At 31.7% G+C, this 72,089-nt stretch overlaps 4 protein-coding genes and 5 long non-coding RNA genes across 9 annotated transcripts in view; 3 read left to right on the plus strand and 6 right to left on the minus strand.

Moving 5' to 3' along the window:
* Positions 1-8,272: 8,272 nt before the first annotated feature.
* On the minus strand, positions 8,273-11,148 carry LOC146949493 (uncharacterized). The gene is made up of 3 exons (XM_085745496.1): positions 10,613-11,148; positions 9,152-9,269; positions 8,273-9,047 (listed from the first exon to the last, which is right to left on the minus strand). Exons 1-3 carry the CDS (start codon positions 11,104-11,106, stop codon positions 8,793-8,795), a joined length of 867 nt encoding a protein of 288 aa, XP_085601622.1. The 5' UTR covers positions 11,107-11,148; the 3' UTR covers positions 8,273-8,792.
* Positions 11,149-14,424: 3,276 nt separating this feature from the next.
* Positions 14,425-18,361, minus strand: LOC146949494 (uncharacterized). The gene is made up of 3 exons (XM_085745497.1): positions 17,585-18,361; positions 15,360-15,477; positions 14,425-15,092 (listed from the first exon to the last, which is right to left on the minus strand). Exons 1-3 carry the CDS (start codon positions 18,223-18,225, stop codon positions 14,877-14,879), a joined length of 975 nt encoding a protein of 324 aa, XP_085601623.1. The 5' UTR covers positions 18,226-18,361; the 3' UTR covers positions 14,425-14,876.
* A 9,465-nt stretch (positions 18,362-27,826) lies between these two features.
* Positions 27,827-28,710, minus strand: LOC146949495 (uncharacterized). Its single transcript, XR_015027284.1, has 2 exons — positions 28,538-28,710; positions 27,827-28,239 (listed from the first exon to the last, which is right to left on the minus strand). It is a non-coding gene; the product is annotated as an uncharacterized LOC146949495 (long non-coding RNA).
* A 2,271-nt stretch (positions 28,711-30,981) lies between these two features.
* On the minus strand, positions 30,982-31,697 carry LOC146949496 (uncharacterized). Its single transcript, XR_015027285.1, has 2 exons — positions 31,554-31,697; positions 30,982-31,385 (listed from the first exon to the last, which is right to left on the minus strand). It is a non-coding gene; the product is annotated as an uncharacterized LOC146949496 (long non-coding RNA).
* Positions 31,698-38,367: 6,670 nt separating this feature from the next.
* On the minus strand, positions 38,368-39,402 carry LOC146949497 (uncharacterized). The gene is made up of 2 exons (XR_015027286.1): positions 39,150-39,402; positions 38,368-38,856 (listed from the first exon to the last, which is right to left on the minus strand). It is a non-coding gene; the product is annotated as an uncharacterized LOC146949497 (long non-coding RNA).
* A 4,847-nt stretch (positions 39,403-44,249) lies between these two features.
* LOC146949498 (uncharacterized) lies at positions 44,250-45,006 on the minus strand. The gene is made up of 2 exons (XM_085741517.1): positions 44,842-45,006; positions 44,250-44,704 (listed from the first exon to the last, which is right to left on the minus strand). Exons 1-2 carry the CDS (start codon positions 44,931-44,933, stop codon positions 44,473-44,475), a joined length of 324 nt encoding a protein of 107 aa, XP_085597643.1. The 5' UTR covers positions 44,934-45,006; the 3' UTR covers positions 44,250-44,472.
* A 4,760-nt stretch (positions 45,007-49,766) lies between these two features.
* LOC146949499 (uncharacterized) lies at positions 49,767-50,396 on the plus strand. Its single transcript, XR_015025420.1, has 2 exons — positions 49,767-49,902; positions 50,030-50,396. It is a non-coding gene; the product is annotated as an uncharacterized LOC146949499 (long non-coding RNA).
* Positions 50,397-60,927: 10,531 nt separating this feature from the next.
* Positions 60,928-62,580, plus strand: LOC146949500 (uncharacterized). The gene is made up of 2 exons (XM_085745498.1): positions 60,928-61,124; positions 62,179-62,580. Exons 1-2 carry the CDS (start codon positions 61,039-61,041, stop codon positions 62,456-62,458), a joined length of 366 nt encoding a protein of 121 aa, XP_085601624.1. The 5' UTR covers positions 60,928-61,038; the 3' UTR covers positions 62,459-62,580.
* Positions 62,581-71,283: 8,703 nt separating this feature from the next.
* Positions 71,284-72,089, plus strand: part of LOC146949501 (uncharacterized) — a 1,514-nt gene continuing 708 nt past the window's right edge. Inside the window, exon 1 of the long non-coding RNA XR_015027287.1 lies at positions 71,284-71,486. This is a non-coding gene — a long non-coding RNA (uncharacterized LOC146949501). The remainder of the gene's footprint in view (positions 71,487-72,089) is intronic.

Here is a 72,089-nt window from a genome sequence, read left to right on the forward strand (position 1 = left end):
CACAAAAAAATTGATATTCTAATCAATAATATAAAAATACAACTTCAAACGAATATCATTATCAATCATTATCAATTTTCTAGGGTGTTATTTTCCTTAATTTGTACAAAAGAAAAAAAATAAAAGATTTATAATTTTTTTTAGAGAATAAATAATTTTTTTTCTTTCAAATGAAAAATTATAATATTTGTTGTTAGTGCTTTATAATTTTATACGATAAGTATGAGGCAAAAATTATAAGAAGTGCTCTAACAAAAATAAGAAGAAAACAATGATATTGTGCTTTTATTTTTAAATATATAATCCAATATGTTAAGGAGAATTTGGTTGAATTGGAGAGAAGATTTAGGAGCCTCAAATCCACAATAAATTATGTCCAAACCAAAAAGGAATAATTAATTAAAAAAGAAAAAATATTTATAGAAAAACGGATCCTTCCTGGTTTGATTAAAGAGTAAAAAAGGAAAAAAAGTACCAAAAGGAAAAAAAGTACCAATTTTTAAAAAAACCAATGAACAAGGAGTCAAACCAAGGACTTTGCTACTACAAGCTCGCGCTGCTACCGCTAGGCCGATTCAGTTTTACTGATTTAATTATCACGCCATTCATATATATTAAATAATTACATGTATTATATTTAAAAAAAGGGTTAATTAAGTTTTTAGTCCCTATAAATATTCACAGTTTTGTTTTTAGTCCCTACAAAATAAAATCACACTTTTTAGTCCCTGTGACATTTTTCTTAAGCATTTTAGGGACTAAAAATGCTGATGGAAAAATTTTATAGGGACTAAAAATGCTGATGGAAAATTTTATAGGGACTAAAAATGCTGATGGAAAATTTTATAGAGACTAAAAAGTGTGATTTTATTTTGTAGGGACTAAAAACAAAATTCTGAATATTTATAGGGACCATTTACTTAATTAACCCTTAAAAAAATAATAATTGGCCCCCAAATTTTGGAGGCTCGGCTCGGTAGAGCTGTTTGCGCTCCCTCGAGGCCGGCCCTGTCTGTGTTATATGTTCAGTATCGGAGAAGGTTGATTTAATATCAAACTATGAGTTTAGTTTAGAAGTGCAATATAGTCTATGAAGTTAGTTAGTGGTGTTCTATTCATTCATATTATCTATCTATATAACTTAAAGAGATAGATCACTTCATAAAGTTGTGCGGATAATAGAGAATGATAATATCCCATAAACCCAAATTTGTATCAAACCACTTATTTAGTATTTAGTGGTTATTTATGAATAGAAGTATTTGTTGAAAAATTCTTGCTTTATATAAATCTTATGAATAATTGATGTGATGATATAATATTATCAGATGTTTAGCCATAAGTTCCGAAGTAATAAAAAATTCCAAAAGGATGGTGATGTCATATTCCGAAGTAATAAAAATTTCCAAAAGGATGGTGAGGTCATATTTTTACAACATGGACGTCAAAAATCACGAAGAGGACTGAGTGAAAATGAGGGTTATTATGTAGAACTCTCTTTTAAAGTGTGTAAAACATTTACATATGTGTAGAAAAATATAGAAATGTAGCATAGAGGTATGGAGGTTTAGCATTAAATGTATGTAGTAGAGAGAAGTATGTAGAATATTATCTTGAAAATTGCTCTTCTCCCATCAAAAAACACTCATGCCCAACTGAATGGACGAAAATACCCTTCATATAACTTAAGTCACGCTCGGTACTTTCAGCGTGAGTTAACTCACGTAGGTTATGAACCTAGCGTGATTTAACTCACACTACGTGCTATTAACAAGTAAGAAACACAACCATTCACTTTCTAAACTTCCCAAAACATCACCAAGTACGATTTTTTCCTCTTCAAGTGCTATTTTCGTCATTCTTGCGTCATTCAAACTCAATTTCTTCCACAAACTCAAGTAAGTATTTGCATTGCCCTTTTTTGGTTTAAATTTTGGTATTTTTGAAGAAATTTTCAATTTTAGGTTTATATAAATTTGGTTTGCATGTTAGTTTTTTTTTGATGAATTAAGTTATAAATTGTTGTTTAGAAGTTGATTAAAGTAGGTTTGATTGAAATGTGGTAGGTTAGAGTTAGGAATTGTTAGAAATTTTGTTGAATTCTAGGTGTTTGATAAAATATCTCAATGAAAATTTGTTTGTTTTTTGGATTATTAATGATGAAATTAATTAGAAATTGGTTTGTTAATGTTGAATATAATATGTTTGACTGCAATGTGGTAGTTTACGGATTGAAATGACATTGCTGAAATTTAACTGTTGTTGAATAGTTAGAAATGACACAATGTCCACATGAAAAAATATTGATTTTTTGCTTTTTGAAATGTTGTGCAGATATGTCTCAGAGGCCTGACAGAGTTAGGGGAGGAAGGGAATCCGCTACAGGTAGTGCACGGAGAGAAAAGGACGCACAACACCCTCCTCGTAGACGGAGACAGGGGCATCATGATTGGTAGGGGTGATTATGCAGAGGGACCATCGTCACAGGCTGGTGCGTTGATGGTCGGATTAGGCAAGTGTACCCAATCGTTTACCAAGTAATAAATTGATAAGTAGAGTATCGTATCCACAAGGATTGTCGTTTCGTCCAAACAATCCGCGTTACTTATTTTTAAGTTGACGATATAATAAAAGAGTTAAGGATTAGAAGCTTGCAATTTTTATATGTTTGCAACAGAGCAAGGTTACCTGTTTTAGTTACAGAAAAGTAAGCAGCAGTTAGGATTCTTCGAATCCCTCCTATTTATATTGTTGGATATCAAATAACAACAATGTCGTTGTTTATTTATGTTAAGTATACTATACAAGTGATAAGGCCGTTTGGACGTGACTAACCTAATAGGTTGGAAGTTGCACCTGCTGATCACACGGTGATCCTTATGTGTGTGGTCTATACTTCTCGGTTAACTAGGTATATCTCTCAAATGTTTGGTTGCACCTGCTGGTCACACGGTGATCCTTACGTGTGGGGTCTTACCACCTCAAAGGTAATTGAAAACATAGACTTTATGTTGGCTTTCCACCATTTCCCAAGGTAATAAAGGCCAAAGTTCCTTAGGTCTACCCATCTATGCATCTTAGGACACTCATAGCACACTCTCCCTCTCAGTAGTTCTACAAAGGGGAAGTCCTATCAACGTCTACTTTACTAAGGTTCGAGGAGAATGGTTCTATTAGGTTTACTCCCTAGAGTCGCTTGTTTCCTTAATCATTAACTAGTTACCTCCTAGGTTCAACATATTTTATTCAATATTAGTAATGTCACATCCTAAGTACTTACTACTAGGGTCAACTCGTTTTCGATATCTTTCAATAGTTACTAACTAATTACTTCCTAGACAGATAGATATTAATATACGAGCTATAAATATCAAGATGTAAGCAGCAAGATAGTAATATCAATATTAGACCCTGTCACAACCTAAGTACCTAATCTAGGGTTACGATCCTTTGAAATAAATAATTCATAATAAAACTAAATAGCGAACATAAAATAAATAAATAAAACGACATTATATTAAATAAATATCAAACAAAAATAAATAGAGGTTCACCTTACAACTCTAACCTAAAAAGAATTAGTTACACATGGTAACTAAAAACAAATTATTAAAGATAAAAATATACCTTAGAAAACCAAAGAGAAGATAGAAACTCCTCTGAAACTCTAAAATTGCCTTCATCTTCAACTGCCACAATACTGAACGAGAAATTCTGAATGAGGAAGGCTGGTATTTATAATGGGAGTTTCTAACTGGGTTTGGGCCCAAAATAAAGCATAAGATTACGCATGTGCCCCCTGCATTTCAGATGCTCGGGGCGCATAAGCTATGCTCTAGGCGCATGAGAGTGTGGCAAAAGTCATGCTCTAGGCGCATGGTGGCTTTTTTCCATGCTCTAGGCACATGGTATATGCTCTAGGTGCATGGTGTTGCTCCTTGGGCCTAGTTTCTCTGATTTTTCGTCGTTCAAGGTTTTCGTCTTCAAATAACTTTCCTCGGGACTTGGGAACAGAATTCCTCCCATTGTAAAGTCTCCTGAAGCCTCTTGAATCTTCATTCTTGGTCTTCTCAAAGTCTTCACAAATCTTCGGATGTTCTTGATTTGCCGATTTGCATAATTTCTTCGTAAATTACTTCAAAAACCCCCTAAAATTGCTATGTTTTGGGAAAACTGGAATTACAGACTCGAATATAGAAAACATTACAAAAGTCTCGAAATCACAGGCAATAGTTCTAATACTCCTCCTTTTTGTTGCTAAAATCTACAGAAATTGATTGAAAAACATGCTAAGAATAACGTAAGATGACTTGTCATCATGCATCCCAGATAGTGGATCTAACGCAGTATCAACATAAGCATGAGGCGTATCAGCCTCAGTATGAGCAGACTCACCAACAGGAGGGTGATGCTCAGGAGGAGCAGAGGATGGAGATCGAGGTCAGACTGTAGGGCTTTCCTGGGGGGCCTTATGATGTTTCGCTTTTGTCGAAGTTCGGTAAATACGTGACATGTAGGCTATGGGTCGATTCTGAAGTAAGTATAATTGTTTAATTTTATTTTAATGATATGTTACTTTTTATGATTTAAAGTTTTATGTTAAAACAATTTAAATTGACTTAAATTACGCGTCAATTTAAATTACGCGCGCTCATTTAAATTGACGCATAAAAATTTAAATTATGCGCCTCATTTAAGAATTTAAAGTCGTTGGTGGTTACATGACCTTGCTTGTTGTAATATATTTTTTTTCTTATTTTTTTAGTGGATCATAAATGCATAGTTATTTATATGATACTTGTGTTGATATAAATTTGTCTCTTTGTGTTTGCAGGGATGGGTTATGGCGCACTTCAAGCATATCGTTCAGAGGAAGCCTGAGCCAGACTACGAGCGTGCTGACCTGCTTGTGGGTAAATGGAAACCTTGCAGGGGCTATGCTGATCCTGGACACTTTAGAGGCCTAATTGATTTGATGGAGCATGCGAATGTCATCTGGACGTTGTACGAGTCTCAACGAGACGTGACGCCTTTTCGGGACATATGCTGGTACTCCGGATGTATCATGGCCGACAAAGACAGGATGTGCCGTCACATTCCAGGGCGGGTTCAAAGGCAATACGACTATGTCCAGACCATTTCCAGACCTCCTACGACGATTGGGGATCTTGACCCAACGAATGTGGTTATGGCCTTCACAGATTTTGCTGTCCATGTCCTTAGCCAACATGAGAGGGGTGATCCGGTCCCGGAGGACGAGGTGTGGAAGCATGAGGTGGGGTACATTAAATGGTTCTACCGTGTATTCCATCCTATTATGAGCCACCTTCGCCCGTTGCTGACTACACAGCTCATGTCCCTCCTTACGAGGAGGTTATTGTTGAGCAGCAGTGGACCAGACAGCTTCCTGACCTACTTTAGATCATCGAGAACATCAGAGCCAGAGTGGAGAGTGCAATTGAGGTTCTTGATGTGTTTGCAAATCCTATCGTTGCCAACATTATGGAGGACATCCGGTTCGAGTATAGCATTATGTAGAAGGTGCCGGTTCCGCGGAGGAGGACTAGGAGTGATAATCCACAGGAGGAGGAGGGTCTTGTTCTAGCGTTTTTATGACATTTGTATATTTTTAGATGTTTTTGAGACATTTTCGGGGGATTTTGATGTAATATATTTACACTCGCGCCTTTGTGCATTTTTATGACATTTTGATTAGTTTGTCGGTTTTTAATTTTGCGTAATTTTTTGTTTTATTATGTGTATGTTAATTATTAGTGAATGAATGATTGAATGAATGATGAAAACATGGATGAAAATGGTGGAATGGATGTATGAATGAATGAAGGAATGAAGAAAATTAGGGAATAATGTGTTTCTGCTATTCTGGTAGTGGACACAGACCTAGCGTGGCTTAACCCTCGCAGGTGTTAAACCTAGCGTGAGTTAACTCACGTTGATCTGTAATCAGCGTGACTTAACTCACATTGATTTCAACGTGATTTAAGTCACATTGCGTTTAACACCTGCGTGATTTAAGTCACGCTGAAGGTATTTTAGTCAATTTATATGGGGATGAGCAAATCTTGATGGGAGAAGAGCAATTTTCTATTATCTTATGTGGAGAACTCTCCCTTAAAACCCATTAAAGGGGAAGAGCATGTCATTCATTTGTAAATCAAACAAGTAGAAACAAACAAACAAGAAATTAAGGTAATCTCTAAGGCAATAGAAATTGTCCTTCTTTCAAATATTCTCTCCTCTTCAATTATTTTCAAAACTTCACCATAGCCTTCTCATTTTCCAACAAAATCAACCGTATATTGGACAGGTTGTAAAGAAAATTCATAAGCCAATAACTAGGTGTTCCTTTCAATTGACACTAGAATGAAGTTGCATATCTCCCAACTATTCCTTAAATGGGTGCATGTATGACTACAAAATCAGCAAATATAGTCTACAAATTAATTAAAGAAACATCAGTTCATTTGATCTATCAGGAGCTATAATTATGTAACATGTAACTTAAATCTTATACTCATGGCCATACCTTATACTCTTCAACATGAACTAATGTAGAGCAGATCAATTTAAGAATTAACAAAGACCAATATTAGATCAATACTAGTTAATTAAGAAAAGACTTACTTTGTTCCATACTTTAACCAACCAATGTTTAGCTTGTATACCGGAAGTGTATGCCTTGAATTAATGTGTACAAGGAAAGTTTACATATGAATACAAGTTTGTAGCAATTAAAAGAATAAGAATACCCAAAGTATAAGTCAGAGTTTGGTTTCTATTACAAAGTACCAACCTCCAACGCAGTCTCTACAGACACAGGTCAAGGTTTAATGCCTAAAATGTACTCTAGTTTTAAAAAAATGTGTCATCTTATATTATAATGAACTATGAAACATAAACAAGTGTTGGAGCACATGAAGTGTTGCGGTGTGAATTAAAAAAAAAAAAAATTCATCTCAATTTTTCAATTATTGCTCATTTATGAGGTGAAGTCAAACCATTAATTTTGTAAAGGTTAAATGATCTTGGTCGTTGGATCTGAAACTCATCTTTGTCGTTTCACTTATAAATAGGACTCTTATTCCTCACTTCTAAACACACCAAAAGTTCTCGAGTTGTCAAAGAATTTTCTTCTAGCTTGTGTTGATGGGCTATTCATTTCTTCTCTCTTTTTCTATCCCTTCGTATTCAAAGAGTGTTATTAAGGTCATAGTCAATTCGGTTTATAATGTCCATTCGAAATTAAGAACGGTCTCAAGAACACAGTCTTTTCGGTAAAAAAATTTCCTTTCGAAAAATAAGAGAATCATTAAGATCATAGTCCCTCTCGATATATATTGTCCTTTTGGAAATTAGACTGATCTTAATAATATAGTCCTTTCAGTTCAAAAATAAGAACGTTTCTCAAGATTATAGTCTCTTTCAAGATATATTGTCCCTTTGGAAATAAGAATGTTTTAAGAATATAGTCATTTTCTATATTTTTTATCCTTGGAGAAGGAAGAGGTTAGAATAGTGGAAACACTATATTAGAGTGATCAAAGTACCACGTTAGAGACTAGAGTGGTCTCATATTTTTAACCTCTTCAGCGATAGAAAATATTTTTAACTAATTTTAACTATTGTTCCAGCAAAAAGCTTCACAAATTAGGGATTCAACTTACAAATTAAAACAAAAGAGATGATAAAGCAACCAGAAGAAATTAGGGTTTAATCTAATGCCAATTTGGCCCCTTAAAATGTTTTGTCAAGGACCAAAATAAATTTTCATCCTTTTTATTTTCGTGTATTTTTATATGTTGTCAGATTTTTAATGTTGAATTAACGTCGGTCTTAAGTAATTAATCAATATAAACTTTTTTATTAGTTGAAATTTAAATTAATTTCATTAAATGATATAGATGCTAAGTAAATTAGTTTCACTCTTCTATTGGTTTGTTGTCAAAAAATTGGCTGCTTGTATACGCTCTTGCTTTCACTTCTCCCACCATGGCAAGTCTTAGAAGTTGTAATTGAGCTTAACACAGTCCTGCAAAAACCAGTTTGTGAGGTGATGATTGCACACAATTATAAACACATTACAACAAATGTCAAACTCTTGTCAAAAGGAATGCTCTCAATCACACATTTTCTATTATTAATGTTGATGGCAGCTGTCTTAGTACCCCTGCGCGAGCTGGATTTGGCGGCATAATCCACAACTTCGCTTCGCAGGTGTGTGACTTGCTAGTTTCTCTGGCAATATTGAAGGTTATTCAAACATTCTTCACTCAGAGCTCATTGCAATTCTCCAGTGGTATATCTTGTTGTCTTACAGAGTTATATAAATTCATAAGAAATCTTACTAGTGTATATGAACCATTGTAGTAATACTACTTGAGATATGAAAACATTACAAATACTAAACAACAAAATGATTTTGTCAAAATCATACTTCACACTGCAGCTGATTGTTCTATTGGTGTCTCCCTTTCCTATGATCATAATTCGAACTTAAATCCTCTTTTAGCAGTTAAATGAGAGATACCACCAACATTTACTTCACAATAGCCCATAAATATGATGCGAGCCTGCGTTTTACGGCTCTTCATTCAAACAAAATATTACCACTCACATCAGAATTGCAGAAGGCAGATCTTTCAGACAAATTCATTCTTGAGTTGAGCCTCATTGCAAAACTTATGCTTGTGTAGCAAGAAAAGCAATCCACAAAAAGGTTCGCAAGGTCTGCTTATAAACTTTGACACGGTTTCCACCTCGTATTGAGTGTCTTAGTTTCCCGAGGATATGCGAGAAAAAGTTGAAGTGGAAGCAGTCTCAGGTGATTGACTCAGTTTCACAAACTCATTCAGCAAATGATTGACTGATTTGTTCACTTCATCAGACACTACCAGCTGAGGATCCACCCAGTGTAAAGCATATGGAATAATAACCTTCATAACATCCGTCAAATCCAATTTATCACAACCCGACACATTTTCACTCACGAACTTGCATGATTCTCGCAGCATGCATTTACTGCATACCTGTAGCAAAATGAAATTTTAAATACCAAATAGGAGAACAGATGCATGCACGTATACATAAGTCGGAAAATACAGTGAAATTCTTTTCGCATGCCATGTCTTACTGTATTTTCTGGAACCTCAAAACATTTCCGCAGTCTTTTCGCAGGGAAGACACCATTCCTAGCAATGAAGGGGCAACCAAACATTGCGACTTGCTTCAATGCACTTCCTGATAGCCCTCTGAAAATCTTAATTCATGTTAGAAATAAAAAAATAAAAAAAAAGATGGGAATAATTATACAAGATAACACAAGCGGAAAACAGAAAAATGACAGAAATAAAAAAGACGGATGAGGATACCTAATTATATTAAGAGAAATGTCAATAAAGTCGCTTGCAAAATTAGTATCTTACAACAACTCTCATGCTCAACGATTCGGTTACTCGACAATATTAGATTTTTGCCCCAGCTTAAAAGAAAAGAGGAGAAATTTCAGATTTCTTGTCAAGCAGAAGATCTTTTTAAGTTTCAACATCAATCTAATGCAGGAGGAAACTCATGCCTTTTGGAAATTAGAAGATAAAAAGTGATTCTACTATTCATACAAAACATAAACTACTCACTGTAACTACACTTTTAAGCAGTATCATGCATGCAAATAAGTGCTAACTATCATAAGGTAAAGGGTAAAATTCATGTTGTTTGCAGGATTGTTTTCTCTTTTCCAAAATACTACCTACCCTATGATACTGTGATAAATATGAATTAGACTTTGATATGTAAATAACTTGTGCTTTTAAGACGCATATCCCATATTCTATGATGCTAACCAGTCACAACTATGATAATAAATAACATAAATTTTGATGATTTTATATCAGAGATGCAAGAATAGAGTTTTATATTGATTTACTGATAATAAATAACATAACGTTTGTATACTCAGTTTAATCAAGTATCTATTGAGTAAATACTTATCTCAAAATTTATAGGAACAAACTCTATTCTGTATTCTTGTTTTCATAAGCTACTTATGAAAGAAGATAAAAACAACTTATAATCATGAAAAAAGTTATTCTTATGAAACAACAGGATTGAGTCTAGCAGAATGAGCTAGTCTCCAACAATGTGTAGATAGAAGATAAAAACAACTTATGATCATGACAGAAGTTACTCTTATGAAACAACAGGATGGAGTATAGCAGAATGAGTTAGTCTCACTAAGGGTCTGTTTGGATTGACTTATTTGAGCTTATCTACTGACATAAGTTTTATAAGACTGTTTGGGAGAACTTTTGAAAACAGCTTATGACATTTTTTATAAGCTTGTTTAAGCTTATTTTCGTAAGTTCTCCCAAGATAAGTTATGAAAACAGCTTATATCATACAAAAAAACAATTTAACCTTATTTTATCATTTGCTATAAAAACAGCTTATGTAAGCGCTTATCATGATAAAAGCTTGTGTTATAAACAACCAATAAGGTGCTTATCCAAACGGGCCTAAATCATACATATAAATACAACTATCTAACAGAATTCAAAAGGCCAAATATACAAGAAAACTCATCATCATAACTTACTCGGCTATTTGAGGATTATCAGTAGCAAATTTCATGGCGGCGAATTTAGCATACCCCAATGCATATTGTTTGTTAAACCAAACAAGTTGAAATCTTGTACTAAACTTAGAAAATTTAGCATCTTTAAAATATCCATTTTCATACAAATGCTTCAAAAACATGACCATATCAATTGAAAGCTCCTTAGCAACAAATGGTTCTCTCTTGTTCTGCTTCTTCTCTACCACATTTTGCGTAACACTATGATCAGTAACAGGTTCATCAGTAAACAAAGAATATAAACCCATCCTCTTAGGTTTCTCTATGAAGTTTCTAGATTCTTCTAGCAACTGGTCCAGTTTCTTCTTTGCATCGATGTTGCCTTCACCATCTTGTTGGGGTAAGGATGAGATGGGTCTGATTGGGAAATAGGAGTTGAAGGAATTTAAGGTTTTGGGATTTATGAGTGAGTTGAAATGGAGTCGTGTGAGAAGGTTTTTGAGAAAAGCAGCCATCGAAATGTTTAGTAAATGGAAGAAGCAAGGTGAACTCCGTCCCAAATTATAAGAAAAAAACAAAAATCACAAGTATTAAGAAAACTAAAACATCTTTAAAAAAAAAAACTAAAGCATAAGAATTTGTGCATAGTTTTTTGTATTTTCTTTAGAATAAGTTTCATGAGAAGATCTAAAAATAATTTTCATTGGTTATTGGTTATGAAAAAAATGGAAGAGAAAGAAAATTAAATGTAATTTGCATTTAATTTCATGAGAATAAACAAAAGTTTTTATTGGAAAAGATGATTTTTTTTTTAAAAAGAAGATTAAATAGAATAAAAGTTTGTTTTTTTTCTTATATTTTGGGACAAAGAAAATGAGTTTTTTTTTGCTTATATTTCGGGACGGAGGGAGTACATAAATAAATAGTGTTTGACACACACATCAAAAGATTTATCATGAAAAAGAAATTGATAATAAAATGATTTAGTATTTTAAGATTTTTTTTATGTGCTTATTCATTTATGTTTGTGACTGTGTAAGAATGTTTCGAAGCAAGTGATATGTTGAGGTTGATCGAATTGATGTTATAGACTACCATTATGTATAATTGTTTTTGATTAAAATGGTTTTAAATTTTAATTAAAATTGGTTTGTGTTTGAATATATTCATATAAAAGTGAGTTTAACTATAAATTTTTGCATAGAATCAATTCTATAATAAAAAAACTACAAATCATATCTTTAAGCAGAATCAATTATAGAAGCATAATCAGTTATAACATTTTTAAAGTTTAAAACAAGATCACCTAATATTTCAAAGTAAGATCTTCATTAGGAACAATAATTTAAAGGGAAATGTTAACTAGTTCCCTGGGGCACTTCTTTAAGCACTTTAAATAGTAAGTTTAAATAAAAAGTTGTATATTGAATGAATTGGAAATTGTAATAGTTGAGTTTTTAAAGAATAATTACTAAAGAATAGCTTCCACGTAAGTGCATATTATTACCTTCTCAAACCCTAGTCGTCACCCCCTTCTTCTTCTTCTTCTCTTCTTCTTCTTCTTCTTCTTCTTCTTCTTCTTCTTCTTCTTCTTCTTCTTCTTCTTCTTCTTCTTCTTCTTCTTCTTCTTTCTTCTTCTTCTTCTTCTTCTTCTTCTTCTTCTTCTTCTCTTCTTCTTCTCTTCTTCTTCTTCTTCTTCTTCTTCCTTCTTCTTCTTCTTCTTCTTCTTCTTCTTCTTCTTCTTCTTTCTTCTTCTTCTTCTTCTTCTTCTTCTTCTTCTTCTTCTTCTTCTCTTCTTCTTCTTCTTCTTCTTCTTCTTCTTCTTCTTCTTCTTCTTCTTCTTCTTCTTCTCTTCTTCTTCTTCTTCTTCTTCTTCTCTTCTTCTTCTTCTTCTTCTTCTTCTTCTTCTTCTTCTTCTTATTCTTCTTCTTCTTCTCTTCTTCTTCTTCTTCTTCTTCTCTTCTTCTTCTTCTTCTTCTTCTTCTTCTTCTTCTTCTTCTTCTTCTTCTTCTTCTTCTTCTTCTTCTTCTTCTCTTCTTCCTTCTTCTTCTTCTTCTTCTTCTTCTTCTTCTTCTTCTTCTTCTTCTTCTTCTTCTTCTTCTTCTTCTTCTTCTTCTTCTTCTTTCTTCTTCTTCTTCTTCTTCTTCTTCTTCTTCATCTTCTTCTCTTCTCTTCTTCTTCTTCTTCTTCTTCTTCTTCTTCTTCTTCTCTTCTTCTTCTTCTTCTTCTTCTTCTTCTTCTTCTTCTTCTTCTTCTTCTTCTCTCTCTTCTTCTTTCTTCTTCTTCTTCTTCTTCTTCTTCTTCTTCTCTTCTTCTTCTCTTCTTCTTCTTCTTCTTCTTCTCTTCTTCTTCTTCTTCTTCTTCTTCTTCTTCTTCTTCTCTTCTTCTTCTTCTTCTTCTTCTTCTTCTTCTTCTTCTTCTTCTTCTTCTTCTTCTTCTTCTTCTTCTTCTTCTTCTTCTTCTTCTTCTTCTTCTTATGGTCAGTTTTGACCCAAAAATCACCCCTCCGAATTGTTTTCCTTCTATCCTAATTGAATAAGCGTTTTCACATATTTTCCATTTTCTTTCGTTTGTTTTTTGTGATTTCATCGTCTCTGAACAACTCTGTTTGTTTTGATTTTCCGTCTTTGTGCGATGTGTTTTTGATCTCCCGTCTTAGTGCGATGTTTATTTGATTCAGGTTGAAAGATTAGCTTTGAACAAGTGTAGATCCGATCAATGACAATGACTTTGGCGTCGTCAACGTTGCAGATCCGGAGACACGAGTATTCCGGAGACATGGATATAGTCATATTTGTAGGCATATGTACTTTGTCGTTTTATGCTATTAACATGGATGCTGTTAGTTTGTTCACAGATTCATCCTTTTTGTTTTTAGCGAATTTGGATTTGTATTGTATCGATGTACTCTATCAATTTGAATGAATTAATATCGTTTATTTTTGTCAAAAAAAAAGAATAATTATTAAATATGGGACAGTTAAAGAGTGTCGGGGCACTCGTTAACAAGACCCAATTAAATTCACAAACTCGAAACGAGTTGTTCATCTCCAGTGTAACGCGTGATATATATACTTGGAATTTGTTCAACTCTTTGGTGGAAAATGTAATTTAATTGATTGATTGGTATGAATGTTCGTGACAAACTAGAAAGTCTTAGTCTTATTTTAGAGCACTATTAATTGATATGAATATTCATTACCATAGTGATTTTTATTTGGTGACCCTCACCATTATACTAAGACTTATTTATTCATAGGATTTATTTATTCATAGGATTGATAGGGTCATCTGTTAATATAATTTGAGGATAGGCATGTTGCATAAATTAATTTACAAATTAGCTACCCACATGAAGTCTATTGCATTGATAAGTTTGAGTGACATGATTGTCTAGGAAACACACCAAATCGATTAATGTGTATGCTTGGATATTATAGGAGAACTGGAAACTTGAGGCACGTATAGGAAGTTAAACCAACCCAAATTTGTACTTCCTCCGGTCCTTGGTACATGTTTATAAATGGTAGATCGGCATGGCAAATTTTTTTACAACCGCCATGGGCAATGAAGAGATGCCGACGTGGCGGTGTTAAAGGCCGCGGCAGTGTGAATCAGTTTAGTTTAGTTTATTATTTATTTATTGGTATGAGCAAAAAGTTTAGCTTTTTGATAAGTTTTGAATATTTCTCATCATCATGTTTCTCAAGATAATCATATCTTGCTGTCTCGTTGAGTTACATAAATTCAGAAGAAATCCTACTAGGATGTGTGAGCCATTATAGTTAATACGAATTGAAACATGAAAACATCACAAATAGTCAGCAACAGAATGATTGTTAAATTCATATTTCACACTGCAGCTGATTGGTTGGTCTGTTGATGTACCACCTTTTCTATGATCATAATTTGAATTATATCCTTTTTCAGCAGTTAAATGAGAGATACACTAAAATTTTCTTCAAAACTATAACCTGTGAAGAAACAAACCATCCAACCAGCATATAAAGATGACCCTATTCCATTTCTTACAACTCTTCACTCACGTCAGAATTTCGAAAGGTAGATCTTCCAGACAATTTATTCTTTGGGTTGAGCATCATCATTGGAAAACTTAGGCTTGTGAAGCAAGAAAAGCAATCTCCCAAAATGGTTTGCAAAGAATAGCTTTGTGAAATGATTTATGGCTGGAAATCAACCTCATATAATAGCTGTCAGTTTCCCGAAGATATGCGAGAAAAATGTTAAATCAAAACAAGTTATTGTTAACCAGAAGCAGTCTCACTCAGGTGATTTGACTTAGTTTCACAAACTCATTCAGTAAATGATTGACTGATTTGTTGACTTCATCAGACACTACCAGCTGAGGATGCACCAAGTGTAAAGCATATGAAATAGTAACCTTCATAGTTATCTCCAAATCCAATTTATTGGTATCACATTTCCAAACATCTTGATTCACAAATTTGCATGATTCTCGCAGCATGCATTTACTGCAAACCTGGAGGAAAATGAAATCGTAAAAAACATAGATGCATGCATAAATAAGTTAGAAAATACAGTGAAGGTATTAGTGCATGGTATGCCTTACTGTATTTTCTGGAACCTCAAAAAATTTCCGTAGTCTTTTCGCAGGGAAGACATCATTCCTGCTGACCGAGGGGCAACCAAACACTGCCACTTGCTTCAATGCACTTCCAGATAGCCATCTGCGAATCAAAGTTCATGTTATAATACAGTGAAGGTATTAGTGCATGGTATGCCTTACTGTATTTTCTGGAACCTCAAAAAATTTCCGTAGTCTTTTCGCAGGGAAGACATCATTCCTGCTGACCGAGGGGCAACCAAACACTGCCACTTGCTTCAATGCACTTCCAGATAGCCATCTGCGAATCAAAGTTCATGTTATAAGCAATGCATCCAACGTGTATGGGAATGAACTCACAATCCTCGAATAAGATCCTCAATACAAAACAAGATCCTAATATTATATGCTCATTTATTATCTTGAACTGGCAATATTTACATCTCACAACAACTCCATGCTAAATGATTCGGTTCCTGGGTAATATTACTTTTGGTCCCAGCTTGGAAGAAAAGAGACGAAAGTTCAGATTTATTTTCAAGCAGAAGTGTTTTTAACATCAATTATTTACAATATAATGCAAGAGGGAACTCATTCCTTTTGAGATTTACAAGATCTAAAGTGATTTTAGCACCACTAATCAAACAAAACAAAACTTTTGCAGGATTGTCTTCTCCTTTTCAAAATATTACCTACCTCATGATATTGTGAAAAATGTGAAATAGACTTCAATATGTAAATATATGCTTTTGAGCAAAATAACCGATATTTATGATACTAACTAGTAACAACTATCATAATAAACATAATTTTTGATTATTTGGTATCTAAGAGTTAGAGGCAAGAATAGAGTTTTGTCAAATTTAGCTAGAGATCTGGTCCTTTTAGACTCTTGTACCCCTAACCTTCCAAAACAAATACAAATGTGAAAGTTAAAGAAACTAATAATCTTAAAATTCTAGCAAGTCCAGTTAAACTATTGGTGTTCCTAGTTTCACATGAGCTGAAATTTAGGAAAAAGGTCATGGCACAATGACACTAACACATTGCCAGGAAGAGTAAAACACCAATGACAATTATGTTACGCACTTAATTGTCGACAACCATATCGTATAATTAAAGGAAACTGATATTGAAAGATAATAACAAAATTTTCCAAATTGGCCGCCCAAGTAACAAGCACACCGGGGCAGAAAATTAGTCATGCAAATCGAGCTCGACTAGTAAACATACTTGATACATGAAGCAAACAAATAGACAAAAATATGAGAAACAAATAGATAAATGCGGGGTTGGATAAAGGCACCCCTCAAGTTAATAGTAATCTAACAGAAGACTCGATTACATGGAAAACACCGACACATCACATATGAATCTAACAACATCTCAAAGGATTATGAAGATATTTCATAGACCAGCACTCAAATTTTTCAGGAATAGAAAACATCCTATGAACCCTTGCCAAATACTATCTCATCAGAACCTTGTGAACTTGGAATAACAATATCCTTAAATTATTTGAGCTGACTACTGCAGCGTGGTAGATTCACCCCAAAGTTCATAGTGTCCATTTAGGGGGCATTTGCATACTAAATTTAATCAAGTACTTATCAAATAAGCACTTATACATAAGATTTATATCTAATGTTTCTACAATCTCAAAATTTAAAGGAACAAACTCCAAGTAAACTTTCATAACCTACTTATGAAAAGAAGATAAAAAAAAAACTTATGATCATGAATTAAGCTATTCTTATAAAACAACGAGATTGAGTCTAGTAGAATGAGCTAGTCTCCAACAGCGTGCCAAACCGCAATTCAAGTCCTCTCTGGGAGAAGAGTTCACATTTGGTGCCTGACCAATCAAACAGAAATGCCTCCTACATGTTTGATGCATATAAAATCTTACAAGCTCTTTCAAACCATAGAAATGTTCATAGACCCAAATAACATTTTATTCAAATGCCCTTTAGTCAATAATCACAATAGGGTGACCGGTTTCATATTTTAAAATTTTCAAAATGTTCCGGTACACCTTAAGACCCACATTTCTTGAGAATCGAGGCCAATGGTAGTTTATATACAACACCCCAACTCCTCAATCCAACGAGGTGCCTTTTACAAAGGACAAAACCGTGAAGGCTCACACAACGACCCAAAGTGGTCAATACCTCAGAACGCGGTGTGGCGTACTTGAGGGTGGAATGGAACATGAAACAAGAAAATGACTTTTCTTTTCACAATGCCATCAAATTTATCACCAGTCCACATTTTCTTAAAACTCATACGCTCACTAAATCAAACATATAAATGCAACAATCTAACATAATAATAATTCAATCTACCCAAAAGAAACATAATTCAAAATAGCAAATATACAAAAAAAACTTGTCATAATCACAACTTACTTAGCTATTTCAACATTATCATTGGCAAATTTCTTTGCAGCAAACTTAACATAACCCAAAGCATAAGGAGTCTCAAACCAACCAATGTTAAATCTTGCATGAACATGATCAAATTTAGCATCTTTAAAATACCCATTTTGGTATAAATGGTACAAAAACACGACCATTTCAATTGAAAGCTCCTTAACAACAAATGGTTCTCTCATCTTCTGCTTCTTCTCTACCACCTTTCTCTTACCATCTTTTCTCACAACCTTTTTCTCACTGATTACACCATCAGGAAGTGGTTGATTTGTAAAAGCAGAGTATAAACTCTTCTTTTCAATTTCAACTTTCTTTGGAATAACCCCTTTTGATTTTTTTGGCTTAAAGTTTGTAACTTCTTCTGTTAACTGCTTTAGTTTCTTCTTCAGCTCGATGTCGCCGACACCGGATTCTTCGTCTTCGTCGATTGTTGTGGTTTTGTCTGACATTAGTTCGGAGAAGAGAGTGCTGAGAGGTTTTTTGGTTTGTTGGGTTTGAGAATTTTCGGGTTGGGGTGAGGATGAAATGGGTCTGAGTGTGAAATTGAATTTGGGGGAAATTAGGGTTTTGGAAATGAAACGGTGTCGTGTGAGAAGGTTTTTGAGAAAAGCAGCCATGGAAATGGAAGAGGTGAGTGAGTGATAGTGTGTGAGGTCGATCAGTGCAGCGCGGTATAAGACGCAATTTCCGTACTTTGGAAACAACTAGGAGTGAGTACCTGAAAAAAAAGTTGTCACTTATTGGACATACAAACAATTATTCAATAAATCTAAAAGGTAGATTTTTACTTACTTATAATATAATAATGATCTTAAAGTGTAATTCATATTTTTTTTTTTAGATAGACGAAATGACAAATCGTAAAGTGTAATTCATATTTTTTTTTGTAGATAGACGAAATGACAAAGCCATTATAAATTCACACACACAAGTGGAGGTACCGGGGTTCGAACCCCGGTCATGGCATCCGACCTAACAATTTCGGCATTTTGTCAGTTGAGCTTGGACTTCTGGATGTGTAATTCACATTTCTAATTTACTCTCTCTATGTTTCGAAAAACTCTTAAATCCATTTTCGAAAATATAGTACCAGAAAAAGAATAAGAGTCATGTTAACATTTGCACTTGAGATATTAGTTAAGGAAACAAAATAGCCACATATGCATTGAAAAGAATATTTTTCACACTTTGATGAATCTTGATCTAAAAAGAAAACTATAGAGATTGTGTTGGATTAATTATATAATTAATCAATTATGGATTGACAATAATCAATTATTATAAGTTAATCTTATAATATAAATTATGGTCTATTGTGTTAAGCACTAATTAGTTGATGAATATGTGTGATTGGGCTATTGTTTCAAAATGGACCGTGATGGGTTGGGCCATTTAGCTAAGCCCAATGAGAGGTCCCTGCCCTCAGCCGTTTAGCTATTTAAACGTCATCCCATCAGACGGTTAATTATGTAGAATATCATGGTGAAAACCTAAAGCTAGACGGAATGAGGTAGTCACCCTCTCATAGTTGTCGGCGTTGTCTACGGTTATCCTTCATCAATCTAATTCAAAGGTACACAATTTCTTGTTCTTTCTCTGTTATTGTTGATATGCTATAATTTGTATCTAGTGATCCATGGCTAAATTTATAAAACTTTCATCAATTGGTATCAGAGCTAAATAGATACAATTTATGGCTATCGTTAGATTGAATCATATTTGTACGCAGTGAATTATCCATCGTACTGTAATATGGCAATCATACTTTGCAAAAGCATATGCCTTATTTTATTGTAATTTGCGATTCGTTAATTTTTTTTTTCTTGGTGATTGAAACTTCTATGGTCACCGTATTTGTAAACCTTTTATGAGGCTTTGCTTGCTTATTTATCATGATTATTGCACCGATTGCCACAATAAATTATTCAATTAGTATGAAAAACGGTGTTTTACAGTCCTGCCATAAAACCCATTATCTTTGATCTGTGTTAACTCTATATTGATCAGTGGCCTGAAATTAATTCAAGGTGTATCCTTTATTTTAAATGGCATAAGAAACTGTTTTTCAAAGGATTTGCAAAGAACCATATTTTCTCAATCTTTGAATGGTTCAATAATTCTCCAAATTGATATACGGATTATTTTCTTCTCTCAATATTGATCAAATCCGTGCAAGAATCATGGTGTTACACTGCCTTAATCGTTAGAACCAGTCGGGTTACGCCACAGGTCAATTGCGACCCGTTTTCTGAAAATCTGGGCAAAGAAGATGTCTGTGCGTGATACTCACGCGCTAATAATACTAACAATTTGCCCACTCTCGGGTGCGTGTCCAGCAGAAAAGATTTCAATTTTAATATTTAATTTTACCAAATCCTAATAATTTATTATTCTTGATATTTTGGTAAAGATTTTGGAATTTGTTTTGACACCCTAAAGACATATTGTGTATTTTCATATGGGGATAATTATATATTTCAAGATAGTATATTCTCACGTTTGTTGTATGAAAATTTTATGAACGTTCCTTACTCTTATATGACACATCAGATAAATCTCATCTTTTAAGTTGATGTGTAAATGAGGAATTATTTATCCCCTAATTAACTAGTAAATATTCTATTATTTTGTGATAAAATAGTAATTTCTTTTGCACCCAAAATATATTTAACAAGATTTGATTTATTCAGTACCCTTAATCTGGGATTTAAGTTACCCTATAAAATCTCAAAATATTTGATGTAAATTAATATGAGAATCATATACTCTGTTTAAATCATATATTCTTTGTATTTGAGTCTAAAATATCCTATGAGAATATATTTTGTATAGTTATAACACTTTTGTAGAATATTCTTTTAAAGTGTTATGATTATTCTTAGACTCAAACTTATATTCTTGCATCAAATATTCTATATGTATTTTGAGATTTGTTGATACCCTCAAAATTATTTGTCTTGTCAAGAATAACTTTACTATTATAGGATATATATTCTTGATTTGTGGGTTTCAAAATTTTGTCAAATCTTAAAAGGATCGTTGAGAATAATTTATCTTCAAATCATATATTCTCAATATTTGAGTCTAAATTATTTTGAAAACTCTCTCTTATATTAGTAACACTAACTATTTAATCAATTGAAATGTTACTATTGTGAATTTCTAGAAGGTTCAATTTTAATAATTCTAATGCCAAATATATTGAATTTGATATATTCTTTAATTCATATTGTCTTAGCATAAAGATCCAAAGTTCACTAATTGATCATTCTTTTGGCGACATATTTGAACTTAGACACTTGTCCCTGATTCTTGTCACAAATTGATTTAAAGGGTCTTAATGATTGATTTAAAGGGTCTTAATGATATTTTGTTTTCAAAAGAGTATATTAAGTTGTATATTATATATGTCATTATGCTTTCTATTATACTCTCTAAAATTGGCATATTTTAAATAAATATACATTATGCTTTCTATTATACTCTCTAATTTAGACCCATAGTTTATTACTTTAAATTTTGTGACAAACATAATTATGTGTCTTGCTGTAATTAAATATTTGGATCACAATAATATTAAACTATATATTTTATATATAGTGAATAATGCATTGTTGCATTTTTTTATGCTAAAATTCTAATTATGAGTTAAAGTTTGTACGCCTCTTTGTTGTTTATCTGTTAACTATTATCAAAACAACTTATTGAGAATTGAGGCAATTTTTAAAATATGTATCATCCTTATATCTGAATTCTTATATAAATCATATTGATTTATAATTAGAGTCTTATATATGTTTAGTTATAATGACTTATTCTCTATTCATGATTATTTTGAGATGACTATATTATAAGATATTCTCGTTAAGTCATCAAAAGTCATTGGCTCTAAGTATAAGGATGGATGTCACGCTCTCCGAGGTTAGTTGTGATTTAATTATTTTATCCTATTGTGACTTATTGCTTATTATTGCACATATGAAGAAATTTAGTTCTTCTTCTCTTTTGTTGTGCAATTATGATTTCCTATATAGAAGTGAAATTTTTTTTCCAGAATATTCTAAATAGAACTCTATAATTATTATATATTATTTCCTTATTATAATACTCCATTTTGTATTTATATTCTAATTCTAGTTTATAGTGGGAGTATTTAAAATTTTATTCTAAGAGTTCTATTCTTAATAAATTAGAAAACTATTTTATTCTAAGAATTCTAAAGTCATATTTATGATGTGCTAATTTAAAATATTGTTAAGCACATTTTTCTATCATTTGAATATGACTGAAGTTGAGTAAATTAAGCACAATTGTTTATGCATGATATTATTGTATCATATTTTCTTAAGCATAAACATTATTTATTTGTATAATTGTAATCTCACCCATGGTGGGTACAATTATGCGAATTTTGTTAAATAGATTAGCATTATATTGGTAACAGTCATACCCTATCGGTGTGTTGTTATTAATATAATTGTTATTATTCAATGTGCCTAAAATGTTTATACTTATGTCAATTATAATTAGAATACTTTATCAATGTTTAAATTTTGTAAGACATAAGAATGGTACATTGTGATGATATAGTTCTTACTTATTATCCTTAAGATCCTTGAATGAGATTAATATAAGTAAGTTATTTTGTTAAAAGACATGTAGAAAATTGTATAAATTTTGCAATCCAATATTATTATATTTTGAATTAAATTTATAACTATATGTGATTTATTTTTTATACATATAAATATTTTGGATTGCTACTATCCCTTTGTTATGTGAGTGACGGACAAACCCTATCGGTGTGACGTTACTTAACATATCATTTTGTGATAGAGAAATAGTTGAATATTTTATTTAAAATATTTTCAAACTTTTAATTCAACTATCATGATTAGTTCTCTATCAAGTGGGAGAAATGTATTGTGTAACGTGATGGACATACCCTATCGGTATGACATTACTTAACACAATCATCCTTTTGTGGGTAAGATAGTTTCACTATCATTCTTCAACAAGTGAGGAAAATTCTACATGTCAACTAACTATATCTCATAAACAAATATATTTATTTGTTTCATATTTTTAGATATGAAATTATTGTAGAGACTTATATTGAGGATATTAATTATGCTATTGCTATTCTTTAATACTTATAGAAGCTTATGAATATTCTCTCTTATATCCTCAATGATAATAACATATAAGTTTCGTGTATTTCCGCTGCGTGTAACCTAATTGTTTCTCAAATTTGTGTAAGTATAATTGTAGCATTTGAGTTTTGAGTGAGTTATTAAAATTGTGAATAGAGTCTCATATCCTATTTTATAATAATAGAGACTTATCTCACTCATATGATGATAAACCTTTTATATAATCATCATACTATGTCATATAAAGGTTACTATATTTATAAAATTCTTTGGAATTTTAATTGTGAAAAGGAGATCTTGTGTTATAAAATTCTTAAATGAAGATTTACATTCTCCTTAGTTCTAAATGCAGAATATGTGGTTAACTACGAAACCCAATTCTTGATAATATCTGCCATTGATAAATTATATATTCATGGGATTTTATATTATCATTGAGTTATCACTTGTGTTAATAATTCTGCTATGCTTATGTGCAAAATATGTGGTTGAGTTCATGAAACTCTGTTAGTTAAAATTATGTAACCACTTATGTTAATAATTTTGCACTAGCAACCAAGTATCCCACTATTGAATATTACATTATTGTAATATTTTATATCAGTGATCACTAATGAGAATCCCTCTTACTCTTGTTTATATATATATATATGTGGGATCAGTGGGAGTGTGTACACAACACTATATATTATGAGCTCAAATGAGAAATCTCATTCTTGTTTATATATATGTGAGATCACGAGAAATGTGTACACAATATTATTCTCGTCATTGCCATATACTCTTGTGCACACTATAAAATATGGCATAGCTTAAGAGACTTTAAACTTTAGTCTCATTCTATTATATTGAGATATATGTTAAAATTCTTTTTATCTCAATAAGCATCATAATTGGATGCTTAAGTCAATTTTGTTGGAATATGCACAATAACCTTGTAGCATGCAAATATATATTGTGCTTCTGTTTTACCAACATTCCACATTTTATGAGGTCATAAATAGTAAGTACAATGTATAATATCAATACTCCTATCGAGTATGATATTGTGTTTTTGTGGTACTTATAATTTGAGATAATCATAAATGTTCTTTTGTTATTGACATTCTAGTGGCCACATTAATCCACATCCTTTTTCTTCAAACTAAGTGACTATGTTAATCCAATTTCGGGATTCATGAATTTCCTATTTTGTTTTTATGGATTTTCATAGTCACGTTTTTGCTAAAACTTGGATTAATTGAATGTCATAGAACATTTATTGATTTTGACTTTATGTAATTACACTCTCTTAATAGGCTATCCCTATAAGTAATTACTACTCGTGTACCTATGTGGATATATGACTTCTGTAATATTGAAAACTCATTGGCAGAACCACTAACCACATACTTATATATATGAGTATTGTAACTCATAATGATTTGATTAAGTCTATGTTATTTTGGGTTAGTGGGAGTTTGTTATAGCATTTTTAAAATGCTTGGGCTATTATTTAGTGACACATTCTTTTTAATTCAAATGTGTCACTATAAATTCATCATTTGTTAGAAAAATGAGTTTTTGATCTGTATGATTTGTTTTCCCTATCGGGTTCAATTTCTGCAGCATTAAAGCTTACTTCTCTTTTGAATGATTAGTGCTTTGACCATAAATAAAAGTTTAAAAATGAATTTTATATTCTTTAGTGATTGAGTATTGTCATCCAAGTGGGAGATTGTTGGATTAATTATATAATTAATCAATTATGGATTGACAATAATCAATTATTATAAGTTAATCTTATAATATAAATTATGGTCTATTGTGTTAAGCACTAATTAGTTGATGAATATGTGTGATTGGGCTATTGTTTCAAAATGGACCGTGATGGGTTGGGCCATTTAGCTAAGCCCAATGAGAGGTCCCTGCCCTCAGCCGTTTAGCTATTTAAACGTCATCCCATCAGACGGTTAATTATATAGAATATCATGGTGAAAACCTAAAGCTAGACGGAATGAGGGTAGTCACCCTCTCATAGTTGTCGGCGTTGTCTACGGTTATCCTTCATCAATCTAATTCAAAGGTACACAATTTCTTGTTCTTTCTCTGTTATTGTTGATATGCTATAATTTGTATCTAGTGATCCATGGCTAAATTTATAAAACTTTCATCAGATTGTCCTTAATTTCTTTTTAGATTTTCAACAATTATCGTTTTATAATTTCTCTTCCTATTCTGTTCATGGGAATGGTTTTCTTGAAGTGGAAATCTCTATAGTTTTCTGTAGTGTCAAGATCATACCATTAAACAATTTATCTCTCTTGAGCACTTTATCTATCATGATTTCTGCATTTAATTCTTTATATTTTTTTTTCAATGACCATGATTTCATTGGACCATCCAGTCAGTCACAACAGAGAATCCAGTTCCCTGTGGCAGTGTGTATTATGGATAAATTAAGGAGGGAAACATGATCAAGGATAATTAAAGCATAATGTTGCTTAAATTTGGAAAGAAAGGAAGAAAAAACACATAGATGGTAGGTTTATGATGAGTGTATTTATCGTTCGATGAGTTAAATTAAGTTTAAATTTGACTTACTTGTTTTTGATTAAAAAGTTTGGCATTTTTGTATAAATAAGACGAGATCAAGAAAACATAAATAAAGATTTTGACATTCTAACTACATCGGTACATTGAGAAACCCTTATCATATGCCACTAATAATAATAATAATAATAATAATAATAATAATAATAATAATAATAATAATAATAATAATAATAATAATAATAATAATAATAATAATAATAATAATAATAATAATAATAATAATAATAATAATAATAATAATGCATTTACGTACAAATGACTTATATGAAAATGGTACGAATGACCATATTTATTTAAGAAAAATATTATTTTAATCATCAATAAATTTGTGTTTAAAATTAAATATATTTATAAGAGTTTAATTGTGGTGGGTTGACAGTCCAAAACAGTTTTGCACACACAACCAATCAAAACATTCTGAAAGTTGGTAAGGACAATGCATAAAACATGCAAAGTCGGGGGTTCAAACCTCAGCCACCACAAAAAAAAAAACTCTATTTATAATGTGTTTCATCACATATATTTTTAATTTGGAAATCTCTCCTTATCATATTCATTGAGAATGAATGTGTGTGTTGACATTCCTATCAAGTTAAGATTTAGGAGTTTGAAACTTCTAGTTAGATTATAGACACTTGTTCCGTGTTTTCAAGTGTGTGTGTTGACATTCCTATCAAGTTAAGAGCTAGGAGTTTGAAACTTCTAGTTAGATAATAAGATGATTGTCCCGAGTTATCTTCAATGTCATTTACTAATGTTTCCTAATAGGTCTTTTGGCGTTTTGTTTCGTTTGTTTTCTCTGGTAACCAAAAACGGACGTAGCGAAAACGACAATATGAGTGACGATTAATGTTGAGTTACTAACTGGAGTTTCACGTTTGATGTGCAATGATAATGTGGAAATAAATAGTTCGAGAGACATATTTATTCATTTACCCAGTATGCTTTTTCAATATTTGACCATTGCTTCTTGTGTTCGAGTGTTGTTCCGCCACAAATTTTCAGAAGCAACAAAATTGAGCTTTTGCGCTAATATCAAATTTATTGTGATTTTTGTGGTCATATCGCCGGACCAACCATGATATTAAACGTTGGTATTAAACGTTGATATATCAAGTATGACTTAGAAGTCTTGCATTGAATATAACAAATTTTCCTATTTTTTTTGAATAGAACAAAATTAATATAACAAATAAGTGAGAAGACCCATCTCCTCCACTTCTCATCCTTTGACTCCGTCTTCATTTAATTTCCTCTTCATCCATCACTCGTTTCCTTTTTTCTTTTTCTTTCAAAGACACCCATCTCTATTTCTTTGATAAAACTTACAATAAGTTGCAATGGATAACAATTTATCGTAGTGTTTGTTTGATTTGACTTTCAAATGATAAATTTCATGCTTGATGGAGTAGGTCGATTTAATTTATGCATAATTAACTTGCATGTAATTTAAATCACGTAAGAAGCCACACACACCTTTATTTTTTTCTCCAGGAAATTTCTGTAAACCTTTATTTTATGAGATAAATTGCATGCACGTAAATTTGGCCCTTTGATTGTTAAATCAATTCATGTAAATGAAGAAAAAGACTTGAGTGTGTAAATCACTTGAAGCTTCAATCAAGTTAGTTTATGAGATGAATACACCAATTATAAGAACAAAGACAATCAAAGGGAAATTCAACTAACCTTTTATTGTGAGAAAGCTAAGGTGTGAAATTTTAGCTTGAGAGATGAATACACCAATTATAAGATCAAAGACAATTTAGGTATTATAATTTAATTTTAAATAAATTTGAGTGTAACCGGATATTTTTGAGTTTAGTTCAATTTAAAAAAAAAAATAGCAAACTAAAAGTAAATTAAAACAGTTAACAACTTGAAGAAATAATAACACATCAATTTTTGTTTTCCTAAAGGAAAAAGCAAAATAGAGTGAAAGTTTTCTTCGTGAAACATAGAGCAAGTCTCTTTCTGAAATCATCGAGCAACATACAACACGATTCGTTATACATTCGCATGGTTTTTTTGTCGCGTTATATAGCAAGTCTCTTTCTGAAATCATCTAGCAAATCGGAAATAGCATCAATGAGTTTTCTGCCTTCGATTGTGTTTCGAGGAAATAACCTCAACCGATTTCAATTGTCGTGTCCGGAAAGAACATCAAAACGGTAGAAATATTTCACAACCCTTAAAAGAAGTTATCTCTACAAAGTAAACAAGCACTTAATCTCCCCACATTTCTTAAAAAGCATGTGTTAGCAAATGTGTACATTGTATAAATTGACAGGATAAAATAGCTTTGCAGATACCGTTAAAAAAATAGCTTTGCACATAAAATAAAATTTGATTGGTAAATTAACTTCTTTACGTTATGTTTTGCATGATAAATTAACTTCCTTACATCCATTATTATATTTTATATGAACAGCCATATATAAAAATTTCAGAGAATGCATGAGCAAATCTATAAATGAAACAAACAATTATTTTATTCAACAATCATCCTAAGCTAGCTATATTCATGTCTTTTTTAGAGACAATATTTGGATATGATGAAGCACAATTATACATGATACAAGAGTTGAATCTATACTTTTTTCTTATTGATCAACTCGTATACAATCACTAACCAAGACAAACACTCAAATAATTACTCTAAATTAAATTTCACAAAATTTCCATATACCAGCCATTTTGTTTTTGCTCACTGCTTGTATTATCACTATATATATATAGCTAGCTCCAATCCGTTATCATCGTTCTGAATCTCAATTTTTGAAGGTGTTCGCCAAACCCTTGTTCTCATTCTTTGTTCCAATGCTATTAATTTGTGGACCACTCCCATTGCTGAGGTCTGACCTTCTTGGTCCGCCACGAATTCTGGTCCAACATAAAATAATCACTTCATAATTAGTTGTTAGGGTTAGTTTTCGGAGTTTAAACTCCGAAAATTCCAATTACGTTTGCAAGGTCCATCGACTTATTGATCTATCTGATTGTTTGGAACTCAACTTTACTATATTTATTCATTGTATGAGTTTAGCTATGCATTCATAATAGTTGATGAAAACTAGATGATATTAAAACATACTGGTTATAAAAATTCAAGGTTTATCATAAAAAAAAAAAAAGGAAAAGAAGAGAGGAAATAAAAAATGAAAGAAGAAATATTAGTTACCTGAAGGAGGATCTAACTATGCTTGACATGGAATTCAACACTTGGTCTAGGCTTGCTAGTGTAAAACTTTTCAACTGACGAACCATGATGAGTAATGTGCAAAAATGCAAGGTAAAATTGGTTTTTGCCTTGCAAACTTATGAGATAGCTAGTGAGTTTGAGTAATTGCTGTAAAGTGAGTAAGAAGAAAGTGATATTTAAAGAACATGATTGAGGTTCATTGCTGACTCAATGATGTGGGTTGTTAATGTATGCTTATTATTTTATAATTTATGTATAAATTATTCCCTTTCTTTCTCTAAAATTATTGTCTTCTTTGATTTGTTTTACTTTGATTGAAATCAAACCATACATGCATGTTCACACTATATTATCACCTTGACTAGCAATATAAGTCTCGACTCGTTATGTATTTCTGTATCAAAGACCAGCCATTAGATGGACTTGAAGTAGGCATGGCAATGGGGCGGAGTGGGGACGGGTTTTACCTTCCCCGTCCCCATACCAGATTCTCATATACATACCCGTTACCCTACCCATACCCAACGGGGATGAGAAATTGAATCGCATCCCCGTCCCCGATGGGTTCGGGTATTCCCGACCCATCCCCGTCCCCACATTGAATAATTTTTTTAATAAAAAATAGAAGTTTTTTTGCATCCCCAAGAGCAACGTCGTAATACATTATCAAACAATACGCTCACTTTAACATTTGTTAGACGAAATGATTTAGTTGATCCTTTAAATATCAATGGTAGTTTTATTAACATGACGTATCAACATAAAGTATTTTTTTTACATTTGGGACGGGTTTGGGTATGGGTTCGGGGTGGGTACCTATATACCCGTTACCCGTCCCATACCCGTGTTTTGAAATAGGGGAAAACCCATGTCCATACCCAAACCCAGTCAAAACGGAGAAAACCCGTCAAATTGGGTTTGGTTCGGACGGATAACCACTGATATGGGTTTTGTTGCCATGCCTAACTTGAAGTTAGAAATCCCTAGAATAAAGTCATGAAGATCCAAAAGAATATAAATTCTGTAGCTGTCACTAAATTGAAATAGTCATCAAAATGTGCATGAAACTATGTGAGCTGGCACGCTGATTCATAGTTTCAAGTGGTGCTAAATTAACCTAGTTTTCATCCACTCCCTCCGTTTCAAAATGAGTGTCGCTTTAGCCAAAAAAATTGTTTCAAAATGAGTGTCGCTTTCAGTTTCCAATGCAATAATAACTTTTTCTTTTCAATTGTACCCTCCAATTAATACTCTGCACACTACTTCCAAAGTATTACTTTTAAAACTAACCAATAGTTAATAAGGATAATTTGGTAAAATAATCATTCTTTAATCTCTTAATCATTGCATTTCTTAATATGTGTGTAAACACCTAAAACGACACTCATTTTAAAACGGAGGGAGTATAACAATATTATGAAAGAAGACTTTGACAGTTGACTTGATTAGGAATATCCACGTTAATTATTACCTAATAGAAAATGTATGTTTAATTGGGGTCAAATAAAATAAAAAATTTGTTAAAGTTTAAGTGGTTGTTACCAAACAAAATGATTAATCTTATCTTGATCTCACTACTTAGGGTTTATGTAACATCAACCTCTCAAAATGGTCCAAATGTGAACTTTTAGTATTTTCAGTCAAAAAAGAATTCGTTAATAGTAAAATTAGAGAACAAATATACTCTTTTATTAAAACTTACTAAAAATCGTAAGATCCATGACCACCTTTGGACCAGGTAGATAGTTCAGGGTAATTTTGTTAACTTATCTTTCTCACTCATTTTGATGGTAATTGTTTGTATAATTAATCGTTTTGACATGATGTGTGGGTTAGGGAGGGGACCCTATGTCTTCCCTTTCTGTCTATTCGATAATAGAGCATCAATATATGATTGTGGGTGAATTGGATAACTAGGTCGGGGAAACTTGCCTCTAGGATCTTTTATGGAGAGGATTATTTGCTTATTTAGAGCAGTTAGTTACATATCTTCTTTGTCTTCTTTGTCAATTATATTTTACTGTTTAGATATTTGTGTAGGTATATATATCGAAAGTGTTAAGCTGTTGTAGACATTGAGAGTATGAATAGCTTTCCTTTAAAAAAACAATTGAACGGGTAAATTAGGTCAAATGCCAAAATTAGGGTTAGTAATCCATGAGACCAATATCGATTTATGAATTCGTAAACGCTAAAAAACATTAAGCATAAAATTATCCGAACCAAATACGAAAGTAATCAACTAAATTCATAGAATGATTTAAAGTTACATAATCAAACAATTACAGGGAAGTTCCTCTTTCATGACCTAATAACCTAAAAAGAATTAACTCCTCATGATTCTTAAACATAAACTAACGAATATGAATAAAGAAACATAAGAAAAAGATCACCGATTGATGGTCCAGTCATGGGGATGATATAGTTAACAACTTCCTGCTCTTTTATTATACAAATCTTATAAAAACAAATCTTATTCATTAATTAACCTACACCCCTAAGCTATGTAGTCATGTCTTTTATTGACATAATATCTTCATATATATGATGAAGCACAATACATGACAAGAGCTACACTTTTTTCTTATTAATCAACTCGTCCACAATAACTGACCACGATGAACACTCAAACCGTAACTCTTAACTAAAATTTTCAATTTGCAAACATCAAAATTTACTATAGCTAGCTTCAATTCATTGTCATCATTCTGAGTCTGATTTTTTTGAGTTGTTTCCCAAACCCTTCTTCTCCTTTGTTCCAATGTTATTAATTTGTCCACCATTCCCAGTGTTAAGGTCTGTCCTCCTTGATCCACCACGTGTTGTTCTGGTTCCAAACAAAAAACAATAAATACATAATTAATAGTTATGTTAATTTGGCTACTTTTGCGTTTTGCCTAGGACAAACCTCAACTACGTACATTTATCTAGTTACTTGAACAAAAAGGTAAAGTAGGGAGGAAATACTAAAAAAAAGAAAGAAGAAATTAGTTACTTGAATGAGGATCTAACTTGGCTAGACATGGAATTCAGCACTTGAACAAGTTTTTCTTGTGTAAAATTTCCCAATAAACGAACCATGATGAATAATTTGCACAAGTGCAAGGTGATGTGATAGCTCTAGTGAATTTGAATAATTGCTGCAAAGTGAGCAAGAATAAAGTGATATTTATAGAACATGATTGAGGTTTAATTTGTTTTTGTTGAATAATGATTGAGGTTTAATGTGGAGTAATGATATTTTGACATCCATTTAGTGACAACTTTGTTGACAACCTTGTTTTTCTCACTTCTTATTGGTCAAAAACAATGGAGAGAGAAAAAGGAAGAGAGAGGATAACAATATCATGTGCAGCGGCGAAGCTCGCGAAAAATTTATGCAGGGGCCAACTATAAAGAAGAATTTTTTTGAAAACAGACGTATTAAATTTAAGGATAAAATATATTTTTAGTCCCATAAATTATAATTTTTATTGTTGAAAAGGTTTCTCTATTGTTGTTATTGAGACCGAAAGTATCAAACCAATACAAATAAATCTATAAATTTTGTAGTAGTTTTTTTACTTTATTATTTATGCTAACTTTTGCAACTAAACTTGTTTGAGGTAGCTCAATATTTTTTATTTGGGGTAGCAGGATATAAATACATACCGACTAATTCAAGAATAATATTTTTTTTGGGGTAGCCAAGGCTACCCCTCCCATATGAAGGGCTACGCCCCTGATCATGTGAGTATGAGAGAGAAAATTGTCCAAAAGTTGTCAAAAAATGGTGTCAAAATATCATTTCTCTTAATGTAGATTGTTATTGAATTCTTATTATTTAATAATTTATGCATGAATGTCACTTCCTTTTGCTAATTAAACTTGTTTTTGTCTTTTTATTTGTTTTGTATTTATGTATATTACAGTTTGTTTGTCTTTTTTTATTTGTATTGTATTTATGTATATTACAGTTTGGGTTTACTATATTCCAATAAATCTATATTATCATGTTCTCACTATATCATCATAAAAAAATAAATACACATAATATATACAGGGACCAAAAACATATTTAACCATAAAATAATTGGGACCCAATAACTGTCACATCAACATTCCGTTAGAGAATTAACAACAGGGACTAATTTTGATAACGGGGATAAAATGTGAGGATTTTAAAAACATTTAATGAAATATAGGGACTATTCTTCAAAGGGGCGCAAAATGTAAGGAATAAAAACATATTTAACCAAAAAAAAATGTATAATAATCTCCACAATTCACAATTAGTCATATGTTTAACTTAAAAGTAATTAAAATCGACCTATTTTTAATGATCAGATGATTATAATTGAATGAAAGTGTACACGAATTAAATTATTTGCCAAACTTGTTTTGTCTATTTGCTGATTTGTATTTTTGCTTATTATTATAGTACAATTTAAGTTTACCATGATTTAAATAAAACCAGATGATCATGTACACACTATATACGATCATAACCTTGACTAAAGAATAGTAAACGGTGTGGATTTGAATGAAGTCAAGAAGATCCAAAAAAATGTATATAATATGTAGCGATCACTATAAATAGTCAACTAACACATGGATGAAATTAACCATGTGAACTGGTTGCATGCTGATAACTACATTCCAAACACTAAAATTCCAACTCCTATTTCTGCCGTATAAAATAATATAGTAAAAAGGAAGACTTGAGTTAGTTTACTTGGACTAACCAATTTAATTTTATAACGTAAGAGAATCTATTGTCTCTCGTTTTTTAAAATTATCTTGGAGAATTTGTAATGTTTACTCTAAAACTACTTATTAAGATCTTAAGTATAAGAAGAAAAAGAGATAAAAGAGCTTTATAGCTCAAATGTAAGTAAAGTTCATTGGAAATTATATTGATTTAAATATAGTCATTTTTCTACGCAATAGTTATGTTTATAAAGTTAAAAAAAAAAACTGATTAATTGAGTAACCAATTAACTCTAACTAACCAATTAATATTAATAAACTCTAACTATCTTAACAATACCAGAAAAAAGTTGAATTATCAACCGATGTGGAACTAGAAGTTTAGCCGAGATATTAACTTATAGTTCTCAACTTTGATTTCCTTATATCAAACGATTAGACCGGAGAAGGAATTCTGTCTCAAATTTATGGGTTCCTTAATAACTTCTGTAGAGCGTTAAATACAATGTTTTTGAAGTTTTTAATGACTGAGCTAAAAAGAAGGCATATAGATAAAGACAAAAAAATAAAGTTATAAAATTACGTAAATAATTTGAGTTTGATTGATTGTATGTCCTATCAAATTGTACAAGATGAGTATTTATAGGCAAAACTAGTATTACTAGCCACGACATGGCCTACAATGTTGCGCCTACCCATCTGTTGATTTTGGCTAGCATAATATCTAGTTTTAGTGTAAACAACAACAAAACAATAGGAGAGAAAAAATTGTGAAACGTATCTATAGTTTTGTCATTAAATTTAATGACAAGAGAATGAAAGAGTTTTTTTTTTTTTTTCACTAATTTTTGTTGCCAACTTTTAACGTAATTGAATAAAATGACTATGATTAACGTGGTTTGATTTTTAATTTGTATACCGAATTTTAAGAATTAACTTTGTAAATTTGACTTGTCTAGCTTTTTTTTTATGTATTAGAAACAAATAATTATCCCATGTTCTTTTTTTTAGGAAATTATCCCATGTTATTTTTAATATTTATCAAAGACTAATAATTGTCTGGTATTTTTTTCCTTACATTTATCGATAACAAGTTTGTCTTATTTTTTAATATTAATTAAAGAAATTTTTTCTTCACGTACATTATGTGTTCCATTTTTTTATATTTATTAACAAATATTACTTTTGTATATTTGTTCAATGTTTTTATATTTATCAAATGACATATATTTGTTCTGTGTTTCTTTTATGTATCAATGACAAATATTAGTTACATGTTTTGTCTTTTATAATTATTGATGACAAATATTTGGCCAGTCTATTTTTTGGCATTAATGAGTGACATATTTTCTTATGTACTCGTATTTTATTTTCAAGAACCGAATACAGTCAAGTGATGTTTATGTGAACTTGTATCGAAAATTTCAAAATGATTGTTGAGTGGTACTCCCTCCGTCCCGCAATAGATGACCCATTTGAAAATGTGCAATTTTGACATAACTTACTTTGACCGTATTTTTCTACTAATATACAAAGATAAATAATATCATATAAGATGTCGTTAGATTCGTCTCGATGAGTATTTTCAAAATATCAAATTTTCATAATTTTTTCTAATATATTATTCAAGATATTTAAGCTCAAAGTTATGCATTGTCATGCGTAATAAGGTCAACTGTGTCAAGTATTATGGGAGGGAGGGAGTATGAAACAAGGGAAATGCTAATTTGTGCCCATAAGACATAGAAGTTTTTTTTTTTTTTGAAAATTGTACGTCTTAAAAGCTTCAAAAGTTATCTTTTTAATATACTCTCTCCGTTTTAAAATGAGTGTCGCTTTAGCCAATTGCACACATATTAAGGAATGGAATAAAGTAGTTAAATGTCATAGCAATTTTACCAAATTATCCTAATCAACTATTGGTTTGTTTTTCATTAAAGAAAAAATAATACTTTGGAAGTAATGTAACATAGTATTAATTGAAGAGTACAATTGAAAAGAAAAAGTTATTATTGCATTGGAAACTGAAAGCGACATTCATTTTGAAACAATTTTTTTTGGCTAAAACGACACTCATTTTGAAACAAAGAGAGTAAAATTTATTAATTAACTCTATTTTAAGTTCCTTAACTTATGTTATAAGAGCTCAAGTTAGCACGACCCACAAAATAAATAGGAAAGTTGAGAACTATTTTTTTAAGAAAAATGTTAACGAGTGCCCCCGGGACAATCTTTAAGGACTATAAGTAGTAAGTATATTATGAAAATGCATGTAATCAATGCCTTGGAAATTGAAATATTTGCCTTTTTAAAGAACAATTGCTTATTTTGGATAGTTTAAAGAGTGCCCAGCAGACACTCGTTAACAAGATCTTTTTTAATGTATTGGTAGTTGGCAATGTACCACAATGTACGATGTGAATTAATTTCACCATTTAATGATTGTTAGATGTCATCATTTAAAAGTAATCTAAAAATAATAGAGTCATCAATTCAACAACTTATTTTCTTAACAAATAGTAATATGTTAGGTGCCACAGTTTAAGAACATAATATTAAAGTTAATTAATTTCATAATATTAAAGTTAATTAGTTTATGAGTGACCAACAAATATTTGACATGTGTATGGGGACTTATTTCCAAAAAGAGAGACACCCTAGGTGGTCGACCGAAGATCAGAAGGCAAACCACCAAAGACCCACCGAGGACCACCAAACAACACCACACCCCTCTAACGGTTCTAACATATGACAAGACTGGCGTCCCACTGAACAAAGGAGCATGAGCTACAAGGGTTATGACTAAGGAACCACTTCCACTACAAAAACTTTACCAAAACCCCCATACTAAAAGCTTCCTTGAGAAATTCTGAAAAAGCTACCTACCTCCCTATGAAGGACACACTCGCAGTCTAGCCACTGAAAAATCCCATACTAAACCGAACATGAAATATCACACCTCTCAAGGCACCAACTCCAAAGTAGCTCTACAAAAATATCACTCAGTATCTCTAATGGTAATCACCCTACGTCTAGAAGATTCTCCCTAATAGGAACCATATACTGGATGAGCTTCAAGGAAAAAACCACAACCTTGGAAGGGGACTAAGACTTCCTAGATTTCTCAAGTACACAAATATATAATTTATGGAGGCAAGGCCTCTTCTCACTCACAACTCTTACCCATAGGCTGATTTGACCGAGAACAAACCTTTGGATCATGCCTCCACCACCTAGGGGCCTCACTTGAGGACACTAAGGAGCTCAAGTGAAAGGAAAGAATGAGAAAGGAAAGATTGTGTAAGGAAAGAGAAAGAGTAGAAAATGAGAGGATTGTTTTGGTTGTTTGGTACAAGAGAAAGTGGAATAGAAAGTTGGAGGAAAGAAAGGCCTAAATGTAGTAACTGACATAAGTACCCTTAAACAAAATAATACGTTAATAAAAAATAAATAATAAAAATTGGGGTATTTTGGACATTTTAAACATAATACTAGTATTTCTCAAGTTCTCTGTCCATAATAAATTAGATAACGACCCATATATTAAATAGATATGTATTTACTTATATTAATATTTATAATATCCCTAAGAAAAAATAAATTCATAATAAACGTCAAAAAAAAAATCATAATATAATACAAAAATAGAACATAATGTCAAAAAAAAATACAAAAAATAAAACATAGAAATGGCAAAAAAAAAGATGAAAACCTGACACAAAAAGAAAAACGGTACTTACACTAAAAAAAGCGCTGGAAACAATTTGAAAGCAAGGGCATTTGTGACTTTTCAACATAAGAATGAGTTTTCTACACCCTTCCCGCACAAACCAGCACGGAAACCATTTTTGAGTGGGGCCCATCAATATTCTTCTTTTCTATGCCTTTTTATGTTGCTCCAAACAATGGAAAACTTTCCTTTCCACTTTCATTCTGTCCTCTCACAATCTTTCCTCTCTCTATCTATGGAAACAAGCACACCCTTAGGGTGTGTTTGGTTGTGAAGAGAAAGTGATAAGAGAGAAAGAGGTGAGAAAGAGTGTGGTGAGAGAGAAATAGGTGAGAAATAGAGTAGATTTGACAGGTTGTTTGGTATAAGAGAGATAGAAGAGAAATGAAGGAGAAAGAAGTGTTGATTGTTTTGAAAAGTACAAATATACCCTTAAACTTAAAAAGACTTATAAAATTAATTTCATTTTTAATTTGTTCTCTATTAATTTATAAATTACGCAATTAATTATTTTTAGTTGATTAATTATATTAATTTAAGGGAATTTAAGTAATTAAATCTATTATTTTTCTCTAAAAAAACAAATAAACTAGAACTTTTTTTTGTTAAAGAAATTAGAACTTTTTTTTTAATTAGAACAAGATGGGATAAGAGTGAAGAATAAATATTAAAAAAGCCCAAACTATCTACATCCTTGTTCCACGCCCAGCTTATTCACGACATGCAATTCACAGGAACCATGATAAAGTATGAATGAGTGTGAGATTTGAATATAAGGGTAAAACTGAAAAAACATAACTAATTCACTTCTCTCTTCCCTTTCTTCGCTGGTTTGTGGAGAAAACAAAAAGTGATGGGCCCCATGACTTTTTGGTCTCTCTTCCCTCTTTCTCTGCATTCCAAATAAAAGAAATTCACCATCTATTCTCTATTTCTCTCTTCTCTCTTTCTCTCTTCTCATCTTCTGCTCTACCAAACACGGTGTTAAAGCCCCAATTCCAAGTTGAACAAAGGTCTTCTTCATGTCAAATCTCATCTTGAAACACCTTATTGAGTGAAATTAATGTGAATCTTATATAAAGTAATATGACCCACGTTATTTTCACCCAATAAGATACATGCATGTTAGAGAGAGGGTTAAAAAAAGTGTTTCTAGCACTTCTTGTGTAGGGTTGTTATAGTCTTATTAGTGGTAATAAGTTTCTTAAGTTTATATTGGATGGATTTGCAACTTTGCAAGAATATATGATAAATATTTACATTGTAGCTCGGCTGATGATATAAAAGACATTAAAGGAAGTTTATAAAGAAAGTCCATGAATTGATTTGTAAAACTAACATAACTACTAACAGCTAACATTTGTTTATATATAAAAAAAAAAACTGCAAATGAAACAAACTCAAATTGTTTTATTCATCAATTATATTCCATACCGTTGTAAACTTTATTCATGTCTTTTATAGACATTATCTGCATATGATGAAGCACAATTATACTCGCGAGTTGAATCTACACCTAATTTTATCTTATTAATCAACTTGTCTACAATATCACTGACCACAACGAACACAAAAGTGCCATATACTAATTATTTTGTTATTGCCCACATTAGTACTATATAGCTAGCTTCAATTCAGTCCGTTGTCATCATTATGAACAGAAGTTTTGGAGTTGTTTGCCAAATCCTTCTCCTTCTTTGTTCCAATCATATTAGTCTGTCCACCCTTGCCATCGCTTAGTAATGTCCTTGGTCCGCCACGCCCTAATCTGGTTCCGGCATAAAAGATTGCCAAACCCTTCTTCTTCTTTGTTCCAATCATATTAATCTGTCCACCGTTGCCATCGCTTAGTTTTGTCCTTGGTCCGCCACCCCTTAATCTGGTTTCGGCATAAAAGAATTAGTTCATAATTAGTAATTACGTTGAGTTTAAACCTAAAATTTTTAAATTATTTTTGCAAAGTGTTTCTACAAACTTATCAGTTCGGATGCTTGCATGGGATAAACTATGCTACATTTACTTATCCTATTATAAGTTACTTTAATGATATTCATGGAAGTTTATATGTCTATTAATATATAGTTGAAAACTCACGTACTGAAAGGTTTTTTAAAAATAAATGACTTAGGGAAAGAAGAGAGGTAATAAAAATAAAAATAAGAAATTAGTTACTTGAGAGAGGGTCTAACTAGGAGGGACATGGAATTCAGCGCTTGAACTAGGTTTGCTGGTGTAAAATTTCCCAATAGACGACGAAACATGATTGATGAGAACTTGCACAAGTGCAAGATGATAACGGTTGCCTTGCAAATTGATGAGATATAGCAGCTCTAGTGAGTTTGGATAATTGATGCAAAGTTAGTAAGAAGAATGTGATATTTATACAGAATATGAGGTGTAATATTGACTCAATAATGCAGGTTGTAAAAGAAATATTATTGTTTTAATTCATGCATAAATTAATTAATTGTCACTTCTTTTAACAATTAGATTAGGTTGACTTGGACTTCAGAAAGATCCAAAAACAAGTATACAATTAGTGTGGATGAAAAACCATGTGAACTGGCATTTTGATAATTCCTAATTTCAAGTGCTCAATTAACCTAGCTCTGAACTATAATAGTAATATGAAAGAAGACTTGGTCATGGTTGACTTGACTTTTTGGACTATCCATGTTAATTATCTAATTGAGAAAGTATACTCTCTCCGTCTTTATATATAAGCATTTATTTGACTAAAAATTTGTTCATAAATATAAACTCTTTTTCAAATTACAAGATGCATTTATTATTTTTTCTTAAACATACCCTTAATTAATACTACTAACTTGCCTTGAATTAGTCCCCGTGAGCTTAGCTCAGTTGGTATGGACAATGCATAAAATATGCAAGGTCCGAAGTTCAAACCCCGGCCACCACCAAAAAAAAAACTTGCCTTGAATTATGCAATATCAAATTTAATATACATACAAACAAATTACAATTTGGTAATATTAACAATTTTTCTTATAAAATATAAAAAGACAAATGGGGCTTATATATAAAGACGAATGGAGTATTAATTGGGGTCAAATAAAATGTTTAAATTAGTTAAAGTTCAAGTGGTTTGTCATGTAAATGCAGCTTGGTTGGTAATCCATGAAAATTGATATGCAGGGTTGAGGTTCAAATTCTGAATTCCTCACGTCTCTACGCCTGCAGGGTGAGTCAAACCACTATGCCAATTGACGAAAAAAATACCAGTGGTTTATTTGGGAAAATGTTAAAAAACAAAATGATAAACCCCACAACTAAGTTATTTAAGCCAATAAATACTTTGGTGCGTAGAGCTGTCAAAACGGGCCGGCCCGAAAGGACCAGCCTGAAAGCCCGAATAAAACGTAGGGCTTGGGCATAAAAATTGCAGCCCGAATGAATTCAGAGCTTTTTAGCCCGACCCGAAAAGCCTGTTACCCGTTCGGGCTACGGGTAGCCCTACAGCCCGAAAAAAAATTACAAGTTGGTTTTAGTTTGTATGGTGTGTGTGGACTGGCCCAATTGGCAATTCTTTAACACTCAGATCTGGCCCAAATCCTAATTCAACAACAAACCCTAATTCAGCAGACAGTTCACACTTCACTCATTGGCCTCCCTCTATCTTTTCACAAACCAAACGAAACTGAGATCCGGTTCAGCAGCTCCTCGCCGCCGCCCTTCACATCTTCTGATTTCCGATTCACGCTTGTTTGAAATGTTCATGGATAATATGCTATAAATTGTGTGATTATGTGCATATAGCTCTGTAATTTGATTATGTTTTTTTTAGCTTGTGCAAATTATGTTAGGAATTAGGATCATTAAAAGAATTGTTTTTTTTTTTTTTTTTTAAAAAAAAAGGTGCTTGCGGGATGGCCCGTTAGCCCGGGAGTCGTATAGGGCCGGGTTCGGGCTATATTATTCCAGCCCGAATTTAAACCGAGCCTTTTTTGCCCGGACCTAAAAAGGCATCTCGCTCGGGACGACCTAAAACGGACTGGGTAGGCCGTTTTGACAGCTCTAGGGAGGAAAATATGTGTTCAACTTACATGTGGTTTTTTAACTTGTGGGATTGAGGATTGAGACTTTTACTGTGGAACAAGCAACCCTCAAAGCTGCTTCAAGTAATAAAGTCATCAAACATGAGAAATTGTGCTCTGAGAATAAACATGATTTTATATCATGAAATATTTGTGTTTCTAGCACCAAAGGTTGCAGATTTTCTACAAAGAATTTAAAAAGTTATGCATTGTAATGTTGTGTCTCAAAGGTCTATGAATGTAGATTTTAAGAGGAACAATTATGCCATGGTTAACGGCATAACATGTTGCTCACTTGTCTTTCATTTATGTGTAATTTTCTAAGAGAAAAAAAATCCACCGGAAGAGTGTTAAAATAAGATTGTGGGTGAATTGGGTCACTAGGACGGGAAACTTGGGTTTGTGATCTTTTATTAAGGATAGCATTATTTGTTTGGTAAGATTAGTTGGTCACATCTTCTTCGTCACCTTAGTGGAATTTCCTTGACTCGCGTAGATGATGGGTGGTCCTGGGTACATGGCATATAAATAGTTAATACTCGGTTAACTAAGTCTATGTGATGATTTTAGAAGAGCTCCCTACCATATATGATCTCTCTTAATATTGACTTCATATATATGAAGTCAATATTAAAGTATAATTTATTATTTAGATATTTGTGTAGGTGTATATAACAAGAGGACTGCTATTTCACGCGAGAAAATATGTCCCGATTGCTTCCCGAAATGCCGTCGTCCAATCAAAACTTGCGTTGGCCCACAATTAAGGAGTCATGGGGTGATAGTTTTGGTCAAACTTGGAATTGAGTAGTGTTAATTTCAGTCGGGAAATTGTCGGGTTGCTTTTTGTTGGGTTATTAAGCATTTTCCATATAACAATTGTGTTGAGTAGTTGTAGACATTAATTTAGAGTGTGTAATAAATATTCACATAATGATATATTTTGATTGGATGATGCATGTATTAATTTCTAAGAATATATTATTAATAATCTATAGATGAAACAAACTGAAATTAACTTTTTCATCGGTTATCCTTAATCCTGATAGACCTGGACATCTTTGGATGGCGGTGATGACTGTCTTTTGAGTGTAAGACCTTCGTCAGTAGCAACCTTAATCTTCTATGAAAAGGGATGATGTACCTGCACACACTCCAACACTTAAATTAGTATATCTGAACCAATGCCATGAGTTAATATTTATAGCGGTTCTAAATGCACCAAAGGTAGCCCCCTCACAGTGGGGGTATATGTCCGCCTTCGTCAAAGTATGTGAATGTTACAGGTTGAGGTCCAGTATGAGACTTTTTCTACATCTTTCATCTCTGTTGGGGCATGCAAAAGGGAACCGGTCGTCGTGGTCTTTTGTACTTCCATCAACCTCCAAACCCCTTCGATCCTTTCGAGGATTCTATAAAAAAAACATTTAGTACCATTACATCGTAGTCTGACCTAAAACGATTGTTGATTACTGATTACATTTTCTAAGATAACTAGATAAAAATATTATTTATTTGGAGATTGATTTTTGTATAGAAAATACAATAATGTTAAAAGCGCCTTAATATCATAGTTTCATCACAATGATAGAAACTAACTTCAATCCCAATTCTTTTTGTCTACAATTAAAATCAAATTTCTAAAACTGAGGTAAGTTAATATAACATCAAAAATGCTAAATATCGCGACACGCAACATCACGATTATTTCACGAATTATATTCTAACTAATCTTTCATGACAGCAGAATTGTAAGAGTTTCATTTATGCTCTTGAAGCTACATCTAACTGCATTAAACTAACAATATATATCACATGCTTGCAATACATATGTCCCCTTTTAGATATGCAAAAGCGTGTTTTAAACTGCGATACATCATATTTTCATGGTGGACTCACTAGGTAATTTCGTTAAGCTTAACCACCCTATATCACATCATGATAAACTAGACCATTTTTATGTTTCAAAATCCTTTATTTTAACTTATATGTTTGACACCAACCTTAACCTTTTTCAATTTGTTGATTGATGCCTAGGATTATCGATCATAGTCTTATCATTATCCAATCTTATTTGCCGATATCAAATTTCACCTCACGAACCTTTTATTAAAATATTGATTATGTTGCTCAAAAAAAAAAAAATATTGATTATGACATGGATCAACTCGTCTTCACGGATAGACTTTTCAAGAGGCGTAAATCATGAGCAACACTCGGGTTACTAAAATGCGCAATTCTAATTTGATAAACTTCAATAGTTTCATCCTCCGTCAGTGCATCAATCCAAAGACCAATAATATGCACAGTAGGAAACTGATTTACTAGTTGTTTCTCTCTTTGTTGATTTACTAGATATTTTATAGCATAGTTTTATTTGGCTATAATATTAGCAAAATACAAAGTTGAGAGCTGCTCTAGCTCGTGTCCATAGCATGGTCCATAGTGGGTGGATATCTTTGGAGTGATCTGGTCTTTTGCTGTATTGAATTAGATGATAACTCTTTACATAAGAGAAATGATATTTGTCGAAACAGTTTTCGACAACTTTTATGACAACTTTCTCTTTCTCTTTTGTGACAAATTTGTTGTAAGACCGACCGTGATATCAATCATCGCATAGTTTTCCTTTGATTGTTAAAAGCCAATTTTTTTGTTTGTTTGTTAAATTAATTATTTGAAAAATACAAAACATAAATTTATTTTATTTTCAATTAATTTTTTTGAAGTTTATTTTCATTTAATTTCTTTGCTGAAATAGTATATATGATTGCTCAAACGAAATTTACATTTTTTTATAGGGAAATGTTAACTTGTGCCCTTGGGGCACAAGTTTAGAAACTAAACATAGAAACTTATTCTTGAAAATTGTACATTCAATATATTAAAAGTTTGAAATTTTGTCTTTTCAATACAAAAGTTACTTTTTAATTCCATTTTTTGTTTCTTAACTTGTGCCCTTAGGGCACAAGTTAACATGACCAATTTTTATATGTTAATATATTAAATATTCAATCTGATCTTTCTATTATTACAACTTGCAAGACCCCTATAATGTATTTTGTGTATTTCTTTGGGATATTAATTATGATTTTTTGCATTGTTTAGGGCTTCTTCTGATTCAAAAAGTGTCCCAACTGATCTTAAAAGTGTCAAACAACAGTTAACTTAACTGCTGCTCGGTGGGTGCCAGAGAGCAAACAAAAAGAAAATTAGATTTAATGGAACAAAATTTAGATTGGACTATATTTATAAGATGAACTTCAAGTAAATTTTCATTTTTTTATTCTTCAAAGAAGAAAATTATTATCAAATTATTCAACAATAAGAACTCTGCTATAGTTGCATAATTACAGTTGTTAAGACCATGGTGAATTCTTGTCAAAGTTTATATTTTTCTTTGGAAAAATATAAAAAAAAAAAGAATGAAAAACTATAATTCATATTTCAGCATGAAGTATTTGTTGCATGCCAATCCTTTTAGGGCTTCTGTTCTCATGATCTTGATCACTGACAGTCAAGCTGTTGATGGCATAATTAAGGCTATCAAGTTGAAGATTTCTTGTTGTGCTTTGAAGTATACTATTTGTTCCTGGATCACTTCCCTTCCCTCCACTTCCGGTACTTCTAGGATGAGATTGTTTTGGTTTTATTCTATTGGTACGACATTTTCTGTTCATATGCAACAAAATGGTTAGTTCATGTATACTATGTCAAATGTTAATTAATAATTAATGTCAATACTAATTAAATTATGCATATATGAATGGTTACTGGATAAAAACATTAATCAAAGTATATATACTTACATGGTAATAGTCATAGATTTTTTAGTGGAAGATTTATAATTGGTTGTTTGCAGCGTTGGCATTTGGATGAAACTAGCAGCAGCAAGAGCCATGAGAAAATATCCTTTTTAATCAAATTTGATTTAGTAGAAAATGTTAGTATGTTCTATGTTTTGTTGTTGTATCTTGTGGTAAGATTGAAGGTATAATTTTATAGGGAATGAAGGAAGTATGTAGGAATTCTTGAAGAAAAATACAACGCGTAAAGTTCAACACTGAATTTTATTTCAACGGGGTTGATGGTCAATTCTTTGTTCTTGCTAGTGGCACTTTGTTTTATTTTATTTTTGAATAAAAGGGGCTATGCCTCAGCTAGTGGCAATTTATTTGACTGAGCCCCATAACATTTTGTATACTTTATTTATGAGTTTATTGATTTTTATGCAGTTAATTTTTTTTTTTTTTTTAAGAAATCAAAATGGAATTATAATAACCACCAAGAGTTATTCATCTCGCACAAGGCGTGCAAAGAGAATCACTCTACAAAAATACAATGTTAAGTGTATGTTGCCAATGGGAAAAATCACAACGAATAAAAAATACAAGAAAGCTAGTCCTTAACACCCATGCAGAAGAGAGGGTGCCGCCACCAGTTAATGTAACTGAATGCGGATGTAAGCATATTAGCTTTCAACCATAAAAAAGACATTAACTTAACACTATTCAGTAAATTGACCAAATCTTGAGCTTTGCAATTAAAAATCGTGTTATTTCTTTCCTTCTAAATGAGCTATGCAGTTAAAAAACTTACAACGTTAATCTATCACAACAAATCATGCGATTGATTTTAGAGGTTGTAAAAATAAAAATCAAATATTTCTTAGCAAAGATGAACCTTACTATTTCTTTTTTGAGATAAACCATCAATTTTTTTAACATAAATGTTAGTACGTTAATTGTTATTCTAATATTTTATTTTTTACCAAAATTCAAATCCCAAACCTTTAATTTTAGCTCCTTTTAAGACACTTGGTTCAATCAAGTTAACTATCCATCTCCTATAAGTTATCAAGCTACATGATTTTACCAACCAAATCAACACTTTACTTCTTTGAAAATTTTGAAAAACTCTACTTCATTGAAAAATTTTAAAAGAAAAAGAACGAGTAGAAAATGTCTACATTCCCATTGATCTATTTGTGGTTTCAATGTCGCCATGTAAAGTTATTTTAAGTGTCACAATCCTATATATATATATATATATATATATATATATATATATATATATATATATATATATATATATATATATATATCAGTTTGTTAATTGTGATGTTAATATTTTCCCCTTTTTAGAATTTGAGCTCTAAACCTTAAACTCATTTAATTTCTTCTTTTTTTGGTCAAATATCTTAATTTCCAGACTCACATTAAAAATATGGAGAAGTGAGGAATTCAGAGTTCGAACCCCGTTCTCACCATTCCAATGTCTATGGAGCTAGCAATTAAGCTGCATTTACATGACATTGACAACTCATTTAATTTCTTTACTCAACTAAATGAGCTACCCCCTAGTTTATATATATATATATATATATATATATATATATATATATATATATATATATATATATAGCAATGAATCTTAACCAGTACAAGGAGTGTTAGGCTAGGAGTCTTACAGTAGCAACAAACAAAGGATGATGGGAAGCACCCAATGGAAAACCCATACATCCGTGAAAATAAAGAAAAATCCAAAAACCTATAGGAAACGCTTCCTAACAAAGGACTGTCTCCGAAATCAATAAATAGAAACACCAAAACAAAGCTAACACCACGATCAACGAAACAACATAAACAAAATCCTCAAGCATCGTCACAACTGCCACAAAAACAACTTCTACCACCCACATTCCGCTGCTCGCACACAACCGCTGAATACCAACTTAAAAACCTACACCACAACCAACAACCTTTGAAAAACAGTCGGGACAAAAACCCCAAACACCACCATTAGCTCTCCTAAGCACCTTCACCAAAAACACACCTCATAAACAACCGCAAAAGCCAACCAAAAATCCTTGTACCATCACCAAAAATCACCACAAACACCACCACAAAAATCAACACCACCGTCAGCAAAACTACCATTGACCACCACAAAAAACACCATTAACCCTCACCTAAAAGCAACACCAGCCACCACGCGCAGCACCACCCAAAACCACCACAAGCATCACCACCAAAAGCTACCACGAGCCCCACCACAAAAGACTCAAAATCGACACCACTATGAAGTACCACAAACCAACACAACCAAAGAATCATTGAAACCATATAAGTTCGTAAGCGAACCTAGATATGATCCATCACCACCATCATGACCGATCCATCACCACCTGTGTTGCGAGCAAACATAACCTCCACCACAACCAAAAGAGAAAACAAATCAAATAGTCTGAGACCCACGAAAACCAAACAACCACCGACAAGCATCCAACGACACACCACAAAACCCACCAACATCTCAGCCAAACGAAACAAATAAAAAACACCAAAAACACAAACCAACCTTTACGATGACAGAGAGCAACCGCACGTCAGAAAGGTACGGTGGTGCGGAGGACAAAGACCCTCGCCGCACCACCATCCATTTGATCTACATGATGATGGCGGCGGATTTGAAATTTGTGTGACGAAGAAAAGAGTACGGCGGTTATAGGTTTAGAAAAAAAGGAATACGGCGGCTATCTCTTATGTGTATTTATTACCCCCTAGTTTATATTGTTTATAATACTTCTCCCGACTACCTATATTCATTGATGGAAAATGATTTGTAGACACTTAAAATCAATCAATACCTTGAGAGAGAAAGATAATGAAATGATATATGAGATAGTTAAGTGAGGTAATAAGAAGAGAGAGGTAAAGATTAAGGGAAACTCGGTGCACTAAAGCTCCCGCATACGTAGGGTCAGAGAAAAAAATTAAGCGTTGATTAATCTTTTTTAGCCACACTTCTGGGTGTCTATATACTATAATGGCTAACTGTTGTATGATGTTAGTATGGTACGTTGGTTTTTTGTAAACAAAATCTATTAGATAAGTTTTCAAGCAGCTAAGTACTATTTTAGTCTCTTAATTTATTTTAAAAGTTCATTTTAGTCCTCTAACTTTAAAATCGGTCAATTTAGTCTTCTTCTAGCATATGTAAGCTAAAGCAATATAGTCCTTTGACTTATGCTAATTCATGCAACTTGATCCCTCTGTAGATTGATATAATAGTATATTTTCATAAGTTGAAGAACCAATATGCATTAACTTGCATAAGTTAAGGAACCAAATTGACGGATTTTAAAGGTAAGAGATCCAAATGAACTTTTAAAATCATAGATCAAATTTATCAATTTTAAATTGTCTAGGCGTGACCTATTGATTTTTCCTACCTGTTTTTTTGGTTTCAACAGTTTCGGTTCCAGCATTTTGCTAGTGTAATCATTTGCCTTTTATGCATGGCTTGTGCAGGACTTGCCTTTTAAGATACCAAATTTATATTTAAGCCTAAGAGCATGTGAGATATAAGCCTAGTCAAGATATAGTATTGTCCTTAGTTGTTGTGTCATTGTGTGTCTTTGTTGCAGGTGTTTTGTTGTATTAAAAGATATACTACTTCTACTTCTAGTACAATAATTTAATGGGGCTATGAAACCCATGATAAAGGGTGGTACAATTCTTTTCCACTATGATGCTAAGTTCGTACTTATTCTGTTGTAAGGATTGAGTAGTCCTTGTATTCCTTTTTTATGTATATAAAATTGATCGATTATAATTAAAAATACCAAATCATAATAATAGTGTGTTTGTTGTGAATTGAAATTTTAACTTTATCATGTTCATGTTATAATAACCATCTCTTGTATTCGTACTCGTATCCACTAACATCCTACTAGCTTTTGTATGATTATAATAACCAAGTAAATGGTCCAACTCTTTGAAATTTTGAAAAGAGATGGATGAGTTCAGACCTAAAAGTCCTTATTTTCAGTTTTATTAATAGAGGAAAGTCAACATTCCAATTTGATCAATTGTCGTGACATATGTCGCCATGCAAAAGTAATGTTGTGGCATTTTTATTTATAAGGTTATGTTAACTTCTTTTAAGAACACAAGTTAAAGAAACTAAAAAAAAAAAATTTAAAAAGAAACAAAAAAAATTAAAAGATAAAGTTATATTAAAAAAATAAATTTTATATTTTTAAAATATTGAATAGACAATTTAAGAAAAAAATGTATTTAGTTTCTTAACTTGTTCATGCGATCACAAGTTTGCCTTTCTATTTGTCCAGAATTTATCCCGAATAGTTTATAACCGTTGGATTAGCAATTGCTACAATTCAGGAGTGGGTGGAATAAAAGGTAGATTGATGCTGCACTTAATTTAACACTGTCGTGGTCTGGTCGTGAACTAATTTATCGGGACAAATAGCATTTTTCTTCTATTATTTATAAGAAGTTAAACTGCAACCGTTGTTTCTGAATTTAACTTATCAAGTTGATTGATTCCTCATTGCGCGTCTCGACTCACGTCTACAATGTCACCTTTGTAAAAAAGGGACTAAAAATGCATTAAAGACATATATATTATAATACAATTCGTGCAAAAAAAGACAAAGTTCTTACCATCATATATACCATCATATATACATATTGACATAAAATATACAAGATATTCTAATAAAATAAAATAAAATAAAGTATACAAAATATTACCGTGCTTAGTCAAACAATGTGCCACATGCAAGAACAAAAGTTGACCATGGACCGATAGAATAGAAATAACGAAAAGTGTTGAAGCTTGAAAATTTGAAAACTTACGCGTTGTAGTATTTTTTTTCAATCATTCCTACATACTTCATTCCCTATAAATCAAATCTTCAACCTTACCACAACATACTACAACAAAACATAGAACACTAACATTTTCTACTATAAGATATTTTGTGTTATTCTCTCATAGCTCTTGACAATGCTGCAAACAGCCAATTATAAATCTTCCACTAAAGAATCTATGACTATTATCATGTAAGTATATACTTGATTAATGTTTTCATCCAGTAATCATTCTCATATGAATAATTTGATTAGTATTTGCATCATAATTTGCATTTGATAGTGTACATGAACTAACCATTTTGTTGCATATGAACAGAACATGTCGTGACAATGGATATAAACCAAAACCACCTAAAAGTACCGGAAGTGGAGGGAAGGGAAGTGATCCAGGAACAAATAGTATACTTCAAAGCACAACAAGAAATCTTCAACTTGATTACCTTAATTATGCAATCAACAGCTTGAGTATCCATGATCAAGATCATGAGAATAGAAGTCCTAAAAGTATTGGCATGCAACAAATACTTCATGCTGAAAATTATATTTTTCCAAAAAGAAATATATAAGTTTTGACAAGAATTCAACATGATCTCCATAGTTGTAATTATGTAACTAGAGGCTCCCAATAATGAATAATTGATGATAATTTGCTTTGTGGAATGAAAAAAATTATAATTAACGAATATTCACTTTTTCTCTTCGTTAGATGATCTCTTTTACTCATATACATTGACAGAAGATAACGAATGTTCTCATTGTGTATTCTCAAAACAACAATCAAACTTATTTTTATGGTTGATCATCATTGAGACCATTGAGTGCAACATTATTGTCCCAAAACTCTCAAAACTATTCTCATGTTTTGATTATATCTTGTCTAATCTCATTTGATCTAATATTAAATTTCACCTTTCAATATTTCGTTTGATATTTGAATTAAATAACAATACCAAACTTCATGTCTCAGTACTTTGTTTGATATTTGTTATAAAATTTAATAATAATGAGATTAGATTAGAACATAAATTCATATGATATAGAGTTTAGACTTGGGTTTGATTAGGAATCCATCATTTCCAACAATCCTAAGACTAAAAAAGTTACTCACACATGATCATAGTAGACAAAAGCTTAAAAAAATGAAGAAATAAAGATAAATGACATAAAAGTAAATTGCTTGAAATGTAAAAACATAAAGTAAGTGACAAGAAAATAAAGAAATGCGAATAAAGAACAAATGCTTAAGAATAATGCATGAATTTAATTTCAACTTTAGAGTAAGTTTACAAGTATAAGGCCATGCCTTTTGCCTCATAAATGAGGTCTATTTATAGCCTAACATCATAGACAAGGCATTAATTTCAAGTTACAAGCCATAAACCATAGGATTCCAAAGGTTTGTAACAAACAATTTTGTTCTGCATTGAATGCACGGTCATGCTTCACCCACACACGTGTAATGCTTAAGTTTCAGGTTATGCTTGGAAAATTCTGGCACAGGGCGCATGATGTAGTATCAAAAGTATGTATTTTTGTGTATTGTCTCTATAGGGACTAGCGCGATATTCAAGTCGTTCAACAATCGATATCATTCTAAACTTATGGTTCAAATGATTGATTGATTAAAAACTAATCTAAATTGGAATATAGCAATAAAATTGAGACAAGGTAGGGCAATTCACGCCTGCGGTTAGAGTCGTTGACCAAACATTAAATAGTGCACTCTTAGGATTACTTAAACGGATTTTAGCTTTACTCGATATTATCACATATCGCTCAACAACATCATTCGTGTACAAATGATGTCGTGATTTCTATTGAATCGTTTAAATGCCGATTTTCCAAACTATTAAACGATCCAATAGTCGATTGCATCGTTGTATTGCCGATTTCCCGAACTATTAAACGATACAAAAGCTTTGAGTTCCAATATTCAAAGTGATTATTAAAACCTAAATTCCATGTCTAGACATTTGACGTATTGATAGATGATTATTCTAACCTTAGATTCAAATGCATCTTTCAACATCATTTCAAATCATAAATATAACATTAAACACAAGAATAAAATCAACATCAAGTAAAATATTGCTAGAATCGTATATTTAAGGATAAAAAAGAGTACACATTAACTTGATCAAGTACCTCTAACCCCAAAGGATAGATTTAGCTACAAACTTCCATAGTAGCCTTGCAAAAATGGAAGAAAAGATGAAGATTCATGACAAGATTCATGATTTCTCTACAAATCTTGGGAAGAATCCACTTCTAACACCCTTGCTTCATGTTTCTCTTTCTAGAAATTCTCTCTCTCTCTCTCTCTCTCTCTCTCTCTCTCTCTATCTATCTATCTATCTCTCTCCCTCCCTCCCTCCCCCCCCCCCCCCCCCTCTCTCTCTATATCTCTAAAAACCAGAAAAAATGAATAAAACAGTGATAAGATCCTTTGGAAAGAGAAGGAAAGCTATTTATATGAGCTACTTTTGGGTAAACTCGCTTAAGCTAGCTCAGCTCGCTTAAGCGAGTTGCAGGAAATCTCACACAGCTGCAATGGATGACTGCCACATAACCTTATCTTGTTGACATTTCTGGATCTGGCTTGAGCGTGCTTGGGGCGAGCTCTCCTTGGACAGAACTCGCTTAAGCGAGTTTTCGTGCTTAAGCGAGTTGACTTAAATAACTTTGCACTCCTGGAACTTGCTTCTGACCTGCTGGGAGCGTGTGCTTCCTGAACTTATCTCGCTTAAGCGAGTTTCTTGCTTAAGCGAGTTGGACTCTTGCACTTTGGTTGATTCTTGGGTCCTCGCTTGTATTTTCCTGCACAAAAAGGGTAGAGTAAGGCAACTAAAGCATGAATGGCATAAATGCATCAAATTGTAGCTTTTCCTTAGATAACTTGCAAACAAGTCACTAAAATATATTACTTTTGAGCACTTATCAGCGCACGGCCGTGCCTCTAGACGTATGAGTCGTGCTTAACTTTCAACTTCTGGGATAATTCTTTGTTTTTGCTCCTGATTTAGCTAAATTCTTAATTTTTCGATCTTGAAAATAAAATTAACATTCTGTGCAAAATAGCTCCAAAGTAAAACTAAAATTCCGTACAATTTATTTAATTCAAATACCAAAAACACTTTAAATTAGGACTTATCGTAGAACATATGTGATGTGAGAAGTTTTGAAGTGTTGTTTTAGCTTAATGCTTATCCAGCTGGATTGGAATGTTACTATGGAATTTCTGTTATGATTTTTGTGTAGACTTGGTGTGGAGTTACAGGATTTAGCTGTCCATATATTGATATATGCTTATCCATATATTTTTGTGTAGGCTTGATGGTTGTTCTTCATTTTGTAGCTCTAGTTTTTGATTTGGCTGTGGCCTTATCATCTCAGTGGGTGAGTGTTTGCTTTGATCATATATCTATTATTAGACATGTTTTAAATATATATTAGGTGATTGTCTAGTGGGATAGTGTTGTCCTTGAATTATAATGGTTTTTTTGTTTTGTACATATTTTTTTGTTTTGAACCGTGATGCCCATATGCTTTCAAGACTTGTACAAAAAATAAGTCTCATCTCCTTCAAAGAGTCATACTAGTTCATGTTCAGCACAAGAAGCTCAAGAAGCATGGAATAGGAACTTGTGTGATATACAGCATAGCGAAGCAAACATTATCCATTACTTTTTTCTATAAAAAATAAAAATAAAAAAATAGCTTGTGTAAAACAACGTTCGTGATATTTCACAAGGTTTTCTTTCGAAGAAATAGTTGATTGCAATATTGACTCTTTGCTTTTTTTTTTTTTAGGAAAATATTGTCTCTTGTCAAGTTTTTTTTAAACACAATACCATATTCACCACTAGCTCTAACCGTTGTTCTTGACACTTGAATTGTTAATTTAGTAATAAGAAATAATTTATCATTGTAACTTCAAGCTATTAACTTAAAAAAAAAAAAACGGTTAAAATAACCACTGGTACATTTTACTTTAATAAAAATTTCCTTCTTCTACTCCAGTTTATTTAAAAATTGTTCAAATCCATCGGTTACTAATAACTACTACTTAAGTTGAAATATTCTTTCAGTTGACATTTTAGAGTCGAGATTATGATAACAAATAAAACTAAAAATTAAGCAAACAGGTTTTGTACAAAAATATATTAAGTAAACATGTTGAAATATGGATATTAGATTTTTTTAATCCAGAAAATTTGACAAGTTTGAATTCAATTTTCTTTTCTTGCAATAATTTAATACTTATGGTGGTTTCCTTCTCCCAAACTGGTATAACTAACTTTTTTCCTTATTTGTGGCTAGAACTCGCACATTTTAAATATGGAGAAGTGGAGTGTCAGAGGTTCGAACCCTAGCCCCTACATATAATATGTAATATCCTTACCAATTGAGCTAAACTCATGGGGATTACACAATTCTAACGTCAAAAGAGTTTTTTGTCTGTCTGGGGTTTTTTGTCTCTCAAAAAAAGAGTTTTTTGTCCGGGGTTCGAACCTTAGCCTCTACATATAATATGTAATATCCTTACCAATCGAGTTAAACTCATGGGGATTACACAATTCTAACGTCAAAAAAAGAATTTTTTGTCTGTCTCAATTGTGTACTTAGACAAATCATGTTTTTGAGAAATATTGGGGATGGAACAAGAAGACCACAAAACTAATATGTGACAAACCAATGAATTTTGAGCAAATCAAGACCAAAATTACTTTCTCAGGCCCTATGACTGAGGTTCATCTTTTATACCGAATAACATGTCACCTTATTTTGAAACAATTTGTTGATTTACATCATAAATCACTACTACAAAACGGAGTTTTTACATCAGCTGGAATTGAGTTTTCACATCGGATGACAACCGATGTAAGGTGACATGATGTGATATGTCCACATCCTTTCACATCGGGCCGGGTGGTAACCGTTGTGATATATAATTTTCTACATCGGGCCTAAATTAAAAAATTCTTTACATTAATGTAAAGAATTTTTTAACAAGTTAATTGGTTAATTGTATATCATTAAGATTATTTGACGTTTGCCCTAAAACTTTTTACAAAATTAAACTCGATTAGAAAAATCATGTATTTATTCAATAAACATCAAGTCCCACATTAGATAGAATTAGTGTTGTATGAATTTTAAAAATTGGAAGTCACATATTGGATAAGAGGTGTCACTCCCAAGGGTGTGCCCTTGGGATACTGACTTTTGTGAACAGAGAGAACACTCACGCAAATATATAACTCACGTGATGTTGCTGTTGTCCGGTCGGGTCGAACTTGATCTAAAACAATAATTGAAATGGATTGTATTATCTTAGAAACATCATGGCTGATAGTCTATCTTGTACAATTTTTATCAACTGCCGCAAAAGTATGGCCACATGGTGGTGGTACTCCTTTTAAGGTAATTTTAGAATTCATAAACCAACATAAAACAACTAGTAGCATGTAATATTTAAATATCATCAATTCTCATTTCAATGTTATTATTTTCAATCCATTTGACACTTCAATTTACGTCTTCATTAAAATGAAAGAAAAACTGAAATTCCCCAACATAAGAATGCCAAAACAATGTCCATTAAATACATGAGAAAATTAATTAAAACAACTCCTAATTAATGTGTTTTAAACAATGTCGAACCTACAATTAGGGTCAAAAAAAGAAAAATCACCACCCACTCATTGGCAGTAAGATTGAATGCAAAAGTGTTGTCAAGTTGATCTTCATCATCCTCCACCTGAGTACTAGTTGTTTGTGCACCAGTTCCCAATCCTCCTCCGCCTGTGCTACCTGGTGGATTCTTTCGATTACTTGGTGCCTCAGAATTTTTTGGTGGTTTTTTTCCTCCACGTCGCTGAGTATTCTCCGTTTTCGGACCAGTCCCCAATCCTCCGCTTCCTGTGCTACCCGGGGGTTTCTTTCGATCAACTTTTGTTTTGTTTTTCTTGTTGTTGGCACATTTTCTGAAGAGAAAATATAGTTACATTCATGATTCATGTATATTGTCCAATGATAGTTTATTATAAGTTTCTACCATACAAAAAATTCCCTATACTGATTTATAAAATCTATAGGTCTCAAATTAGTTTCTTAAATTCGTTGCTAAATAAATTTTTAACTTGTTCAGGGATTGATTTACGAAGTTAATCAAACCATGAATCATGGCTAATTTAAAATTATTGAATTTTTTTTATACATAAATTAAGAAAAATTGATGCATATATAGCGATGCAAACATTAAAACTATGCTTACTAGAAAAAATGAGTCCTTAAGCATGCGTATATAATTAGAGAACTGTCATTTATATCAAATATATACTTACATAGTAATTGTCATAGATTTTTTAGGCACATAGTTGGGGGTTGGCAGAACTGGTATGTGGGTGAAGCTACCTGCAGCAAGAGCCATTTGAAATAATACAAATTATATATCAAACTTGATTTTCTCCCCAAATAATCATGCAGAAAGAAGCTTTGCTTGCAGTTGCCAAAGTTAGTGTGTTTGTTCAATTGTGTCTTGGTGGTTAGTTGAATCACTTGAATGTTGGATTTATAGAGAAAGAAGCATGTTATTTCGAAAGAAAAAAAAGAAGCATGTTACAACTATGAGAATCTATACAACTACACGTAATTAGCGTTTGAATGTCAACTTTGAACACTTGGATGGTCAGCCTATGTTCTTGACTGAGGAAGAAAATCTTTGACTATGAATAAATAGTTAGCTAAATTCAAACAGATGTATGTTCACACAAACAACTTGTTTTTTTTAAAGATGTTCGTACAAATTAAAAAACTTGGTTTATGATCAATATAACAATATTATAAATAACTTCAACTTGAATTAGCTAACTATTTATTCATAGTCACCGAGATCTCTTTGTATATATAATATTCCCTCCGTCGTTTTCTATACAATCATCTAACAAAAATTACGGATATCAACAAAAGTTGTTGAAATAATAATTTTTTTTACAAATATGTGTAACTATTATCAAATTACACTTTGCGTACAGATATATTTAATGTCAACATTTCACATTTCATGATCGATAAATTGATAGTATTAACAAGAGTCATGTGTGGAAAATGAGTAATAATTAGTGCATCTAGAAATTTATAAATGTTTTGTATTTAGGGGCAATTAATATTTTTTATAAATAGTCTTGTGATTAGGGACGGATAGAATAATTGTTGATATTATTTTTATGAAAACAAACGATAATCATTCATTTAGTTGAGTATATTAGAAATAAACATGTTGTGGAGTGGAATCCATAAATTGACAGAAGGAGTAGAAAACCAAGAACCACAAAAGAATTTCCATTATTTTCTTTCATGTTAGCTAGGGGTCAGGATGCATGGTCAAAAAAGGTTCACCAGAATTCTCTATTCTCTCTATAACTGTCATTTTCCGACGACTGTTACACTCTCCAACTAGGCTCCGGTGAGGATTCTTCCTCGTTTCCACATTGTTTTTTCGTCGTTATTACTTTGGCTTTTATGGTTTTCTCCATACGACACTTCATCACCATTCTTAAGAATCATTGTCTTCGCCTGGCAACGGCGGCAACAAAATCAGGTAAATCTTTTGCTAAAGCACGTGTGACATTTAATTAAGCAAGCTACCTCCCAAAGTGATTATTGGGGATTCAGTGAATATGAAGATTTCACACGTTGAGTATGAATTTGGGCTTGAAGATTGCAAGTGCAAGGATTCACCATTAACACTAAAGCACTCAAAATTAGGTTGAATGACCTATGATCAAGCTTGAAGAACCAGGTTGTTATTCTTTTGGAAATGGGTTATTTTGAAGGAAAATGCTACTTCTCAAGAAAAATAGCTTCAAGAATTTTTCAAGACACAGTTGTCAAATTTTAATTGGATGATTTATTTGTCCACTTCCTATTTTTCAGCCGCACCTCCTTGAATTGTGGCAAATAGTGTATTGTGATTGGCTATTCTTTATTCTTGAAGAATTCTTGATGTTATTTTTCTAGAGATATAACATTGCTCTATTTAATTTATGTTTTTAGATGTTCCTCGTCTTTACTTAAAAACTCGAATATATATTTTCCCCTAATTCCTTTACAACATAAGTTGTTCCTTGTGGTACTCAAACTTCTCTACCCTGAATTACCATTATTATCCATACACTCCGCCTTACCATCAAGGGTAAAATACACCGTACTCCACGCCATATCCTACCTTGTGGGAAAATCCTTATGAAGAAGAAAATATTGAGGAAGTAGAAGAAATGATGGAACAACTGTTTAATTTTTCCACAGATTGTTTCGAAAAAATAATCTAGAGTCAAAAGGTCTTGAATGAAAGGCAAAATGCATCCATATCATACATCATCCATTCTATGGCCAATATTACTTCCGCAATCATTGAGGTAACCACCTGCACTCTGCTGAGTGACCAAAGAAGTGATTGTAGTATGACAAAAAATGAAGTCCTTGTTCGAAATCCAAAAACAACTCTTGTCCCCCGCACAAACAAACCTGAGTCACATTCGGTGTTAAGTTTCTTAAAGCCATGGGTGAAACTAAGGTAACACTTGCTTTGGTAGAAACATTAGATCATATTCCAACTTACAACAAGTTTATAAGAGAAGTCTATATATGCTGCAAAGCAAAACCTTAAAAATAAGGAAAGACTAATTCTCACTCAAACTTGTAGTTCCATTGTTAGAAACACTATGCCTAAGAAAAGGAAGGACTCGGGACTCCTTACCATCCCGTGTTCCATTGGGGAAAAAACCTTTAAATCAACCTTGTGTGATATAGGATCAAAAGTAAACTTGATGCCATTGTCAATATTAAAGAAACTTGAGAAGGTGAAAATGAAACCATCAAACATAACCCTAACCATAGTTGACTGTACAGTTAGAATTCCAGAGGGTATAGTAAAAGACGTAATGGTAGAAACAAACCAAGTTGTCTTTCCGGGCAATTTTTAACGAGCCATTTCTACGTAGTATATAGCATAGCTCAATAATAAAACAACATAGGTATGTATGCTCACAACTTGATACATCTAAACAAATTAAACCCCTTACTTCAATCGTTGATTTTCATCTGACGCGAGATGGTGTTAATTTTTACTTATCTTCCTCTCATTATGGTTTTGCTCAAGGTTAGGGTTTTTGAGTTATTAAACAATTTAAAACGTGAATGTTTAAGATTTGTTGAGTTATTAATCAAGTTGAGGTAAGTATGCTCATATGTGATTTTGAGTTATTTTCTTCTCTTATGTTTTCATGTGATATTTTATATATTAACATTTTAATACGGCAACATTGAACATTTTCTTCTCTATTTAATATAAGATTTTATCATTATTATAGTTTATCTGAGTGTTGCAATTTAATTTCAATATTTTGAATGATGCATGATATGTATTTTATAGATGGTGTGAATTTGATATTGTAATTACGCAATTTGGACTTTGTAAGTTTGTAACTGTTGTGAATTCGATGAAAAAATTACACCAATAGAATACTTGATGTGTGGAGTAAGTATTAATCAAGAAACTAAAACAAAGTGTATGGAAGTTATAAACACAAGCAAAATTAGAAAAAACCGAGAGAAAAGAAGGAGAGAACACACAAAATTTGTTTACCCAGTTCAGTCTAAAACTGACCTAGTATGGGGGAGAGAGTAGCCCTCCGTTCCACTATAATGATGAGTAACTTTACAAAAGAGATATCAATGGGTTACAAGAATAAGTCTCCCGCCTAATTATACCCAAAGTCTCGATCTCTTCCCGTGACCAAGAGACATCCTAATAGGGTTCCCAAGGTAAATCAACCCCAACCCTAGTGTTTGTTGCCAAGAGCAAACTCTATACAAACTTTAGTTTTTGTGTTGCCTTCTTAACCCTTGTTTTCAGTCCCTTTTATCTCAAAGTTTACTCTGATACAAGAACTATATTTATAGTAAAAGCATTCCTCATAAATTGGAACAAAATCAGACCCATAAAAAATATATTTTATTTTTATCCTTCTGCGCGAAATCGTGCTCCGATTTTGCCAGACCGTGCTCCGATTTTTTACGAATGGAAGTGTCAATTCTACTCTCAAAATTGTGCTCCGATTTCTCAAATCGTGATTCAATTTTGACAAATTCCAAACTTCAATTTTGAGTCAATTTTACAACAGCAACTTTGCATTTTTTGCAATTTTGTGAACCAACCGCATTGGATCACAATTGATATTGGACTCGATGTTGTATAACAAGGCATTTTAGAGAACTTGAAATGACCGTGAGCATTTTGAGGGACCTATAGAGAAAATTACATTTTATCCTCTTTTTTTTTGAACAAATCTTCATTTTATCCTTTATTGTGATTTCTGTTTAAGTCGAAAATGAATTTTAGAGAGTATAAATTGTATTGTTTCATAAGTTGTTCCCTTATACCAAGTAGGAGTACTCTTTGTAATTCCTTGAAGAATAGTTTTGTTTATAATATATACTCCCTCTGGTCACATTTATAAGCAAAAAAACACTTTTTAGATTCATTCAATACTTAATGTATTTGGTCAATATATAGGCCAAATACATTATGTATTCAATGAACCTAAAAAGTACAATTTTGCTTATAAATGTGACCGGAGGGAGTATTTATATATTACAATCTTTAACAGAGTTTGTTAAAGTGAAATCTAACTATGCATTAAAATCTAAATGTTACAATCTTGGTCTGACGACCACTAATCACTGACGGCCTCCAACGTGTGATCCTATTACAACTTATACGTATTTTTTTCTTAGCAAATGTTAACTTGTGCCCTCAAGGGCATATGTTAAGGAACTTATTATAGAAATATACGTATCAAAAATCGTGTAGTCAACTTGTAAAAAGTTAAATTATCATGTTTTCCAATGCAAATTGTTCATTTTAAGTTCTTTAACATGTGTCTTAGGGCACAAGTTAACATGACCCTTTTTTCTTATTGAGGAGAAAATAAATTATACGTGTTAAAATTAAAATAATTAGTCTCCTTCAAAACAATTATTTAATGATTATTTTCCTCAGTCAAGCACATAGGTTGACCATCGAAGTGTTAAAAGTTGACATTCAAACGCTAATGACGTGTTTTAGTTTTCATCAATAGTTGGTAGAGATTCTCATGATTGTAACATGCTTTCTTTCTCTATAAATCCATCATTGATTCAATTAACCACCAAGACACAATTAAACAAACAGACTAACTTTGGCAACTGCAAGCAAAGCTTCTTTGTGCATGATTATTTGGGGAGAAAATCAAGTTTGATATATAATTTGTATTATTTCAAATGGCTCTTGCAGCAGGTAGCTTCACCCACATGCCAGTGCTGCCCACCCTCAAATATGCGTCTAAAAAATCTATGACAATTACCATGTAAGTATATATTTGATATAAATGACAACTTTGATTAAATAGGGATGTTTAAAAAAACATTTTTTAAGTAGTCTAGTCGCTGGAAATTCAACTCTTAAAGTGTGTTTGGATGAGGTAATTGACAAATTTTAAGGAATTTAAAATTTTAGGCAATTTCAATTATTCAATTAAATTGTCTTTATTTCTAAATATTCTTGTTTGGATGGAGTAATAAAAAATTTCATTTTCATCATTTTTAGGCAACTTTTATAAATTTAAATTTTTTGGGTCAATTTTGAAAATTGAAAGTAGAGGTCAATTTGCAAATTTCAAAAAATTTGAAAGGTCAATTTATAATTTTGGAAATTTATTGGGGTCAATTTGAAAATTTTGGAAAATTTAAGGATCAAAATGCAAAATTTTAAAAATTATAAGAATGAAAAAATTTTAAATTCTTAACTTTTAGGTGTCATTTTTAATTCTCTAAATTTAACTTTAACAAAATACTTCATCAATTTTCATCATTTTAAAAATTCTCCAAATTATCATCAAAACAATGGAATTCACTTAAAAGTATTTGAATTTCCTCAAAATATTACGTCACCTAAAAATATTCTCCTTCTAAACACACTCTTAAGGTGAATAAGAGAGAAATTCGAGGTTCGAACTTCGATCCCTGGATAATGTAACGTCCCTACCCAACTAATCTTTGTTCACATGGACAACGACTCATTTTATTTCTTTCTAATAAGTATAGTTTTAGAGTTTGCATTAAAAGAGTACAATTGAAAAGATTACCAACTTCGGTCACGACCAGGCGGCTCCATGTTTTCACATGCACTATGATACTAAAAATTAGTTTTATATTTTCGTTTATCATAATGACCGGAGGATGTACACATTAGGGACTCATGGTTTGTTGAATTTCAAAATCAATCTCTAAACACGTTAAAAAAATTATTTAGCAACCAGTTTAATTAAGAAACTAATTTGAGATCAATAGATTTATAATCATTCATTGGACAGTATACATGAATGATGAATATAACTATATTTGTTGTTAATTTCTTTTCAGAAAATGTGCTAACAACAACAAAAACAAAACAAAAGTTTATGCAATGAAACCAAGGGGTAGCACAGGAAGCGGAGGATTCGGGAAGGATCCAACATCGACAAATGATGGTTATGATGAACATGACGAAAACAAAATAAAAGTTAATCCTAAAAAACCAACGGGTAGCACAGGAAGCGGAGGATTGGGGACTGAACCGCAAACGCATAAACCTCTGATACCAACAAATCCACCAAAAAATTCTGATGATGATGAAGATCAACTTGACAATGGCAATGAGTGAGTGGTGATTTTTCTTTTTGGAAAATGATATCAAGTGTCCTTAAGACATTGTATAGTTATGATTTTTATATGTACTATTTGACTTGCATTTTTAAGACACAGTTACTTATTGTATGTTGTTCCTTAAACAATGTCCTTATGATACTTTGATACTTTGTTAGCAAAGCTCTTTCTTTTTTATATCCTTTTGTAGGTTCGACATTGTTTCAAGCACATTAGTTAGGAGTTGTTTTAATTAATTTTCTCATGAAATTAATGGATATTGTTTTGGCATTCTTATTGTGGGCAATTTAAGTTTTTCTTTCATTTTAATGAAGACGTAAACTGAAGTGTTAATTGGATTGGAAATGAGAGTTGATGGATATTGTTTTGGCATTCTTGCATTGAAATGAGAATGCATGATAGTTAATATTACATTCTAGTTTTTTAATTTAGGTTTATGAATTAGAAGAATACCTTAAAAAGGAGTATCACCAAAAAGATTATTGGCTTCACGACCAGTTGGCTCTACATTTCACGGTACCGCCTAAAAATTATATAAAGTAGACTATCAACCACAATGTTTCTAAGATAAAACTAGTAACATACCCGTGCATCCGCACGGGTACTGGTTGGTCGTGGATGATTTTATGCAGTTTGAATTCGACATTATGTACTTGTGAACAGTTTAAATTTAGACCATTTAAAAGTTAATTAATATTAACTTTGAAAGGTATAGGAATTAGATAAAGTCATTGTTTTTTTTAAAGAAAAGATACTATCATTACTTTTTATATGCAAGTTAACAGTAATAATATCAATTTATATATTTTTATCAAAAAAAATATCGGCTTATATAATTTTAGAATATGTTTGTCAACTTGGTCATGTGTATAATAATCATTTTAAAATTTTATCGGTGACAAAATGTTTGGTGTATAATTATTATTTAAACTTTTAAGGAGTGATAACTTGTCCTATGTATAATAATAATTTTATCATATGTATTAGTAATGAATTGTCACATTGATGATATTCTAAATAGTTTAAAACGATTTAGCTAGAACAATTTATAATTTAATAACTAACAACTTGTCCTATAAAACAATGTTAGTTTAGTCAATGACAACTTATCTCGTGTGTTTTATTTTATTTAAGAAATTTTAGTCAATGCTAACTTATCCCGTGCATTTTAGTTTATGGGGGTTCAATATCTTTATAGAATTGAAATGTGGTGATATTATAAATAGAAAGAACAATTTTTTTATAGATAACAACGAATTTTCTGCATCAAAGTTAGTTTAGTTAGCGACAATTTATCCTGAGCATTTACGTTACTTTTGAAATTTTAGTCGATGCCCACTTCTCCAAAGTATTTCAGAATCTACAATTTTTTTAATGAATATCCACTTATCTCGTGCATTTTAGTCGATAGGTGTTGAATATCATTTTAGAATTGAATTGAGGTGATGATATTCTAAATAGTTTAAACATTTTAGCAAGAACATTTTTTTTATAAATGACAGCTTGTTGTTTAAATCAAGGTTAGTTTAGTCAATGACAACTTATCTTGTGTATTTGATTTATTTTTGAAATTTTAGACAATGTTCACTTATCCCGTGCATTTTAGTTTATCAAGGTTCAATATCATTATAGAATCGAAGTGAGGTGACATTATAAATAGCTTGAACGTTTTTGCAGGAACACTTTTTTATAAATATCGTGTATCAAAGTTAGTTTAGTTAGCGGCAACTTATCCCGTGAATTTGTGTTACTTTTAAAATTTTAGTCAATGTCCACTTCTACCATGAATTTCAGTTATCTACGAAATTGTATTCAATGTCCACTTATCCCGTGCATTTTAGATGATAAGTGTTCAATATCATTGTAGAATTGAATTGAGGTGATGACATTCTAAATAGTTAAAAAGATTTAGCTGATTTTTTTTTTATAAATGACAATTTGTCCTGTAAATAAAGGTTAGTTTAGTCAATGGCAATTTATCCCATGTATTTGAATTATTTATGAAATTTTAGTCAACGCAAGCTTATCCCGTGCATTTTAGTTTATGATGGTTGAATATATCATTATAGAATTGAAGTAAGTTGATATAATAAATAGTATGAACGTTTTAGTTGGAACATTTTTTTTTTATAAATAACAACTGATTTTGTGTATCAAAGTTAGTTTAGTTAGTGATAGTTTATACTCGTACATTTATGTTACTTCTAAAATTTTAATGCTCAATTCTTCCATGCATATTAGTTATCTACGAAATTTTAATCAATATCCACTTATCCCCTACATTTTAGATGATAAGTGTTCAATATCATTATAGAATTGAATTGAGGTGATGATATCCTAAATAGTTTAAACGTTTTAGCATGAACAATTTATTATAAATGACAACTTGTCCTGTAAATAAAGGTTAGTTTAGTCAATCACAACTTATCATGTGTATCTTCTAAAATTTTATTCAATGCACACTATCCTCGTGCAGTTTAGTTTATGAGGGTTCAATATCATTATATGGCTTAATTGCATGTTTGGTCCCTTATGTTTATTTTAGTTTTCAAGTTGGTCCCTTACGTTTTGAAAGTTTCAAGTTGGTCCCTTATGTTTTAAAAGTTTTCAAGTTGGTCCCTTACGTTTTGAAAGTTTCAAGTTAGTCCCTTATGTTTATTTTAGTTTTCAAGTCGGTCCAAAACATAAGGGACCAACTTGAAAACTAAAATAAACATAAGGGACCAACTTGAAAACTAAAATAAACATAAGGGACTAACTTATTCCAACATGAGCAACGTTTTGGACCAACTTGAAACTTTTAAAACGTAAGGGACCAACTTGAAACTTTCAAAACGTAAGGGACCAACTTGAAAACTAAAATAAACATAAGGGACCAAACATGCAATTAAGCCATCATTATATAATCGAACTGAAGATGATATTATAAAATGAACAACTTTTTATAAATAACAATTGTTTCAGTGTATCAAAGTTAGTTTAGTCAATGACAACTTATCCCGTGTATTTTAGTTTATAAGTGTTTAATATCATTGTAGAATTGAATTGAGGTCATGATATTCTAAACAGTTTAAACATTTTAGCAGGAACAATGTTTTTTTTTTTTTTTTTATAAATGACAACTTGTCTTGTAAATCAAGGTAAGTTTAGTCAATGTCAACTTATCCCGTGTATTTCACTTATTTCTAAAATTTTAGTGAATGTCCACTTATCCCGTGCATTTTAATTTATGAGAGTTGAATATATCATTATAGATTTGAAGTAAGGTGATATGATAAAATAGCATAAATGTTTTAGCAGAACCAATGTTTTTATAAATAACAATTGGTTATGTGTATCAAAGTTAGTTTAATTGGTGATAGTTTATGCTCATGCATTCAAGTTATTTCTACAATTTTAGTCAATGCTCACTTCTCCCAAGCATATTAGTTATGTATGAAATTTTTATATATATCCACTTATTCCGTGCATTTTAGTTGATAAATATTCAGTATCGTTATAGAATTGAAGTGAGGTGATGATATTCTAAACAGCTTAAACATTTTAGCATGAAAGTTATTTTATAAATGACAACTTGTCATGTAAATCAAGGTTGGTTTAGTTAATTTCAACTTATCATGTGTATTTGACTTATTTCAGAAATTTTAGTCAATGTCCACTTATCTCGTGTATTTTAGTTTATACGTGTTTAATATCATTGTGGAATTGAATTGAGGTGATGATATTCTAAATAGTTTAAACATTTTAGCAGGAAAGTTATTTTATAAATGACAACTTGTGTTGTAAATCAAGGTTGGTTTAGTTAACGTCAACTTATCCCGTGTATTTGACTTATTTATGAAATTTTAGTCAATGTCCACTTATCCGGTGTATTTTAGTTTATAAGTGTTTAATATCATCGTAGAATTGAATTGAGGTCCACTTATCCCGCGTATTTTAATTTATAAGTGTTTAATGTCATTGTAGAATTGAATTGAGGTCCACTTATCCCGTGTATTTTAGTTTATTAGCGTTTAATGTCATTTATAATTTTTTTTTATAAATGACAACATATACTGTAAATCAAGTTAGTTTGGTCAATCACAACTTACCCCGTGCATTTATTTATTTCTAAAATTTTATTGAGTGTCCACTTATCCCGTGCATTTTAGTTTATGAGAGTTTAATATCATTATAGAATCGAAGCGAGATGATATTATAAATAGCAGGAACATTTTAACATGAACAAATTTTTACAAATAACAATTGTTTCCGTGTATCAAAGTTAGTTTAGTCAGTGACAACTTTTCTGGTGCATATACGTTACTTCTGAAATCTTAGTCAATGCTACTTCACCCATGAATTTCAATCACCTATGAAATTTTAGTCAATGTTCACATATCTCATGCATTTTAGTTGATAAGTGTTCAATATTATTGTAAAACTGAAGTGAAATAATGTTATTCTTTTATAAATGGCAACTTTGTCTGTAAATCTAGTAGCGACAACTTCTCATGTTTATAAGATTTTTTTTGAAATTTATATCAGTGGCGACTTAGGCCGTGTGTAATAATTATTTTAAATTTTTTATCAATGAAAACATGTATAGTGTCTAATAATTATTTTTAGAGTAAATTACGCTACTCTCCCCTCAAAAATGTCTGAATTACACTTCCCTACTCAGTTATGGTAAAATATAGACTCCCCTCCCTTAAAATGTAAAATTTATACTCCCTCACTTATAAGATGCTTGAATTACAACCCCATCTCTTAAATATTTAATATGCATTACACTTTGATCTATTTTAACATAAATACATATTTGTATGATATATTAATTTTGAACTGCCATTTAAGAAAAAATAATTCATTTTTTTATAATTTAAATGTCAATGATAATTTAATTTCCCGTGTATAATAATTAATTTTAATTTTTGAGCATTGACAACTTGTCTAGTTTATAACAATTATTTTAAAATTTGTATCAGTGGCGACTTAGCCCGTGCACAATATTTACTTTAAAATTTTTATGGTTAATATATATCCCATTTTTTATTGTTAAAAAAAAATATACTTTAAAATTAATAGTAGAGACGACTTAGCCCGTATATAGTAATTACTTAAAATTAATAGTAGAGACGACATGTCTCGTGTATTGTAACTAAGCTTTAAAATTAGAGACGACTTAGCCCGTATATAGTAATTACTTAAAATTACAAAATTTCCTAAGCTTTACATTCTAATTTTTGGTTAATTTTAATGAAGACGTAAACTGAAGTGTTAATTGGATTGGAAATGAGAGTTGATGGATATTGTTTTGGCATTCTTGCATTGAAATGAGAATGCATGATAGTTAATATTACATTCTAGTTTTTTAATTTAGGTTTATGAATTAGAAGAATACCTTAAAAAGGAGTATCACCAAAAAGATTATTGGCTTCACGACCAGTTGGCTCTACATTTCACGGTACCGCCTAAAAATTATATAAAGTAGACTATCAACCACAATGTTTCTAAGATAAAACAACTCATTTCAGTGTACGATTACTTTAAGCTCTCATTGGATCATTTTCCAAAGACAAATGCAGAAGCTGGGCATATGTCAAAGGTTCCTTACGTCGATTTTATTGGTGGTTTAATGTATGATATGGTCTTCATTAGACCATATCTAGCACAAATTATAAGTCAAGTTTTCAAGTTTATGTCCAAACCAAGTAAGTGTCATTGTGAAGCATTCAATTGGATTTTCGTGCATTTGAAGGATACAATAGGTCATGGTATCATGTTGAGTAGTGGACATGGGGATCTTCAAATTGTAGAATATGTTGATTCACATTACGCTGGTGATATAAATGATAGGAGGTCTACAACATGATATGTATTTACTCTAGTAGTAAGACCTATTTGCTGGAAATTACCGGTTTAATCCATAGACTTAAATAGTCTTTATACTCACATGATTGGTGAGAGAATTGACTGTTAACCAAGGTGGAGTTCGGTTGCCAAAAAGTCTTTATGGCTGATAGGATTGGTGAGAGAATTGAGTGCTAAGCAAAATGGATTTCGGTTGCATTGCGATAGTTAGACTGCCCTCTATTTGTAAAAGGGAATATATTATTGGTCCTACACTTTTACTATAATTTGGGAATTGGTCTCTGAATTTTTTTTGTTTGATATTGGTCTCTGAACTTTATACTACCTCCGTCCCTAATTATAGGACCCTTTTGAAAAAATAACGGGAATTAAGATAGTGGATATTTGTATTAAATATGTTTGTAATTGCTATTGTTTTTACAATTTTATCCTTTAAGAGAGAGGGTTGGTTTATGTTTTCAACATGTTATTTATTGTTGATTGAAGAAAAAGATGTATAATAAATAGGGGCATGTATGTAAAGAAATAATTAATGTAGTTGGAAATAGCAAAGGGGTCTTATAAAAAGGGACAAGAAAAATTCTCAAAAGGGTCTTATAATTAGGGACGGAGGTAGTAACAGTTTTGCTATTAGTCCTTCCGTTAAGTCCAAGTTAAAAAAACCAAAACTAACGGTGTGCCACATGGACCAATCATTCCACGCCACGTGGCACACTAAAAGAGAAAAAATATTCCAACCTTTGTATTATTATTTTATTCATTATTTTTAAACTTAAAAATATCACTAGCCCCTGCACTTTCAATGCTTTTTGATATTTGTCCTTGAAGACTTTTTTAAAAAAAAAAACTTTCAATGATATTATTATGTTTTAATATTATTTTGTTCATTGTTTTCATTGAGAATAATTATTAAAAAATAAAATAAAAAAGGTGCTAGACCGATTAGACATGAGAAATTCCTAGGTTGTGAGTACTCCATTGGCGAATTACTTAAGCTCTCATTGGATTAGTTTCCAAAGACAAATGCAGAAGTTGAGCATATGTCAAAGGTTCCTTATGCCAGTTTTATTGGCTGTTTAATGTACGATGTAGTATTCATTAGACCACATCTAGTACAAGCTATAAGTTTTCAAGTTTATGCCCAAACCAAGTAAGCATCATTGCGAAGCATTATTCAATTGGATTTTCATGTAACTTGAAGGGTACAATAGGTCATTGTATCATGTCGAGTAGTGGACATGGCGGTCTTTAAATTGCAGGATATGTTTATTCAGATTATGTTGGTGATACGAAGTATACGACAAGATATGTATTTACTCTAGCAGTATGACCTATTTGTTGGAAAATGGATTTCCGTTGCATTGCGATGGTTAGAGTGTCATTTATCTGTAAAAAAAAAAAAAAAAAAAATCACGTGTATAATGCCAGGACTAAACATGTTAACATGAGGTTTAACAAGGTCAGAGAATTACTTGCAACTTGACATATATTAATTGAAAAGGTTAATACTTCAGAGAATGCAACTAATATGTTGACCAAGCGAGACACCAATGACAAGTTCAAGCATTAATTGGATTTTTTACATGTTTCTCGGTGTTAAGTGGGACGTGTATCCCCATTTGTCAGGATTTGAACGGCATGCATGATATATTCATAGGGTTTGATATTCGATAAGGTGGAGATAGTTGAATATGTCTCATATATAAGCACTAAAGAGAAGCAAAGGGCAGGATCCCTTGTCCCCTGTGATTGGCCTAAACATATCTTAGGAAAATTGTTTGTTGTGGGGGGGAGTGGAGGCTCGTGACCAGGGCCGTCTCAACAAATTCATAGGCCCGGTTTTAATTTTATAAGGGATGCAAAAAAAATTAAATTCTGGGCCCCAAAAAAAATAAATAAGTCATTTTTTACAAAAAAAAAAATATTAGAAAACACACTTTGGTCTTTGGTGGGTCTTGAAGCAAGCTGTACAGATTGAAATAGTTTGCTTTTAACGAATATATAACCATTATTTTCGTGCCTTACATAAAAAAAAAATTATTTTGGGCCCCAAAAAATTGGAGGCCCGGTGTCGTCGCCCAGCCTCGACGGGCTATGGGCCGGCCCTGCTCGTGACGGTATCCCAAACAAACATGTCACAAATTTACAATGTGCACTATTCACATAACTTACTTTTACTATATTTTTTAACTAATATATAAATACAAATGTTAGCATTTAAGATGTTGTTTGATTTGTCTCAATGAATAATTACAAAATATCAAATTTTTATTATACTGGTCGAAGTTGTGTATTAATATGTGTGCAGCGGTTGACTGCGACATGTATTTTGGAATGGATGGAATAATAGTCGAACATATTTGTAATAAAGAGGGACGGATGGAATATTATAAGAGATCTCAATGACTATGAATAAATAGTTAACCACGTGAAGTTGAAGTTATTTATAATATTGTTTTATTGATCATGAAACAAGTTGTTTGTATGAACATTTAAAAAAAAAAGTTGTTTGTGGGAACATACATCTGTTTGAATTTAGAAAGAGTTCTTCTCTAATAAATATTAAAATAATACTCTTTTCTCTTTTTTATAAGAGACAAATTAAAAAATTAAGGTTGATGTATTTAATTTATAATGCAGATCAAATACATTAACTTTCATCAATCTATTTGTTTATTATAAAAAGAATCGAAGGGAGCAATTCGCCATGCATATAATCTAGATCATACAATTACCTGCTGCATGTAGCATGTGATCCAATTTCTCCATCCCATTTGTGGATTGTAAAACAAAATAAAATAATTAGTCAATGATTATCTTCCTCAGTCAAGCACATAGGTTGACCATCGAAATGTTCAAAGTTGACATTCAAACGTTATTTACGTGTTTTAGTTTTCATCAATATAGGTCTATTCTCATAGTTGTAACATGCTTCTTTGTCTATAAATCCACCATTCAAGTGATTCAATTAACCACCAAGACACAATTAAACAAACACACTAACTTTGGTAACTGCAAGCAAAGCTTCTTTCTGCATGATTATTTTGGGAGAAAATCAAGTTTGATATATAATTTGTAATATTTCAAATGGCTCTTGCAGCAGGTAGCTTCACCCACATGCCAGTGCTGCCCACCCCCAAATATGCGTCTAAAAAATCTATGACAATTACCATGTAAGTATACTGTATATATATATATATATATGATATAAATAACAATTCTCTCCTTATATAAGATGTTTAAAGACATTTTTCTTTTGGTTAAGTAGTTTATTGACTAAATTCAATTCTTAAGGTGAATAAGTGAGGAATCTAAGGTTCAAACTTCGATCCTTGGATACTGAAATGCCTCTGCCAACTGATCTATGTTCACAGGGATAAAGACATTTTTTTTCTTTCTAGTAAGCATAGTTTTAGTGTTTGCATTAAAAGAGTACCACCGAAAAGATTACCGACTTCGGTCACGACCAGATGGTTCTACGTTTTCATATGCACTATGATACTAAAAATTTGTTAATTTTCATATGAAAAGAAGAATTGTTAATTTGTAGTCGACTTAGGGGCCGGTGTAGTGCTAAACAAGAGATTGAAAATTTTAAAAACTTGTAGTCGACCATGTAACAAACTACACATTAGTGACTCATGGTTTGTTGAATTTCTAAATCAATCTCTAAACACGTTAAAAATTTATTTAGCAACCAGTTTAATTAAGAAACTAATTTGGGATCAATAGATTTTATAATCATTGAACAGTATACATGAATGACGAATATAACT

Source organism: Medicago sativa, chromosome 2, assembly GCF_051527215.1.
Source record: "Medicago sativa cultivar Bolivia chromosome 2, Bolivia_mono, whole genome shotgun sequence".
Taxonomy (NCBI): Eukaryota; Viridiplantae; Streptophyta; class Magnoliopsida; order Fabales; family Fabaceae; genus Medicago; species Medicago sativa.

Bases quoted from the DNA above. Each gene is read 5' to 3' on its own strand.
- LOC146949493 (XM_085745496.1), bottom strand. From the start codon at position 11,106: ATGGCTGCTTTTCTCAAAAACCTTCTCACACGACTCCATTTCAACTCA. The intron at 9,270-10,612 runs GTAAGTTATGAT...TAAGATTTTCAG, and splicing joins GATAATCCTCAAATAGCCGA to AGGGCTATCAGGAAGTGCAT. The intron at 9,048-9,151 runs GTAAGACATGGC...ATTTTGCTACAG, and splicing joins TTGAGGTTCCAGAAAATACA to GTATGCAGTAAATGCATGCT.
- LOC146949494 (XM_085745497.1), bottom strand. From the start codon at position 18,225: ATGGCTGCTTTTCTCAAAAACCTTCTCACACGACACCGTTTCATTTCC. The intron at 15,478-17,584 runs GTAAGTTGTGAT...TTTGATTCGCAG, and splicing joins GATAATGTTGAAATAGCTAA to ATGGCTATCTGGAAGTGCAT. The intron at 15,093-15,359 runs GTAAGGCATACC...ATTTTCCTCCAG, and splicing joins TTGAGGTTCCAGAAAATACA to GTTTGCAGTAAATGCATGCT.
- LOC146949498 (XM_085741517.1), bottom strand. From the start codon at position 44,933: ATGGCTCTTGCTGCTGCTAGTTTCATCCAAATGCCAACGCTGCAAACA. The intron at 44,705-44,841 runs GTAAGTATATAT...GCATATGAACAG, and splicing joins AAATCTATGACTATTACCAT to AAAATGTCGTACCAATAGAA.
- LOC146949500 (XM_085745498.1), top strand. From the start codon at position 61,039: ATGGCTCTTGCAGCAGGTAGCTTCACCCACATGCCAGTGCTGCCCACC. The intron at 61,125-62,178 runs GTAAGTATATAT...ATTTCTTTTCAG, and splicing joins AAATCTATGACAATTACCAT to AAAATGTGCTAACAACAACA.